Genomic DNA, 69,404 nt, shown 5'->3' with positions numbered 1-69,404 from the left:
TACAATAATACCTTCGTTGTCAATAATTTAGCTATTCACATACATCACTCTAGATTTGAATGTATTAATGATTCTTGATATTATGTATATTATTATGATATATTAATATTTTATTAACGACTCACGCCATCGATAACTATTTATCTGCATATTATTTATATAATATACATCGATATATAATATACACAGATATGGTACTAGTAGTATCCGTGTGAGATTTTTATATGTCTAATATAATAACATACCTACAGTAAAATCTGTTCAATGACCATGTATCAAAAACTCTTAAAACATACAACGATTGACAAATATTTTAAATATATTATAATCACTTATTCTATTTCTATAGACTGACTTAACATGAAATCAATAATAAATATAAAAATCACGAAGGCATTACTAATTTTAAAAGTTGTTCAGTTGTTCATCTTTATGGAAAAAATATATTTCAAAATATAAAACATGTATTATTAGAAGAGATTTTTTATGAAATACTCAATTCTTCTCATGACTGTATCGAGATAAAAGATACAAAATACAATTGTATTTAATATACGTGTATCGAAGATACTGAAAAACTCTGCTCATAAGTTACGATTTTAGTGCTCTTAAACAGTGGGCAAGAATTTAGCCGCTAAAAAGCTAAAACGTCACAACTGTTTTGGCTATGTGTTGATTAAAGTTCATCAAAACATTTAAATATCAATGATGTATACGAATAATTAATCATAATTACTTAATGACAACATCTAGAAACATAAAACTGAAGCTATACTTCTTCCACTGCTGTAAGTTTTTATTAAAATTTACAGTTACTTTATTAACTATTTATTTTATATTTAATTATATCTATAATACATTGACACAATTTCTTTTATAGACATTTTAAGTTTAATTTTTTTTTAATAAAATTAAATATTTAAACAAAAAGCAACAATTCCAGTTATTTTGTTGCAATCTCAAAATCTTATTCATGAGAATTTAAAACATTTACGTAATTATACGTATGAGAACCCAGTGATATTTTTGTGAGGCGGAACAGCGCTGATCAGAATTTTCTAAATTTGTGTAGAAGTTAAAGGACGCAGAGGTGTTGACTCATAAGTCAATAACAATAATAGATGACTTAAATAAATACGTGCTTTACTAATAGTAAAATATTGATAAAATTATAAATACAACGTTTCGGGTAAAAATAAAATCAATCCATCTCAATACTATCAACTAACAATTTTAATATGAATATTATGTAAAACATTTTAATCTATTAAAAAAAAAAAAAAAAAAAAAAAAAACTATTATATTGTTATGTAAACGTATTGAAATGTTGAATGAATAGTTATAATTGTATCCATTAGTGGTACACGACCGATCCGTATAGGTAATAAGTACGCGAAAAAAAAGTTTGAAAACCTCTGAAAACTGGACGAGTGGAATTCCTTCGCGGTGAACAGTGTGATCGCCAAAAAAAAAGGCGCATCTGCGCACCTGTTACGCGGTACCTGCGCAGCTGTGTAGCAGTGGCTCCTCGTTGCTCTCCGACGTCACTACAACGCTGCCGTGGCGCCAGACTATCACCTGGTCCACCTGCTGCATCCCCCCAAATTCAATCTCGCACAATCGATTGTTCCGCCGTCGGCCGCCGCGCCGGCCCGGGCGCCACCACTCGCACGCTGATTCGTCAAAAATCAATTTCACACGTTCGTTCCACCGTCACCAGTACCACCGCCCGCCGCAGCATCCGATCCGGTAAACAGACAATTGGTCCCCGTGAAAATACACCGTGCGCGGGACAATTGGTCTCCTGTCCGGCGGCAGTCGATGCGCATTTTTATAAAGAGGACGAGAAAATGATACGAATTCCGATCGGCGAAAACTGATTTTTACAGTAATCTGCTTCGATGCACATACGCGGGTACCGTACAGCAACGATCTATTTTTCATTGAGCTACCTGTGACGGCGTTTTTGCGTGAGGACCAATTGTCCCGAGATTCAATCTCGCGCGCGCGGCGTACACGAGAGTCGGGCTGGGGCTAGGACCAAACGTCCGACCGGCGAGCTATGCTACGCGGCACGGCGGCGCCGTCGACCAAGGCCTACGCTCGCTTTTCAGTTTTCAACCACCCACTTGATCCACCACACCCCGCAATGTTTTGATCCGATTATCTGCCGTCGGCGAGATTGCCGTGTGAGTATAGTGCTGTTATTCATTATCATCGTTGTAATATCAGTGGCTAACGTTTTTGCTATTTTTTTAGTTCGTTAATAGTCGTTAATTATTATTTTTACACTCTCAATGCTTGTGAGAGATCACGAGAAATATAATATAGGAATTGTATGAAATATATTTTACAATTTGACGAACACTTGTCGTTTATTAAATCCGCTGTTTAAACCGTATACCTACCTGATTTACATAAGGGAACATAATCGATAAAAGACAAGTCGGGTAATACTGATGACAAGTGGTCTTAGGTAAAGCGAATTAAAATTAAATTAATCTTACCAATATTAATTCTTATTCTGATCACAATTAAATGGTTAAGCGCAAATTATTTTGGCATTCAATAAAATCAATATTGTTTATAGAGTAAGATTATTGTATGGCGTAAGTATATAATGTACTTATTTGTATAAAACTCAACCACAGCGGAACACACACAATCTGTCTATTCGAGAATATATAAATTACCTACTGATAAGTGCTCGTCATGTATCCTATATTTTTGTATTTGTGTTGTTAACATCGTCCGATTATTATAGCAGTGTTATTATCCATTAACCCAGTTGTTTAACTAGGAGCATTAATATCTGTAAAAGTTATACCAATACGACCTTTACAAAATATTATTTAGGTATTTGATAAAAAAAAATTGTCATTTATAAAATAGCTTCAGTTGCACAATAATTGTTAACACTATCAGTCAGTTGTTTAAACTCATTAATATCATTATACAAAAGTAGCTATATTATGTTATTAAAATGCAATGTTCTAACTGAAAGAGATAAAGAACAACATCAAACAAAAACATTGTCTTTAATTATAGTACTTATTCAATATTTCATTCTAATCAACTCGATATTGACAACATTTAGATTAGAAGTAATTATTGATAACTTTAATTATATCTTTAGATATATGCATTCGACAGATAATTCTTTACTTTTACTTCATATTTGATATACTGATTCTAGTTATTGAATTTCTTTATTTAAGTTTTTGAATACCTTTATAAAAAACCCATTTAATGTTATTTTTATTTTGATGATCATTAAACCTAGTGCAGCTATTTCACCTATACCATTACCATGTTCAATTATTTGTTAAAACACAGACAGGTATTTAAAAGTTAATTCTACAAAACTACCTAAAATATATAAAATTATATTCTGTTATAAAACTATAAATTAGTATTGAAAAAAAAAATTGCTTCATCTTAGAAATTATTATGATTTATTAATATTAAGAATATTTTAATACTACAATTTATTGCACAAATACAATCTCTACAGAATATTATTTGGATATTAAGTACTGCAGACATGTTACGAATAATATTTTAAAGCATTTTGAATACATATTCAAATATCATAGAATAATAGTATTAAATTCACCTATATGAATAATTTTCCTTAATTGTATTCAAGTATTATTAAAAATACTTTTTATAAGTTTTCTACTTATTTAAAAAATACTTTGCTTTTAATAATAATTTCAATTTTTTTTTTAATTTGTAATATAAGTATGGATTTTTAAAATAAGAATTATCAAATAAGTAGATAAATGTACTTTTATATAACAAATACCTAGTTTTAATAATATAAATTACATTTTTTTAAGTATAACAAACTCATCAATTACAAAAAAAATATTATGTATTGCAATATTCAAAATAACTTTATAAATTTTTTATTCTGGAAACTGGTACATATTTGATATTTATTTATTAGTAATCAAATACTACAATAAAATTAAAATATAATTTAAGAATTGGATAAATAGTATATGAAATGTTAAAAAAAATAGTTTTGTAGTAGATTTTTTAATCAACATAAAAGGAAATACCATATTTTTAAATATATGAAATATTATATCAACACCACAAATTCAAAATTGTAACTGAAATATACTGATAAATTAATATATTATATATAACTGTAATTTGTATCTTTTCTATATTTTAAGTTATTCATAAATTACCACTTTATTTTACCTAATTACTTATTAGTCCAATATTTAAAGCAGTGAGGTATTAAACAACAAACATATTTTATTATTTAAATATAAACATTACTTGCTTTTAAATATTTTATATTGCTTATCGTTTGGTGGAATTTTAATAACTTTAAAGTTGTCATTACATAGGTTCGGAGACAATAATAAAGTTGAAGACATAGTAATTACTAATTAGTTATGACATATAAAGCAAAAAAAAAAAGGACTATAAAAGTTATAAGTTATAACTCTTAATAAAATTATGACAAAGTCAGGTAGCTAATATTGAATTAGCAATATTTGGTTTCATACATGAGGAAACGGAGACAACAATATTTCTACTTTTATTGATAATTAATAACAAAGTGTGACCAGACTATGCATAGCCATTATCAATAATTTCTTCAATAGATTAAAAGTGAATATTATAAATAAAACTAAACATTTAGAGTTCCTTTACTATAATAAAGTTTAAAATTTATGTTTTTGTAGATAATAAAACAGTCAGTTGTTTGAACTCATCATTTTCATTAAATAGAAATACCATCAAGCTCAGAAGTTTTTGAGGAAACATTTTCTTTAATTATATTATCCAATATTTTGTTCTGATCAATCCAATTTTGATAAAATTTTAAAAAGAAGTAGGAATTGATTAACTTAAAAATATCTTTAAATTTTGATTCAACAAATAAGTTTTGCTTTCACTCCATGTTTGAAAAACTGATTCCAATTGTTAAATTTCTTCATTTAAGTTTTTAATATTTTTTTTTTGTTTGTTTTCAGTGATCATTAAGACATTAAATCTATTGCAGCTACTACACTCATATCATGACCATTATCGAGTGTCTGTTAAAACACAGATAGGTATTTAAAAATTAATTCTTCTAAAACACATGAAACTTTATTCTTTCATATACTGATTTAAGAAGCTTCTTAATATATATTTATTTTTTTTTTGTTTACAGTGGTCATTAAACCTATTGCAGCTACTTCACTTGTATAATGATCATCTTCGATTGTTAAAAAAAAAATAACAGGTATTTTAACATGCTATTTATTGGTTCATTCTGCTAACTCCCTAAAAAATATAAAAGCGTATTCTATCATAAAACTATAAATAAATATTAAAAAAACAGTTGTATGCTTAAAAATAATATAGTAGGTAATAATAAGCATTTTATAATATAATATACACCAATACTACCAAGGTCATTACAATCAATGGTGTCACGAGCTTATTTTTTGGAACAATTGCCCCAAACAATTTTAGATTAGTGGGTAATTTTGTTAGATCGTAACAATATTTTTATATTTAACAATCATTATAATGTATTATTTTTAATATTTAATTTATAGGTATATCGGCAGATTTTTTATGGGTGGGTGGGTGGTTTAACTTCAATGTTTGCCCCAGTGAAAAAAATATTCATGACGCCACTGATTACAATACATTATTTAAGTATTAAATAATATTATTTCACACTTAAAATACCTGAATATGTACAATATTATTGTTTACACTTTCAATTATTTGTTTGAACTCATTAATACTATTATTTTTTAATATAAACAATTTATGTTTTTAAGATGTAGTGTTATAGTTTACAAGGTACAGACACAAAAAAAAATAAATACCAATTTTTTGGTGAAACATTTTTTTAATTATCTATATTATCAAACATTTTGTTGTGATAAACTTTAATATCTAATATAAAAATATTTGTTACATTAAGAATAAGATATGGAAATTGATAATCTAAGATACCTTAAGATGGATATGGATAGAACGGATAATTGTTATGCCTTCACTTCTTATTTATCAATTTTTTTTGTGAAATGTTATGTAAGATTTGAGATAATTTATATATTTTGCTAGTAATTATTAAAGTCCGTCTGTCTTTTTCATGTGCATATTATTTGTGTACTTTTTTTCTACTACAGTTAAAGTTTAATGTTCAACAGTGTCAGCAATACTGTTTAAAACTTACAGACATTCTTTGAGATCATCTTTAATCACATAATGGTGCAATGTATAATATTTCTATTTTTTGTCTCACATTAAATATTAGAAAAGGATAGTACCTAACAAGTTTTAGAAAATATTTAGCTGTTTAAAACATTTTTTTGCCATATTGCCATACGTTAGGTTAGATTCTATAAGTCTTAAGCACTATCTAAAAAACATAAAACTTTATTTTGTCATATACCTCTAAATAAATATTAAAAAATATTATGATGCCTAATAAAAATAATACTATAATACATTTCTAATATCATGATTAATAATAAAATCATATATATTATGCAATTAAATAAAAATAATTTGGCCAAATAATATATGACATTACAATCTAAGAGTACAAAATTCAGTGAAGTAATTAATAATAATTATATGAAAAATAATTTAAGAATTTGTTAAGTCTTATTAAATGATAAAAAAATAGATCATACATTTTTATCTCAACTTAAAATATACAAAATATATTGTTGTACATGTTTATCATATTTTCATACACAAATTACATAAAACACACACAATTTAAAGTATATCTAAGCACTTCATTGACAGTATAGTTTTCTAAACTATGGCTACTAACTGGTTACCTATTACATAATGGTTTTCTTAACATAGTGGTATACATATCTAATGCATAATACAGCAATATTAATTTTTTTTTTTAATATAACATATGTTTATGACTTTATGAGTATAAGACAATGTGGTATTTACCTCTTGGTGTGCTTTAAATGTGTTTTGTATAATTTTATTGTATTATAAATAAAACTCGTGTATTCTTGACAGTAATTTTTACAAGTTGGTACTTATATTTCAATCTATTTTAAGAAATTTGTATGTTAGGTATTTAAAATTAATTCTAATTAATAAATAACTAAGTAAAACAAATATTTTTGAGTACTGTTATTTCAATGCCTGAAATAACGCAAAGACGATACAATAATTATAAAACAGATAGGAATATTAGAATAAATATATTCACAATAGCAAAACACGGACGGTACTCCTTTCGCCAAAAAATGACTTACCTCTTTTTGCCCACGTCCTTTTTTCGACCAAAAATGATAAAATAGTTTCCTCTTTTCGCCCACGGTTTCACGTTTTACATTTTGGAAAACACTGTCTCAAAATTAATAATTAAAAAAAAATCATATGATAATCAAATAGAAAAATATATAATCATTAATAATAATTAACAATTATATTAATTATTTATATAATTAATTGTTATTAATAATTATACATTTTAGATTCTGAACGGAGTGATGAATGTATTGATTTTACAATGATGTATGTTTTTTTTTTTGTTTTTGTATCAGTGTACAGCATAACTAGTCGAAATAATGCTTCAATGTCAAACTTTGGGGGTAGTGGTTTCCGATAGAAAAGTGAATATCTTTGGTGCATTATAAAGGTCAAAAGTAAACATTTTCCAACAGTTTTCAAAAAAATCGAGAAAAACAAAAAAAATTACGGAAAAACGGGAATTTTTACGTAAAACCAGTTTTCGACCGAATCGATATTTTTATATGGTTCTAATTCAAAAACTAATCACTCTAAATACTTGAAATTTTCACCAAATGTTTATGTTAGTGTTATCTATGTACAGTTAAATTTTCAACAAATTTTTGACTTTTTTGAGTTATTTATAGACCACTGAAATTTTCAATTTTTCTAAGTATTTTTTTTTTAAATAACAATAAAAATTTTTTGGCTGACCAAAAAAACTTGAAAATTTAATACAAGGTTCCTTATGAGTTGCTCTTATTGTACCTAAAAAAAATTAAAAATCGTTAGTCACAATTTTTTTTTATAAGCGTTTATAGTTCAAATTTTTACGAAATCTGTCGAAAACGCGAAAATGTGCAAGTAATTTTGAAGTTGAAAAATTATAAAATTTTTTGTATTAATAACTACGAATTGAAAATACAACACTAAGTTTTCCTTCAAGTATCTATAGAGAAAACTCAAAGCATTAATGCATCATTATAAGAAAAATTTTAAATGCGTTTGAATTTTAAATTTTTACAAAATCGCGTAACGATAACGATTTAAAATATTTATTATTATTCAAAAAGTATAAGTCATAAATACTTGAAAATTTCATCAGTTATTTAGATTGGCATTTTCTTTACATGATACAATTTTCAAAAAATTTTGACTTTTTTTGAGCTATTTATAGACAACTGAAATTTTCAATTTTTTTTTTTTTTGAAGTGTTGATAAAATTTTTTTGGCCCAATAAAAATACTTGAAATTTTTATACAAAGTTTCTCATAAGTTAATCTTATAATTTAAAAATTATAAGAATACACAGGCACAATTTTATTTATTAGCATTTAAAGTTCAAATATTGACAAAAATTCGTCAAAATCATGAATATTTGCAAATTATTTTGTAGGTATAATTTATAAAAAATTTTGCATAAGTAGCTAAGAATTGAAAATGTAATACAAGATTTTTCAAAAGTTTAGCTTACAATAATTATATAAGAACTTAAATTTTGGTGTATTCAGGCTATTAAAACATAAACCACCTTTTTCACCAACCACTGGAAATTATATCCTAGGCTGACAAATCATCTTCGTTCAGAATCGTTTTTCGTATACAATGATACCTATCATTGCATTCAAATTTAACCTACCCTAGTCCGAGGTCCACCCCACAACCTAATGTACAGCCCGCTTTTTTATTTTTTTTATTTGATTTTTTTTGTTTTTTTTTAAATAATTAATTTTGAGACAGTGGTTTCCAAAATTTAAAACGTGAAACCGTGGGCGAAAAGAATACAATTATTTGTAGGCGAAAAGAAGAAAGTATTTTATCATTTTTGGTCGAAATGAGAACGTGGGCAAAAAGAGGAAGGTCATTTTTGGACGAAAGGAGTTGCGCCCGCAAAACGCAACCCACATTATTGTTAAAAATATATCTATAACAATAATAACAATTAGATATAATTATATAAACAAAGAAACTAAAAATTAGCTATAACCACATAGGTTTTATTAAAATTGACCTTCCGTGTAAATCTGTTATTACGAACTTAAGCAAAACATAAAAACTATTATCCCAAAAATATACCTCTGAGAAATAAATAATTTTAACACATTCAAATTAAAAAAGATCATACCAACATCCAAGATTAAACAAAAATCGACAATGAATAAAATAAGAAGAAATGTATTTCACCAATATTATTAAAATATTAAATACAAATTGGAAAATTGACATACATACTAAATTTTTCATACTAGATACCAAATGAATTAAAAACCCTGAAAACTATTTTAACTACAAAATTTAAGATATATACCACAGTTATAGACGATTTTTGGGGGAGATATAATTTATTTTTCATTACTTACAATACTTACACTAATTGTTGGGTTTACTTGTTATAATTTATAAAATATTATAGTTTAAATAAAATTATATTGTTTTATCCCTCACCAATCCCAGCCAGGCTTTAAATAAAAACTAAACGAACCAAAATATTACTTTTATAATATAATATCAACTAATAAATAATTAAATTACTGCACACGTAATTGTCAAAATAGAATTTTTTTAAGGGATATTGACAATTACAAATTACAAATTAACGTTTTATAGTATAATGTATGTACCTATAAAAATATAAAAAAATTTAATACTAAATACATGAAGAAAGAAAAAGAGGAAAACTCCAGCAAACACCTACAATTCACATAATTTTATGTAAAATTTATTTTTCATTACCCCCAATCATTATTTCCACTTTTTTACGCTCTTACGCTCATACGACAAATTAGATTGAAAAAATACCCTCACACTCTTTAGATCAAAATATTCATAAATATAGACAATAGATCGAAAACTAATTCTATTACACATGTTTCAGATGTCAGACAACCAAAAAAAGACTATTAAAAAGATAGAGAAATCAATAAAAAAGGTGAAATTCGACTTACAAAATCTAAAAAACAATGAAAAACTTTTCAACATGAACAAGTACCGCAAAAAAAAAAAAAAAAAAAAAAAAGAAGCAGCCAAAAATAAATTAATCGACGAAAAGATCAGAAAAGGTTTTGAAAACATTGTTACCTTTATCCAATCTCAATTCCCGACGAATTCCGAATAAAAATTGTTTGTTCACTCTCTTATTTACCTTCTTTTTTATATAAAAGAAAATACATTTATACATATTATATAAATCTATAGTTAATATTATATTATATTATACAATGTGTATGGGTAAGTTACTTATATATATAATTTATTTTTCTCATTAAGTTAAGTTATAAACAAATTTTTCATCAAAAACAAAAATTGGGTGTTTTCAATTATATAACATATTATACAGATACAACCTGTACTAATTATTGTACTTAGATAGCCTTTAAAATGAAAACGAGTTTATTTAAAAATAAAAAAGAATGGGTACTGTCGCATATTGTGGACCAGTGATGCCCAACTCGTGGCCAACGGGCCACATATGTCCCGCGAAGATATAAAAGTGGCCCGTTCCGAATTTTTAAAATAGAATAAAAAATTTTTTTTTAAAAAAAACCATTTTTTTATCTTATTGTTTAAGCGATTTTTCAATCGAACCTTTTTAATTATAAATTTTACGATTAAATATCGATATCACTCGTGCACTTAAAAGAGCATACAGATCAAACTATAACTAATATGTACCTCAATCTGTAATTTTTTCATTAGCCAATAAAAGATATACAAACAAGACCAATATGTACCTATAATCTATATATATATACATTGTACACTACTATGTAGTATGTGTAACAAAATTATATTATTATATTATAATTGAGATTATTTGTACTACTTTTATACTTGGTGGCCTATTATAAATTTTTATAATTGTTTACCAAAGTAACCCGCCGAAAAAAAAGGTTGGGCATCATTGTTTAAGACAGTTTTCGATTTAATATAATTTTATCTATGTTTATGTATAAATATAAGTGGTAATAGTTTTAGCAATTAAGATGTTAAGATTGGTCAGGCCTGTGAAGCAAGATGTACTGAACTGACACAAAATGTACAACGTCACCACACACGCAGGCACGGAGTCCCGCTGTCGTTGAAAAATTCAATGGAAACGACGATTTAAAGCGAGAAGCCCAACCGCAATTAGGGCCAAGAGTGTTTTTTTATGATTGTTTTATATATAATTGAATAAAAGTGTTTCCGACCAATAAAATTATATACTTTGTTTGTGTAGCCACACAATTCCACCGTACCCAAGAATCTGATCTGTAACAGGTTAATATATGTTTATTTATTAGTATATGTTATAATAATAATTTGGTAAATGCAATATTTTCGGAAAATATTAGATCAACCTACTATAACACTAAAAGTAAAATAAATTACTAATAGCCATATCATAAAATATATTGTCGTGAAGTATTATACTAAGACCGTTTCCACTGACAATATTATTTTTCGTATACAATCATAGTCAATAGTCATTCATTATATTCAAATGTAATATACCTATTCATTACAGCGTGTACTCGACACCTAATGTACATAACAAAGAGTTACCCATTTGCTTACCTTTTTTTATTTTGTTACTTATCAGATGGGATTAAAATAACACGTAGGAACTTAAACAAATTAGTGTTTTCGTCGTAGTTGCGTTATTCTTCATATTAAGTCTATTTCTTAATTATTTAATATACACAGACCTATATAGACATATAGGTAGGTAGATCCTATTATTGGATTGTTTGTGTAACTATGTTACCATGGTCTATGATAGGGGTCACCGATTAATACTTTCCGTGGGCCACATTAAGAACTCGGAAAATTCTTGCGGACCATAAAATTCGAAGTACATAATATTTATTATAATATGGCAATTAGGTTAGGTTACGAATCAAATTATCGACTTTTTTCTCTCCTTGTCTGCGGGCCGGTCAAAATTCATCCGCGGACCGCCATTTGGTGACCCCTGGTCTATGATGTAAGATGTTGGTCATAAGTTATAACTAATTAGTTATATATTATTATTATACTAATAATAAAATATGGTGATGAGCGGTAGTAGACGACATAATACTAAAATTCTAAATTTTAAATAAATATTAAGTATATAGCGTAAAATTAATTAATTAATTAACGTGATCTCATTATCGAGTATTCTATGACTAATAGACAAAATATTGCTTTTATATTTAATAATATAAAATAATTTATGTTAAAAATAAATTGTGTAAATTATATATTAATTGTCCATTTACAAGATAATTTTTAGTCTATTTGTTTTTGTATAAGCTATACAGAGTTATACGGGCTTGATTACTTGAGTCATCGCGCAGTAAATAGACGAGTAGATAGTAGAATAGATACGACCAAATTAAATAATTATTGAATAATATTACATTGTACGGGATGACGGAAGCCGACGTTGGTTATAGTTGCGTTCATGAAGATTAAAGATATCTTTTGAAGATAGCATCAACAAGTTATTATGTAGGCATAATCTAAATGGTGAAACTTATGAATAATCACTATAGAACGTTTTTTTAAGACCAAATTGTTCTTGATCGAATACATTGTATTTCCAGTAATATACGATTTTTAGATAAAGAGATGTAATTGTTTTAAAAAGTACATTCGAATTTTTTATACGTAATATATCAGCTATATAATATGGCAATATAATATCAATGATTGCGTCTTATCACGACTCATAAGAAAATTTAAAATATTATGTACAATAATAATTTATAATATATAATTAATATATAATTTATATATATATAATAATTTATAATTAAATATCAAATTAGCAACGATGATAATTTGTTATTATGTGTTAGTTATAATGACCTGTAGACAATAAGAACCTATCTGTATTGCTTATTCTAAGCAGCATATTTATCAGTCAGTGTTTAATTATTTTTTATTTAAAAAAATTAAATTTGTATTCTCAAAGTCTTTGTCATACTCATTTGAAAAATGTGCTTTCATATAATTTTCTCAGAATTATTATATATACTTTTTTTTCATTTAAAATATAGTTTCCACTTTTCATTGAATTTTATAATTTCAGCTTACCTCTGACCCTATAGAAATGAGTTATGACTATTATATTAAGTGTTAATATATCAGTTAAATAATAATGTGTTTCACCATTTCTATTAATTTAGTGTATCACAATAGTGGAATAATTAATTTATGAGATATTTCTAAGAGCTAAGTCCCTAAATTTCTTACACAAGTATAAATATTATGAATTATAAAAATTGTACATTTATTTGTTCTAAATTCTAATCCTATAAATTTACTAATTGCTTAGATACTGTTCTATGGTTTGGTTACATTTCATAATAGTAATTTAAAATACATGAACATTTCATATGTTAACATTATATTATTTACTGTCATACAGCATAATAACTAACTATTCATTTACTATATTTTTATTTTTATTTTTAATTTGTAGTAACAAATACCAGCATAAAAAAATAAAACTGTTTAAAATCATGAATGAAAATGAAAATAAGGCTGGAGAAATCAACGACCAAGAACAAGATCCTCAAATATTTATCAAATTAGATGATAATGAAGTAATTCAATTTCCACTATCAAAGTTCAATGATATATTAAATAGACAAATCACTGAATATCTCAATGAGGCTAATAATGAAAATATTATCAACCCAAAAGAGTTGGTAAATGTTGAGAATTGGAAAAAAAATTATGTAGAAATGAGTTATAAAGCAAAAAAATTAGATAGTATTGTAAAACAATTGGAAAAAGATTTAATGAAAGATAAGTTTGCTCAACCGCAGAGATTTCGCTTTTTTGATTTTGGTCAAAATGTTGACCTTTCATTTAACCAGACGAACGGGTAAGACATTAAAAATTATAATATATTCTTAAATAAATTTGTGGTTTTAAACCATTTTTAAAATTATTAACATAAAATTAGCATAGACCTGCTAGTTACTTTTATCATATAAAAATAAATAAAATAAAAATATAATATCATGATTATTAAATAATAATATTATTTAACTATTTTTTAGGAGCATTTCCTATGAGAATTCTATTAAAGATCATGAAATATTTACAGTATCTATAAATAGTGAAGATCAGTCATGCATTATCACTGATTCATCGAAAACCAAACTAATAACACTGACAAAGAATGATAATACTAATTTGATTAATTCAGAATCGGACAATAATTCCAAAAAGTTGAATGTAAAATATAAGCCATGTCCAAAATCAAAAAAAAAAATTTCCAAGCATAATGTAAAAGTTAAAGTTAAAGGTGCCAATAAAGCAATGCTTAAATACTGAATTAGACCAAAATAATTTAACTACTGTAAAATGCTTATCTACAATTAAGTGTAAACGGAAACCTGGGCCAAAATCAAAAACAATGATTGTTGATAATATGATTTTTTCTTATTCTAACAATAAGGAACCCGATGAAAACAAAATGTGTTTAAACAAAGGTATAAATGACAAAAAATCAAAAATAACAAATTTATCGAATTGTAATTCGTCAAAAAAAAAAGAATTAGAAGTTACTGAAAACTCTAATTTTTGCCTTAAGTTTTCAAGCTCAAAGTATCTACCACCGTATCCTTTAATACCACCACATAATACACAACCATTGTGGAAAAACGTCCCATCAATACCTAAAATGTCAATCAAAGTTTCCAGAAATAAAGTGACATTAAAATGAAATTTGAATTTGTTTTGGAAAAAAGCAGAAATCAAGATGTATGAACTGTTTGTATGTCAAGAAATAGATGCATATCCAGACGTCTCAATGTGGAAAAAGAAGGATAATATAAAAGCAAAAAAATTGCCTATGACTTGTGAACTAGAAGAGTATGAGTTAGGATATATTTATTATTTTGCTCTAAGAGCGGTGGATGTTCACAATAAATGTGCCCCTTTTGTTGTACAAAAAGCTAAGATTTAGATTAACAATTCATACTAAGTATGTTGTATAAACCACTTACTATAACTAAGTTATTAACCAATTGGTTAAGTATTATGCAATAATATTTTTAAAATGTATAATTAACTTTATTCTCTTAGTAATTTAATGTTGAGGATAAATATTCTATTTTTATAATATTAAATATTATAAACCTTCTATTAAATTTGTTCCACTGTAGACCATTGTCGATTGATATCTATTATTATAACCTGCATATCTAAGACAAGGAATAATTTGATTTTTGTAACTATATTTTATTCAATACTATGTACAAATAAAGTATTTGATTAGGTACCTATTAATGGTTTTTCAAAATTCACTCATTAGATTGTTTATTAATGTTTATCAATATGATATCATATCAATCAGATAAAACTATAAAAGACAGCTTGTAACAGAATAAACATCTGAAAAGACAGCCTCAAAAGAGATTTAGACGATTATCTTTCTTATATAGAAAATAAGGAAATATGGTAAGGTATCTGCCGTCTGGGGTACAATATCTGATTAAAGGGTACACTATCAGATGATTCAGTTAGGTATTCGTCTTAAATGATAAGTACATTTTTATCTGTTATCCTGTCTAGCAATTGGTAGATTGAAATTTTAATCCTATTATACACTTTTTACAATATAGTTGTATACCTTCTTCAAGATTTTGACAACCTATGAAATAGGTTTATTTAAATACATTCACATTTGAAATGTTGGACCTGCACTAAAATATTTGTTTAAAAATATTAAATTTACAAATTAGTGAAATATGTCAAAAATATGTAATTATACCAAAATACTTAGAACCTAGATAGGTAAAATGAAATTGGTGACATTTTAATAAAAGATGTTTAAGAACACTTCTTATCAAATTTTAAATATCTTGTTCTAACAAAAATATGTGCTTACAAAATAAGTCCGTTACCTAGTTATAAAGTAGTTTTAATTATAATTCATAAAAGTGCGCAGGAGACTTAAATATTTATACTTGCAGTTTAGGTTTGTATGTATAGTTCGTTAGTTATAAATTTTATGTCTAAAGATTTTACCTACATAATAAGGGTGTGCAAAAAAAAAAAAAAGATGAGAATTTAAAAAAATGTATCTCTTATATCATATCAAAATATCAATGAAAATTTTAAACATCAATTTAGTTTCTTTAATAACTCATTCGACATTCACCTCACACATTTGTCGTATCTACTATGTATATTGAATATAATGTATAATATATTATTTAGGTATGTATTTAAGTAAATAAATGAAAAATCACTTACATCAATGTCAAAAATTATTTATGTAAAAAATTGGTAAAATAACGTCAAAAAAACTTCGTCAAACTACATGTAAAAAACGGACAAGTAAAGAAACAAAACAGATATTTAAGTGCTATAAAGATGTGATAGCATAAATTAATTAATTTACTTGGTGAGCAGAAATGGTTGAGTAGAAATGGCCATTATATTTATTATAATATTTTAAATTATAAAAAATTAAATTATTATAAACTTCTAATACCTTTTAATAATATTTTATTTGTGTGACTTCGTGTGCTATTTCATATTATGAATAATTAGGCTACTTATATCTCAGTCCGCGTTATAGGTAAATCATAGATATTTAAGATCTTTAATATCTATGTATAAAGTATATAATTTTTCGCCAAGTAAATAGATTATTGATTATATGATATCATTAACATAATAAATTTATATTTTTGACGTAAACATAATAAAGTGATAACTGATAACTGTTAATGATAATAACGGATAAGTATTATTTTTTTAAATAAAAACTGACAATAAAAATAAACTAAATAAAATAGAATTATTTTCTAAAGTTATTGAAACAGTACCTATTTCAAAAAGTTTCTCTTCGCCATTCGCTAGTCTAAATTATGAACAACGTATGAGCAACCATGAATGGTTGTCGTGAAGTAGAGGTGAAATAAAAAGATTGGTGAGAATATTTCTTGAACTAAGATATACATAAAATATATATCTTAGTTCATTGAATATTTCAAAGTGTATTTTTATTGTTTTGTTAGTTTCTTATAATGATCTTCTATCGTCGTCGTTGACTATTATAGGCGTGTAGTACATTGCTCTTATAATATTAACATACACGGACACGGAAGACACCAGGTTCTATCGCAATTCACTACGTTTAAATTCTTCCTTATTATTATTCTGTATTTTTAGATGTAACATTTTTGATACTTACAAGTACTGTATTTGTTATAGGATATCAGAACACGCAGCAATATCATGGTGTACTCAGAGCGTCCAGATAAATACCAACACCACTTACAAGGAATTCCAGCAACTACAGCTGTAACCGCACATAATATGCTGTAAAATGCGCACTAATTTGGTCACTCAGGTAATGATTTCAAACGATAAGGGATGGCAAAATTGAATAAACAATTAGGTAAGAGACTGTCTTTATTTTAACAACAATACAAAGTATATATGGTCAGCTATTAATTTTAACTGTAGGGATGTAAGTGTACTCAAACTAACAATAATATTACTGTTTAGGTAGTAACGAGAAACAGCTTGGTAATTCCAGGACCTAACCATTTAATAACAATTAATATGCTTGTGATATTTGTTATAATTTTTCTTGGTCATAAATTATAAGGACTTCAGCATAAAACAAAATCATTGCTATAGTTTAGTTTCTCCAGCAAACAAAAAAAATTAAAGTATGTTTTATAATTTATAAAAATAATTTTGTTAACTAATTAATAGCATATTATTTTTATTTCCAGCTTGGCAGTAGTTTCAAAAGTGACAATATAATAGCACTTGTATTACATACGAAAACACTGTTCTGTACTGTATTAAATGAACAAGTTAAAGTACCACTAAAATGGTTTATTGATATAGATGTATTTGAAAATCAAAGTACTTCTATTAAAAAAGCAATTTTGTTTCAATAACTTGTATTAATTGAAGGTAAAATAAAATCCATTGTTCAGTAAAAATTTTAATGAATAATATTTTAATTTTTAATTCATTTTATAGATTCAACTTTTATACTATATATTTATGGAAAAAAGTAACATTATCTGACATTAGGATATCTTCTAACAATTTATTTCACTCTTTACAGTATCTGGAAAATATTATCAGTAAATTTGATGAAAAAAAAATTGGACTTATGCAATATCCTCCAATGTTATCTAATATAAATTTAGTATCTGGAAACAAACAGTATGCAGATAGCTATGGCCAATGGCATAATATCAACTGCTTAAACATCTTACAAGAAAATGAAAGGTAATTTTAAATTAAAGATACTGCATTTTGTAAATATTAGTATTTCTTTCATAAAATATTAATAAGATTATCATATAAGTTATAATTAAAACTTATGTTGTATAATTGTTTTAGTGATATGTGTGTATGGTGCAAGCGGCTTCTGTTTTGTATTAAAAATAAGGCAACACGACTATCAACTGGAGAATTGACTAGAACTTTTTTTTCTCCCAGCAAGAAAAAACTCTAAATAATCAAAAAGTCAAAAAAAATATTATTGAAGAAGTGTTGCAGGACAAAAATAAATAAATAAATTACAGCAAAACTTAATTAACTGTAAGAACGAAATGAAAAAAATGAATGACTCAAACCTTTTAGAAATATTGGTAAATGCTGGAATTTCTAAGTGTCAATCAGAACTCATTCAAGAAATATTTTCAGTAGCAAGTTGAAAAATGCTAAAAATAGGAAATATAATGATAATTGGATGCTTCTAAGTCTCTTATTTTAAATCAGGTTTGTAATAATAAGTACTATTTTGTAAATCACTAATAAATCTTTTTGCCATAAAGTTGGTAAACTGGAAAAATTTGTATTTAATTTTTATTAGGTCACCAAGTGGATACAGGTTTTTGAGAGACCGAAAAATATTACCTTTGCCGTTTGTTAATACTATAAGAAAATATTTTTTAGCTGTTAAAGTTGTTTTTGGATTTGATCCTACTGTTAAAAAAAATTTTGCAACGGAGCCTGATAGTCAGGAAGTTGAAATACTTTCTTTAGACAATATTTTTTTCAGAAAAATCATAAATGTCAATACCAGAACTTAAACATACACTGGATTGGAAGATTTAAAAAATGAAATAAATCATAAAACTGCTAGTTCTGAAAAAGCTAACCGTGGTTTAGGGCTGATGTAGCAAAGCCTAGTTGACAACTTTACTCAGCCTATAGCAGTATTTGCAGATTCAGTCAAAGGTATCAATAATTTAATAAAAATAAATATTAATTAATATTATAATACATCATTTTTTTTTAATTCTATAGGTTATAGGTTGATCTTGTAAAATTCGTTACTAAATCTATATTATTGTTAGAAAATATTGATGGTAAAGTAGTTGTTTTAACAAACGATGGAGCTACAACAAATCGTACTATGTGGAAGTTACTGGGAATAAGTACTAATGAGAAAGATTTTAAGAACTATTTTGAGAAACCATTTGACTTATCTCGAAAGATATTTGTATTTTCTGACCTACCTCATTTAATGAAAACTATATGTAATCGATTATTTGAGAAAAAAACAATAAAGGGTATTTAAAATTTAAATTTAAGTAAAAAATTAAAGTATATAGTATCTTTAATCATATCACAATAAAATTTATTTATACATTTCAGATACATCCATCAAAACCATTCACTTAGTGGGATCATTATTACAAAGTGTGAAGAAAATTATTTAACAAAAGTCTGTCCTAAACTAACTTAGCACCATTTTGAATTAAATAACTTATTAAAAATGAAGGTTAATATGCTGTTCAGGTAAAAATATTATTTATGCCTACTAGTACCTACATTACAAATATTGTTTAATAATAATAATAATAATATAATATGTTTATGTATTCTTAAATTAAATAATAATTGTTAATTTATATTAAAAGAATATACAAATAAAACATATTATGTGACATTGTGTGTTAGAGTACTAAATAATATTTTTTATCACATACAATATTTTTGGGATGAAATAATTTAAAATGATTTATGATTAATTTTAGTTATTTAGTGTGTCTATGTCTGCAGGAATTCGGTTTTATAAAAATAAAAACTATTTAAGGAGTTAAAAAAAAAAATCTGAAGACAGAGGTTTTCTATGTGTATTTGTGTTATTGTTTGAATACATTGTTAAATGCATGTGAAATATTGTTTTATTTATTAACTTTATTTAAATATTAATATTTAAATGTTAATAATTATAAAAACTATAAAAACATTTTCATAGCAGATCTAGATAGATTCAACAGAGTATTGCATACCAAAATGTTTTTTTCATATTTATTGTAGTACTTTTGAAATAATCTATAATTATTAATTGTATTAGTTTTGTTTTTTAACATATTGTAAATTTGTAACATATTACATAATTATAATTCATAATAGCTAGTATTAATACATTTTAAAATTTTAGATTTTAAAAGAAAGTTTACGATGGATAAAGGAACGGGAATGTAATTTGAAAAATATTCTATTTATGATGCTGATTTTCTAACTAAACAGACAGCGGGAGAACTAAATATTACATTACAATCAACTATTGACTTAATTATGTTCTAACAGCAAAAATAAATCAAGATTATTTGGTAATACTGCATTTTAAATAATATCCTCTATTAATTTGATTTTTTATATTAATTACACAAAAAATATCGTGCAGAAGTTTTTTGGTATTATAAGCAAATATCTAGTTCAAATGACCATCCAACAACACCAACATTTTTACAGTTGTATAGAATGCTTTCGATTAACTCTCTGATTAAACCTCCAAAAGCTGGAAACTGTACTATTTATTCAGGTATCTATGTAATTAATTTTAAAATATACCTAACCAAACTTATTAACAAAAATATTTTATTTCAGAAAATATACCAGCTATCTCTGTAAACTATTTTAACGAAATTATTAATGATCCTTTAAATTTATCTATTAGAGAAAATAAAATACTGCAGTTAAAAACTAAATTTACTAAATTATTAAAAATGATATTGGTGAGTTAGAAGATATTGTAATACCAGAGCTAGGTCATTCACCACATTTAGAATCTCCTAGTTTTAACTGTACAGATTACTATTTAGCAGGGTACTTAATCTTATTTAATTTTAAACTGGAATTAATAATGTTTAATAGATTGTATAATATTTCATATTATAATTTCCAAATGTGTAACTAGAAAACTTTTTAAAAAAAACTAAATGTAAATTATGTATAGCTGGTTTTAACTGTAGGGACGTAAGTGTACTCAAACTAACAATAATATTACAATTTAGGTATTAACGAAAAACAGCTTGGTAATTCCAAGACAATCGCAAAGCAAAAATCAACGACATAACCAATCTGGCAGCACACATCTCCAAGTACACAAGCCATAGAACAAGGAAACTCAACCCAGTAGAAGACAGCATCGAGATGATAAACAGAATATAACTTTATTCTTTTAATACATAATTCATAAGATTAGCCCTTACCATTTAATAATATAACTAAATATAAAATATTTCTCTATTAGATTTTGGTAAAAATAAAAAACCATATTAACTAAAAAAACTTATTTCATATCATAGTTATGGATAAAAAACATTAACTCAATTTGAAATTGCCAAGAACTCATTCAATTTTCATCCCGCACACTTGAAACTATGACCATCGTATAATATCCATTTGAGATGAAAAAAAATAATAACAGTGAAAATAGACAACAACTATTTATTTTCTTTAATAACTCATTCAATATTTTTTAATTAATTTCAATTTTATTTTATTTATACATTTAACTTTCTTATAAGTTTTCGTTATTGTATTTAAAAAAACATCAAAAGTCGTTATAATTAGTCATAATTAGCTTTTGAAGTTCAAATATTGACAAAAGTCGTCAAAATCATGAATATTTGCAAATTATTTTGAAATTAAAAATTTCGTATAAGTAGATAAGAATTGAAAATTGAATTCGAGATTTTACATAAGTTTGGTTTACAATAATTATAAAAGAAATTGTGAGTTAGCCAATTAAAAAAATGTTTAAAAATGTTAAAATTTTAACGAAATCAAAAGTTTACGCGTAAAATAACCGTTTATGACTATCAAATAATTTTTGACAGATTTTGTTTATAGTTAAAAATTTCTAGTCATTGAAACTTGAAATATACATCAGTTTTTTTAAATTGGCATTTTCTATACATGATGATTTAATTTTGGTGTATTCAGGTCATGAAAACATAAGCCACCTTTTTAATCACCCACTTGGAAATATATCCCCGTCTGACAAATCACCTTCGTTCAGAAAGGTTTTTCGTGTACAATGATACCTATCATTGCATTCAAACTTAAAGCACCCATTACAGTTACTTACTTTATTTTTATTTTATTTTTTTTTTTTTTTAAAATATGAGACGAACCCTATCATACTAGAATCAATAATTAATATATCATAGAAAATTAGCGCTCTGATAGTCAGTGATTTATACTTTTATCTTTATACTTTGACAGTTATAACATTGTTAAGTTTTCTATCATATTATAAAATTGTACTTTTTAGATTTTTAGTAAAATATTCGTTTAACATTTTTATTCGTTTGCGATAATATAGTCGCTACAACCGCATATATTGTCTCTGTCGTATACGCGCATAAGTGCATACATAGTTAAAAACTGTTTTGCGCGGAATGTCTTTACTCGCTTGATATTTATACCAAAATTACCAAAAATTTTAAATCGTATTAGGAAAGACCTGTGTCGTAGCCTTTTATTTTTTTTTTGACAACAAGAATACAATTAAAATTATAAGTGTCAGAAATTTAGGCTTATTATTACAACATTGAACATTCCGATTCAAAATGACATTTAAATATTTAATGTATACGATCCTGTGTAGAATATTATGTATAAAATATATTATTTTATTATAAAACGATATAAAGTTCTAGTGTTAACTACTTATTTCCTTTAAAATTAGACATATTAAAATAATATGTTAATGTTGTATAGTAAGATATTTATCTTAACAATAATTGAATCACTAATGGTTCAGTACAAATAGAATACTATAAAATACAATTTGATGGTAACGTCATATTATGTATTATGTATTTATTAAAAATGTAATTATGTTAAAGTTATATATTACCTACGTATACTGTCCCGATTGCCTTAAGAATGTTTCATTATAAATGATCATTATGAATTTATGAATGCTGAACTTATGCACTTGGTTGTCATTTGATATTTTAACTAATTTTTTTTTTTTAAAACACCATTGTAACAACATATATATGTGACAGGAGTCTATAGCTCCACTCTAGGGATTAAGAAAGTGACCACGTCTCCGGGGCCAAAGCATATAGTATGTTAGGGACCCATATATTTCTTGACTTGAAATTCTTAACTGTTTTCATAAAATTAATCAAATTAATAACATATTATAATTACATTGTTTATGCCTACTTGTCTACTTTTATACCGGTTTGGACGATTTATTTCTACATACATTGACGTTGTAACCCAACTATATTCTCTGAATTATTGTTATTACACAATAATGCCCGGTAAATACATATATCATATATAAATAAATAATTATTCAAAACAAATTAGAAATAAATAGAAATAACATTTTTGTGGTTTAAGGTTTTTAAAAACGTCTAGCTTCCTTAAAAAATCGCACTCAAATTAGAATTGCTTGGTGATTGGTACATATGTAATGATAACTATAATAATTTTTATAAAATAATATATGTTAGATATATATTACGCACTGCAGAGATCTAAGATCTTACATCTTGTGTTAAATTTAAGTATAAAAAAAATAAATATTTAGTTGTTTTACAATATTTATATCGATAATAGTAGAATAATTAGTGGCAATAAGTAATTACCATTGGTTGGATAGATACATTACAGGTACCCGAGTAAGGATTCCAAGTGAATTTTTGGATAACTAGAATTTATAAAACAATAATAAAAAATGTATTAAATCTCAAAACAACATTATTATTATTTATAAAAATTAAATATCATAATTATCATCACAATATTATAATAAACATTTTTTCATTATTTTTGTTGCCTGGTATAATTTCTGTATATTGCAATTTTTTTGATAAAACCCAATCGGCTAATCGAGATCTTCAGTTTTTTATAGCAATTTCGTAAATTACCTAATTGAAAAAATTATAGATATTTCTAACTATTGTTAGGTATATATGAATCTGATTCCGTAGAAATGTTTTAAACAATAATTAAAGGTCGATAATAAAAAAAAAAAAAATAAAATATTTGAGACTTTATATAATTGTGTATGTAGGTATAGGTACAACTAATAAAGTAAATTTAGTCAGTGTACATTTATTTTTAAGCCCATACGACCAAATATATACCTATAATCCATAGGTATTATTTCACTTACAATTTTACTGTATACCTATTATTATTTTTTCCTTAGCAGTGAATAAAATATTTTGTTTTCGGCAGGGGCGGCTCGTCAGGGGAGACTTTGAGACTGAGTCTCCCCCTTAAAAAAACCCAGTTACTTGTAAATAATAATTAATTAAAATAAGAATACATAAAAATATTTTTATTCGAATTTAAAATATAATATTATATAATTTATATCGTTTTCTTTGTTTATTATTATAAATTGAAAGCAACCAAGTCTAAAACCTTTAAATAGTTATTTTAATAGAAATGCTATTTTAGTTTTATCGATGACGGTGACGGTCGCCGTTACAGTGAAACTGCCGCCCGACAGTCTCAATCATAACATGTAAAATGGTACGGCCGGTTTGATGGAGGGCCGGAGGGGGCAGGGAGAATAAGCTGCGTATTATAGACTCTATTGAGACTGGGTTCACGACAATAATTGCCGTACCGCGCGCCGTTATTAGTCGCTGTCATAATTTAATGCATTTTTATGATTTAATAACTATAACACGTTTACTACAGGGTTTTATACTATCTTCTATTTGATATTTGTTATATTTCTAATTATTTTAAAAATGCAAAAAGACAATATAATAGACATATTATTAACTAGTGGTTTTAATACTTTAACTTACGAACAAAAAAATCAAATTAAACTTAAAAATATTAACTAAATATGTAATACTATAATATTATTAGATTTTCAATAACAGGGTTTTTCTTGTTCGTTGTTGTACGTAGTTTATGTTAAATAATTTTAAGTCTCCCCAGAATATTAACTCACGAGCCGCTACTGGTTTTCGGGTGTCCCGAAACCCGTCTTATAACCCTGGTCGAGATACAAAATACAGTAGAACTCCGATTATCCGGACTAATATCAAGGGTGGTCCAGATAAGCAAGTATCCGCATGATTGACTTATGGCATATCAAAGATTATATAATTGTATGAATATATTGTGTATTTGTATGTATGTAATATATAATTTAAAATTCATAATCATAAACAAATAATTGTATTAAAACATTTAACTGAAACAAAATAAGTTTTAATTATACGATGTGACATATTTTAAAACTAAAAAAGCCGATTTTTTTCTTTTTTTTTCTCGTCTGGTTGATTGGCTTTCGGATAATCGGAGTTCTACTGTATAGCTGCAGTGGCACCTGCCCTGCACACCCATTACATTATGTTATTTGTTTTTACAGTCGATCGCAACAGGTAGCCAAAACCGGTTGGCCTTCAGCTAAACCATTATCCACCGTCATAATGCGTCTAACACATACATTCCGTCGTTCGTCAGATATATTACGTTGTGTAGTTTTTGTAACAACTAGTGGGTCCCAAACTAGCGAAAAAATGTCTGATCCGAATCATGTCTCTGGTTTTCATTCTTTATATTACCCACGAGGCACGAGTTACGGTCAAAACAATATTCATAATTTTAAGATGTGTTATTCACAGCGATAATAATATCGTTGCCCGTTAAATAATTAAGATGGTCGAAAATCAGTATCATTCAGGTTTATAAATAATAAAGTCATGCTATATTGCTTTGATAATATTTACTAATTCCAAATTTATAAAAAAAAAAAGATGACCCTACATTGATTAGATAATAAATTCAGTTTTCGAAAATTATACACAATGATAAAAATGTAGATCTTATATGAGGGGTGACCAGACTTCTGAACACTGCGTGTCAAAAATTACCTTTTTTTCCCGAGCGTGCCATGATAAGTATTATATTATATATATATATTCAATATTGACCCATAAAAGCCTTACGCTCAAAATATTTTTACCTATTAGGTAGGTACATTATATATTATATAATATATATAGGTAGTAAAAATATTTTTATTTTTCGCGTACCATGGATTTGCCATCCCTGTCCTATATCCTTATATTATTGTTGGTTTCATGTAACAATAAATTAAACCGCACTTTCTTCGTTAAATAATTTCAAGATCAGATATTTTTTCAGAAAAAATATAATAGAAAATAATATTAAATATTGTCTCCTTTACAGCACAGATGAATATCTACCCTAGCGACATATGATAACATATATATTATGTATAGTATATATAGCAGCTGTTTATTATAGGCGAGCCACCCTTATTCAATGACATTCCTTCGCCTAGCACTATTTCGGCGTCGGTGTGAATTGTATTCAGCGCACTGTCCAACGACGATCTAGTCCCGCAGCTCTAAACGTGCAGGTTTATGAACAATTTTATCGTCATTGGATTGTGTGTGGACAGCCAAACACCATCAACTATACCTAACTATACCTTTGTGAGTATTATCGTAGGCTATGTTATAATAATAATATATTGCATGTAAGACATGAATCGAGACGATTTTTTAATGAAATAAAACTCTTTTAACGTATGTGCGAATGAAAATTTGCTATGTTGTATGTATGTAAGACGAAGACAGCACATGCGGGTGTGGCGTCCTCTTAATAATCTTTTTTATTATTTATTTTTAATATTACTTATATGCTATACCGTATAATCTATAATTAAGTTCAATTTTATCAGGCCAAATTTGATTAAATTATTTCTTGTCGGAACAGCCTAGTAGAAAATAATGGCATACGCTTGCGCGTACCGAATTTACAGGTGTCAAACACCTATTTCAATTGTCGTTAACTACATCGAACTCGCTCAACAGCTACACTACACGATTACGCTTGTTATAATAATTGCCTATCGAATACTCCTTAGAAAATACACAATCTATCTAGTCTCCTACTATCATGCTAAGATATAATTTATGCAATACAAAGATAAGCCAAACAAAATAATGGTTATTTTTCATGTTATCATTTCAATATATTATGAATATTTAAACTGAAAATAGTTCACATATCGCAGGAACTTCTAAAATACGTCCATTTGTTATATATTTGCTAGAATCTTCTATGAAATTTTAAGGTATTAAACTTAAGGAGTATATGTGTATATTTATTTTTTCATGGGTCTTTTGATTCTAGGACAGTAGGACTCATAATAATGTAAGGAATTTAAATTAAATCATAAGATATGTAATACAAATATCAATCAAATAAATTCAGATTTTTGTTATAGTTAAATATTACTAGTCATCGAAACTTGAAATATACATCAGTTTTTTTAAATTAGCATTTTCTATACATGATGATTTTATTTTGGTGTATTCTGGTAAGCGTTTGAAATTATAGTTTTTTTTTTTTAAATCTGGATTTTCATGTGACATTGGATGATTTTTTTTCTTTATGAATAATCATGACAAAATTTTATCATGTGGACATTAAAATTTAATTTTGTGTGACTTGTTATAAGATATGTAATATATAGACATTTTTAACCCAACAATATTCTCAGAATTATTGTAATTTGTAATTACTCAATAATGCCCGGTAAATACATACAAAAATAAATAACTATTCAAAATCAAATATAAATAATCAGAAATAACATTTTTGTGGTTCCAACTTTTTAAAAATGTCCGACTTCCTTAAAAGGGTTAAAATGGGAGTAAAACAGGGTAAAAATGAAAAGATTATATATTTTATATGCACCTTGGTCAGTGTATTTGCTAAAAATATTTAAATTGTTATTATTAAAACTGTATCATAAAGATATTAAAAATATGTAGTAGAGTCGCGACACCAACGTACGACGACGTGTCCACGTCGGTTCTCTACGCACGACAAAATCAATAACGAAAAACGAGCACTCTGTATTCTACTAATAATCTGTGCAGTTCCAAGCGGAATGACTATAATATAACCTGTAGTAGATAATAGATTACATTTTCAAAAATTATAAACAGTGTTAAAAATGTAGATCTTATATCCTTATATTATTGTTGGTTTTATGTGATAATATATTAAATCGGACTTTTTCCGTTTAATAATTTCAATGTCAGATATTTTTTCAGATAGAATATAATAGAAATATTGTCTCCTTTACAGCACAGATGAACATCCGCCCCTAGCGGCAGCAGCAACAGCTGTTTATTATAGGCGAGCCACCCTTATCAATAACTTTCCTTCGCCCGGCACTATTTCGGCGTCGGTCTGCATTGTATTCAGCGCACTATCCAACGACGGTCTAGTCCCGCAGCTCTAAACGTGCAGGTTTATGAACAATTTTATCATCATTAGATTGTGTGTGAACAGCCGATCACCATCAACAATACCTTTGTGAGTATTATCGTAGGCTACGTTATAATAATAATATATTGCATGTAAGACATGAATCGAGACGAATTTTTAATAAAATAAAACTCTTTTAACGTATGTGCTCGATCCTGATTTTTTTTCAATTTTTACTAACACATTTTTGTACTTATATGAACATTAATACTTAATATTTATACGATATTCGATTGTTTAAAAACGCTATAGTCTTAGGTTAAACCAAAGTTACTCTCGGAGACTGCATTTTTTTACTCGTATGTAGATTTGAAATGGAACGTTTTATGTTTTAAAAAGACATTATATGAACTCAAACTGATAACATTTTGTGGTGTATTGATTACAAAAACCGACATAATTTACACATATTATAAGTATAAATCCGGCCCATATTTACACTTTTTGATAACATTAAAAGGACGCCAGTACGCCACACCCGTATGTGATAAAATTGTACTTAATTATTTCTTGTTGGAACAAAATATTTTATATGCCTAGTAGAAAACAAATTTAGTGATGGGCATAATCGAGATATCTCGATTATTAAATTAAAGTCGATTATATAATAATCGCGAATGATATAAATATATAATTGTTATTTATTTTGAATGATATTTTCGGCGGTGTCCTGCGTTTTTGTAATTACAGCGCGACAAGTTAGAATCGAATTGTTCAATATATACGTTTAATAATAGGTTTTTTAAATTCAGTTTTTATTTTATTAATTATTACTACCCTATCAATGTACATCTATGTGACTATGTATGTTGTATATTAATAAATTTTATTAAACATGTAAAAGTAATTTATTAAAAATTAAAATGTATAAATTAATTTTTAACGCGTCGAATGTTTTCTATTATTCAGTAGCCATAATAAGTAATATGTAGTAACTAACAGTTTACTGTAGAAATTATTTTGATCGAGTGATCTCTCGACGATGGCAATATTTTAATTGAACATTTCGAATGATTAGGTATTTTGAGTGATACCTCAATTATGAAAATGTCTCGATTACTAATCATTCGATTATGTCCATCACTAAAAATAATGGTATGTGCTTGCGCGTAGGTACCGAATTTATAGGGTCCAAACACTTTTTTCAATAATATTGTCGTTTACTACTCCGTCGGACTCGCGCAACATCTTGAATACAGAACACTGATCCAAATGTAGATCTCCTTGTTATTGCATCACCAGCATAATCTGCATCACTATAACCAAATACATTAATATTTATATCGTTACTATGTAAAAGTCCATAATTTAAAGATGCGTTTTACTACATTCCAATGCACTTTTTGAGGTTTTTCAAGATAACGGCTGACCAAATTAACGGCAAATGTTATATCGGGTTCGTTATTTGACTCAAGTATAGCAAACTCCCAACTGCTTCACGATATGGAACTCCCTCTGCTTGTATTGACTCCGTTTTTAACATAGTTGAGTCCAAGGTGTGTTGAGGATCGGTAGGTATGTGTACAACGTTTGCACTTTCCATATTGAACTTGGAAATGATGCGCTCACAATACGATGTCTGGTGTATAAAAATTGATCCATCAATCTTCCTGTTTACTTCTATGCCCAGGAATTGGTCCAAATCGCTTTCTTTTGTTTCAAAGTTGTCCTTGAGACATCTGAACAAGTCATTGACCTGCTCGTCTGTTGTTGCTACTATAAGTCCATGGTCTACAAAAATGGCTACTATTAATAAATTATTATTTCTCTTACTTATGAATACACATGAATCTGCTTTGGTCTCTTTTAGATCGAAGTTGTTAAACATATTTTTGAATTTCCTATTCCAGCATCTGGGGGCTTGCTTCAGTCCATACAAGCTCCTCCGCTGAAGTTTGCATACTTAAGTGCTTCCATCTTCATATCCTATAGACTGGTTCATATATATTTCTTCTTCGAGGTCACCGTAAAAAATGCTGTCTTTATATCGAATTGTTTAAGAACTAGTTTCTTTGCTGCTGCTATGGCTAGTATCATACGAATCGAATCATACTTAACCACAGAGCTAAATGTTTCTTGGTAGTCTATTCCAAACACTTGCGCACAGCCTTTTACGACTAGTCTAGCTTTAAATCGATCCACTTCTCCATTTCGTTTGTAGTTATAGTTTTATATATCCACTCATTATTAATTGGATTTTTATTTCTTGGTAAATTTACTAATTTACAAGTTTCATTTTTCATCAATGATATCATTTCGTCGTCCATTACTGCCTTCCAATTGTCTGCATTGTTGCCCGTCATAGCTTCTTTATATGTAACTGGGTCACTGCATGTTGAGAAAAATGCATCTCCATACCTAAAAGGTTTGTTGAGTTTTTCTCTGTCTCTTAGTATCATCTGTTGTTGCTCCTTTACTCTTACTGGCATCTGTTCATCAACATCCAGTTTTTCTTCTACGTCATTTTTGTCTTCCACGTTTTCAGCTACATTTTTTGAATTGATTTCTACCTCTCCTCTTTCATTTATAATTTTTACTTCTGTAGCTGTTGATGAGTTTGTAGACTCTTTGAATATTACATCTCGGTTTATTGAAACATCTTTTCCGCCAAAATATATACGATATCCTTTCGTTTCTTCTGAGTATCCAACGAAAATGCCTTTTCTTCCCTTTTTATCCCATTTTCTTCGTTTTTCCTTAGGTATATGTACATACATAGACTTCGCTACCAAATATTTTCAGATGACTTATACCTGGTGTTTTATTGAACCATAAATTGTAAGGTGTTTTTCCTTCTAGACCTGTGTTATCTGTATGATTTATTGTGTATACGACTGTATTCACTGCCTCTGCCCAAAGTGTCTTAGATAAATTTTTACTGTATAACATAGTTCTGGCCGCTTCAACAATTGTTCGCATTGATCTTTCCGCTTTGCCATTTTGCTGAGGTGTGTATGGTACACTTGTTTCATGTTTTATACCAAATTTATCCAGTATGGCTTTTACTTCAGTAATCTTATATTCCAGACCACAATCACTTCTTAATGTAATTACTGAAATATTTAACTGATTTTTGACTGTATTTAAAAATAGTTCAAGTTTATTTCTAACTTCTGATTTTTCTTTCATAAAATACACATATGTATAATTAGAATAATCATCCTTGAATATAACAAAATACCGTTTACCTTCAAGAGAATTTTCCTCCATGGGGCCACATACATCACTGTGAATTAACTGACCTGGCTTAATAGTTTTAGTATTACTTAATGTGAATGTTTTTCTGTGTTGTTTACCATAAATGCAAGCTTCGCAGAAAAATTTGTTTTTTGTTTCTGTATATGGAATCCGCATATGTTTCAAGTAGCTTTGAATATATTGGACATTCTGATGACTTAACATTTCATGCCACTGAAATAACGTGAGAATTTTAACTGCAACATTTGCTTGTTTAGCTTGATTTAATGGTTTTATTCTCAGAACCATTGAAAACATTTTATTCTCACGAGATCCAATAGCAACTACTCGATTAACCTTTTTAAATGTACAACCATCACTGTCTGTCGTCATTTTTATACCTTTGTCAAGGCACGCTCCACACGAAAACAAATTTACTTTAAGATCAGGTACATGCAAAACGTTTGACAAATAAATATCAACCCATTTATCATTGATTTTCACTTGAACTTTTATATTACCCTTACCAAATGCCATGATAAGTTTACCATCACCGATACGTACTGGTAACTGCACTTCAAATAACTCATAATTAGTGAACCATTCTTTTCTACTGGTCATGTGATCGCTTGCACCTGAATCCACATACCATTTTTCTGACTCGCATATTTCGATGTCTTTTGATTTTACTCCGACCAACGCATTTCCTGTGTTTGACTCGTTTTTATGCTTTTCTTTTTGTTCCTTTAAGAAAATCCGGCATTCACGCTTCCAATGCCCTGGTTTTTTGCAATGATTATACTTGCCTGATTTTTTTATCATTGTTTCGTTGTTTTTCAGAATTGGCAATTTTTGTATGTTTTTCTTTAAATGTTCCAAACGATTTCTTTGCAGAAAATGCACTGCTACTTGTAGTATCTTTCTGCACATCATATCCTTGAGTTTGCCTTGTTTCCTCTACCATGGGTCTAGATGATAAATTAGACAATGTTTTATCCACATTTGGTATCGAATCCCATGCACTGTAGGAATATATATAGTTTTCTGGCAAAGTCATTAATATTTTGGTCATAAGCATTGACTTAGATAATGATTCACCCAGTTGCTTTAATTTTCAACTAAGACCTTCCAATTTTGAGATATGACTTGCCATATTGTCATCTGGGTTCATAACATAATAACTGTAGAATTTTTGTTGAATTAGCGTTACACTTGAGTCCGATTTTTGTTCATATACACTATTAAGCAACTTGTCCCACATCTCTTTAGCCGTGTCACAATTCATTATATACTGTAGTGGTTGTTCGTCTACTGACGTGACTATATATTTTTGAGCCTTGTTGTCCGCTCTTGTAAATATTGAATAATCAACACCATACCTTTTTCTTGCATCATCTTCAGTTTCTGTACTGAATTTTGTAAGAACAGGTCTTGTATAGTTTTTCCGGACACGACGTCAAATATATCAGCTGCCTTCATGATCACTTTTATTTGGAATTTCCATGTTTCCCAATTTTCATTGCCCGTTAGTTTATTAATTTTTATAGATTCGTTTTCCATAATAACGAATTATCTGTATACTGTCTGTACACTATAAATATAATAACAATAATAAAAACGTTTTCTGCACTATACACGATCTACGCACTTACTAGTTACTACGCGAACTCACTTCGATAGGTAATATTAAATATTATTGTTTATTAAAAAAAAAAAACTTAACACTTCACTGTCTGGCTACTGGACCCATAACCTGTTGAAAGGAATAGAATAATAAAGTAATCCAAACACGTGTAAATTTAAATTAACAAACTAATTAATATATATTGTAAAATGATTATCTAACACACTAATAAACGTACGACGGCAACGGGTCGTGTAACTCGACTACCGTTCCAATAAAAACACACTAACGCAGTATTAAATGAAATGCTACACACAAATGTGAATGTGTCATCTCAGCAATTTGCTTCCCTTATAAATGTATAACTATATATCTAATCTACAGTATGACAATACTACTTATTGTATACTATCTACAGGGTAATAACTAAATTACAATTTAATATTTCAATAATCTTCTATGACGTTTTAAAGTATTTAAGGTTAATAAACAAATTTAAATATATATATAAACGTATAATGATTTTTTCATAGCAAATTAATTATAAAATCATGTGAAGTCTTGAGTAGCTTGAAATAAGGAAGTCAACATCATGAACCTTTTTAAAATAGCTACCTATTTCAAATGTGATATTCATCAGTTTGACTGTTAAAATTGTCATGCGTAATATTCTCACGGCTATTACAAAACGTTTTAACAATTGATCTAGAACTTTAATTTTAAATATGGTGTCGAATAAACATTGCTTAAAAACAATCAATACAAATGTCATTTTTAAATAAACGACTTCTTCTTAACTTGTCCGATTTTTCATAAACTGATAAACATTTTCGCATGCTACACGTACACATTAGCTAACTATAATATGCACGATGGCGAGCTAATTCATACACAGATACACTTTAAACAGCAACGTTGTATACTAACACGTTTACATTTTTATAGGAATCCGCTGTCGTTGTCGTCGTTCGCGGTATACGCCCAAAGTGAACGCCTCTCGCCGAACGAACTGTGACTTTTCGTATAGCCGACGACGGTTTATCAGCTGAGCCTACTTTCACATTCGCCGACAACTGTGTACACGATGCCGTTCAGTCTGGCGAAGATCGCGTACTACAAATGTAGCCCCGAAGACCGGATGTGGTACAACGCGATACCGGGTCACAAGTTGACGGTCTGCATACAGGACTGTTGCGAACATCTGCTTTCGGAAGACCCCCCGTTAGTGAACAGCCCGTTGCCGGAAGTGTGCTTCTTCGCTGCCCAGTACGGACACTACGACTGTCTGCGGCAGGCGCACCTCAGGGGGTTGCCATGGAACCAGAACACCACCAACGTGGCAGCCCGCGAAGGCAACGTGGAATGCTTGCGGTATGCGCACGAAAACGGGTGCAATACGCTTGGCGACATGGTGGCGTTAATCGGTGCCCTCGGCAGCCAACCGGCCACGCTCGAATACTCGTTGCAAAGCGGTTTCAATTTACCGCCCAAAATCTGCACAATGGCCGCGCGTTACGGTAACGTCGAAGTGTTGAAGCTCCTGCGCCAGTATGACTTCGTGTGGGACGCCGTAACGACCATGGAAGCCGCGCGCTTCAACCAGATGGAATACTTGGTATATTTGCATGAGCACGGTTGCGTGTGGGACACAACGACGTGCAGCGCGGCCGCCCAGAACGGACACTACGAAATCCTCATATACGCTCATCAAAACGGATGCCCGTGGGATGCGTCGACGTGCACCTTGGCCGCCATGAATGGACACATCAAAATCCTCAAATATGCCCACCTAAATGGATGTCCGTGGGACTTCACGACCACCACAATGGCCGCGCGAAACGGGCACAAGAGTTGTTTGAAGTTCGCCTGTCGGCACGGGTGCGTGATGAACGGGATGACGACCGCTGCCGCCGCATTTGGCGGTCACCTCGATTGCTTAAAATACTTGCACCGGCACGGATGTCGATGGGACCATCGCACGTGTAAGAACGCCGCGCTGGCTGGCCAACTCAAATGTTTGAAGTACGCACACCGGAATGGATGCTCGTGGAATTCGCGCACGTGTCAATCGGCTGCGGAGGGAGGCAGCTTAAGTTGCTTGAAGTACGCGCACCAGAACGGGTGTAAATGGAACTGTCGCACGATCATAGGGGCGGCCATTAACGGCAATTCGGAATGTTTCGATTACGCATTAAAAAACGGTTTGAAGTGGCCTCCGAGAGCAACCTTCCGTATTCGCTTCGGTGAGCAAATTTAGACGAAAACGGCGTATTTGGAGCAGTTTAAAATAGGTGAAATATAAGTACCATATAAGAGTTATGACCATGTTCTAAACTTCAGAGTTGACTTAAAAAAATAAAATACTATAATAATTATAATTTCAACAAAATATTGTGGTAACTGATAATAGTGATGTTAAACCATGTATGAATTTTACGAATTTTTTTATAATTTTATTAAATACACATTATTCTTTTCCTCTTGGAATAAGAATTTGTCACCATTAATGTATAATAATGTTATTATATTACTGTTTTGCAATTTTATCATACCTTAATATAACTGATAAAAGTTATTCATTGAGTGCTAGATGAAACAAAGTTACTATGTAGTAATGTAAAAAAAATTAGATTTGAGAACTTCAAAAATATTCTGAATAATCAAACTGTACCTGTAAAATGTTTACAGTTATTAAAAACTATTAATCTCGTTACGGAGTATTCAAGTATTTTTTTATTGAGTACTTTGTAATAAATATATTTTGAAAATACTTTTTTTTTCATTTTACCGACGTAATTTTAATGACCAATATTTTAATATTTTACTGATTTTAAATTTTGTTTCAAAATAATGTTTTATAATTATACGAATAATTTATAACAAGATTTAATCAAATAAGCATAAAACAGAAGAGTTAACCGAGTCTTCTTGAATTGAAAGTTCTCGAATCTATTAAAATATGTATTTAATATTTAATTTAAATCCAAACAAAAGTACGACACTATTCAACGATATATAGTTAGTTTTATCATCAAAAGTTTATTATTAGGACTGTCTTATTACTAAAAAAATATTAATTTCCTATAAGAATATTAAAATGTTATTAAATAATTAAATTATAATTTTCAATACTCAATAAAAATTTTAAAATATTCAGAAAAAAATTCCGTTATTTAAAGTTCTTTTTTTTATGCTCAATTAAAAATCTTATTAGTACAACACTATATAGATCTCACATAAATTGCTCTTTAAACAATATTAAAATATTAAAAATACATAGGTACTTATGTCCTATGTCTTTTTTTAAAGTGTTTGAAGTTAAAATTTTGAATATGTAGGTAATGCAAAATTCCTCGTAAGTATAAAAATACAAAAAATGTATAAGCACAATTTTATTTTATGGATACTCGTACTTTAAAAGCTCAAATTATATCGAAATTAGATACTTGCAATTTTATAAATACCTATAATGATTTGAGTTATTTTGTTGTAATTCAAAAAAATACGTACCTATAATAATGTAAAACAAGTTAATGTAAACATAATGTAAGTGTAAAACTTATTAAAATATATATATATACTATATACGATATATATATATATATATATATATATATTAAAATAATGAAAAACAAATTATTTATCAAAGTTATGGATCAAGGATCAGCTCATACTGTGTGAGCTGACCTATAATGACTCAATTACTGATTTGTATTGTATAACTTCAAATTTATTTATTTATTGTCGCTTATATTGTGTACCTGCCTATTAAACAATGTATTTTTAAAACATGCTATTAATGTTTTAATGTAACATAAATTTCCAAATATATTATTAAATCTAAATTCAACATGACGTGTAAATGGTTTCCTATACTTACCCACTTATAATTTTTTAAACATGGTTTTTTGGTTTTTACAAATATATTTTACGGCATAAAATTTATTAAGTAATATAATTTTTTGTAACATAGAATCATATTTTAAAGAACATATTTCGTGATATTTTATAATGCATAAAAGTCCTTGTGTTACAATAATTTATATACAAACACAAAGATAACTTAATACAATGAATTACTGCCAAAAACATTATTCAATTTATTTAAAAATCATCAATAATACATAAATATATATATATATATATAATATGTGAGGATGGACCAGTGAAAAACAAAATATTTCTTTTTTCTAAAATATAACAAATCTTAATATAGTTCAAAGGTACACGTTACTTTGATTTAGAATAATTATTGTTTGGGTAACACTTCAAACAAAAATGGTAAAACAAGCGGTGATTACATCACGCATACGTACAGTGCAAGTGATCAAGACGTGATCGCCTATACTATAAATTATAATATTATAAAACTGAAAAATAATAATATGTATGTTTAATGCGCTGAAGTTATTAACAACTGAACCGTTTTCAATAAAAAAAAATATAACAATACATTTCACGAAAGTCGAAAGAGGTAATTTAATCCTATTTTTCAAATCTTAAAATCATTGAAAAGGGATAGCTTATAGGTACGGGAATTTAATTTTGGCTCACAAAAATCAAATGTTTTTTGATTATTTAAATGATGACTATTAGTTACAGGTTATTGCGATAGGTACTAAAATTAGTACAAATATGAAATAGGTATACATTTTTTTACAAATATATTTAAAAAACATAAAATCAAATATTTATGAAAACAATTACTTACAATAATTACTTTTATAATTTACGACTTCTTTAATTCTGTACATATTTCGATGATGTTAACTCATACCAATCCACGAAATGAACTTCCGTTGAATTTTATGCATTCGTCTCCAGTTTAATACATAAAACAATATAATATCCAGCATTATTAAGAGGAAAACCATAAAATTAATCATTGTAATTTTTTGTGTTCGTGATAAGGGATATATTATTATAATGCATAAAATATATATATTTCGAATAAAGCAAAATGAAAAACATTAGAAAAATAAATCCATTGTCTATAATTACCAATATGGATTATACGACTACCAGCTATAATGTTTTATAAATTATTGTCGCTGATTTTCGATTTAAATACGAATCACACTATTTACAATAATATATATATATATATTATATTATAATCTAAATCGTATTACACTCGGTAGTCGCTGTTATTGCAGCTCACCATGGAAACGACGTCAATAACTCGTAAGTGCGTCCGATAAGTATATATATGTATATGTATATAGCTACATAATAATTATATTGTGTATAATTTGCGATTTGGGGGCGGAGATCTCTGCGCGTCAACTTATCGCACACGACCGGGATGGACTGCAGTTGCACGGGAATCGGCGGCCTGGAAGCGAGTTTGAAATTGAATTACGTGCTGGTGGTGCCGGGCCAACAGTCGGCCATGTTTCGCGACGAGCTGTTGGCGCGGGGCGTGCCGGAACGACAGATCTACGAGGTGAATCCGAACAGGAGACCGCCGTCGCACTGCAACACGACGAGCGGCCGACCCGCCGCCGCCGGAACGGTCAAAGGCGGCGGCGGCGATCGTAACAACAAGCCGTCGTCGGGCCGACCGAAACGGTTCATGCCCGGCGCCATCAAACTGGGCACGTACGTCGCGGACGGCCGACGTTACAACGTGTGTTTGCGCTGGGGATCCGTGTGGATATCCGCGGTCGATCCGACGCCGGCGGAAGCGCTGCCGGACGGCGGACCGGGCTCGTCGGTGGCGGACGGCGGAGGGGCCTCGGAGGTCCCTGCGCCAGTGGCGGTCCCGGACGAGAACGGCGGCGGCGGTGGCAGAGACGGTGCAGTCGACGTGCCCGCGAGAGTGCCGCCGCCGACCGATGCGGACGCGCAGTCGACGACGGGCCGGGGCGACGACTGCGACGACGGCGGTGACTTGGACGACTGCGACGACGTCTACCCGAATCCCGTCGGGAACGACGGCGGTCGGTGTAACAGCTCGAGCACGTTGTGCGACGAGTGCAAGCGGTGGTTGCTCAGCGAGTATTTCGGCGACCGACGACGCCGAGACAAAGCTTCCGGTCGACACGCGTGCGTTTACAAGCGGATCGTCGACCGGTTGTTCGTGGTGACGGTCACCGAAAGCGGCGCCGGTCAGAACGGCGACGGGGACGAAGACGACGACGACGACGGTCCGTTCGATTGCGAGACGACGGTCGGGGCCGACCAAGCGACGTCCGAGGTCGCGGATCCGGCGGAACGAGACCTGCAGCCCGTCGACGGTCCGACCGCGCCTGCGGCGGCCCAGCCCGCTCCGGAAACGGAACCCGCGACGACGACGACAGCGGCACCGGAACCGGCGGCAAACGTCGACAAACCAAAGTCAAAGTCGTTTTTCAGCAAGCTCTGCGGCAAGAAGTCAAACAAGAAGAAGAAAAACGTCGAACCGCCGAAAACCGATTGAGCACGATATAATAATATATGCTTTTGAGCGCGGCTATATTACAGCCGACGCGATATTGTAATCGCAGCGATGGAGACGGCGCGAACGAGGAGGTGACTTTAACGCGAAGACCGTTATAACGACCATTTACTTTTTATGTTTTAATATCAATCTATGTATTGAATTATCGATGTAAATATCGTGTATTGTGCATATTATATAATAACGTATAGGTACTCTTATTTCTCGTGCGTTCCGTGCAGACTTATGTAGTCCCGAAGAGACGTCAAAAGTCGTATCTCGGATTAAGGTTTATATTTTAGTATTCAGTGCTGATGTCGATTTAACGCATAAAAACAACATTGATGAATATAGATTTTCATAAAAATAAGCGATCGATAATTATTACACATCGTTTATATATTTAACTCGATGATACTTTAACTTTGTTTTATTTTTAGTTTCCAATCTCCCGATGTGATACGAGTGTGCATTTTTATATATTATGAAGTATAAAAGTATATACCAGTCGATTGCAACGATTATTAACAACTTTTTTTTTTAGTTGATCGTGATAACCTAAATAAACTATACATAAAAGTTTACTACCTCTGCCACCTGGTATATACATACATATAATATAAAACGTACAAAATCAAATCCAAAGGGGAAGCGATAGGTGGATCGCCCCTGCTTATAACGTCACTTCGAGTGTATCACTTTTATACCATTACGGATGTGTTAAATGGTATTCAATTATATATTATATATTATATATTTATATCTGATAATCATTGTATACAAAAAACAATTCTGAGCGGAGACTGTCCGTCAGCCTATACCTATCACTAATTTTTTGTCGTGATATGTTTTTTTATAAAAATATTAGTCATTTATTTTACTTTTGGTATTTGTAATTTGTGAAATAAATATATTTTTCATAGAAAACAACCCGTTTTTGATTGTACACACATATTCAACATATTTTATTCTGTTCTGTGCTGTCAATAGGTACTGAACTTTTACGGTTCGTTCCGCGATCCACAAGACACGATGTATATCATATTATTTACTGTTTATTATATTTACCATAATATGGCAAGAGCCAAGAAACTACTTATATTTAGTGGTTTCTAAACGTAGATTTCTTTTCCGTTAAAAATACTACAGGTTGATAACTAAGAACATTTTATTGTTTTAACTATTGACATAAACATGCTAAGTTTACTTATTTGTAGGTTTTAGTCAACTTTTTATAATAACTAATTCTACTAATTTAATAACCTATTATTTAAGTTACTATATTATATTATAGGAACTGTTATAAATTTATCAGTATAACATTGTATTTTGGACCAATACATAGTTAATCAGAGCGTACCCAGGATTATTCTTTGATAGAGGATATCGTAAATGAAAATTATATTATGCTTATATAATTTTACCTCCTTAGAACACCATGATCGAGAAACCAATTATGTAAAGTATGCTGAATATTGTGTATTATGTTTTTGATGTGGAATAGTTTTTTTTTATATATTTTACATAGTATATTAGGGAAGGTGGCTAAAGCCCCCAGGATACGCCACTATATACACATATTTTACTAAGCGTTTTTTAAAACAAAATACAGAATTTTCCACAAGCTATACTCAAAGTAACAAGTGGTCATCACTCTAAAAAAAATAATTTGAAAACTCTAAAATGTACTGGGCAACTCTTGATTTTTTAATTGGCGGATCCTTAGACATGATTATAATGTATAATGATTAGGTCCTTACACACTAGGCGAATTAGTTTGCGCGCGGGCGCTATTTTAAAGCGCCTCGAATTTTATTCGCTAGAACACAAAGCTCACACACTATTCAATTTTACGCGGTTAAAATAATCGGTATAGGTAATATATGTACAAAATAAAAATGTCATGAACACAAATTCTCTTAAATGCGCGAACGAACGAAAACAATCAGGTAATTGTACATATTACGTACAGAATATACTGTAAAGGTACCTATACTGAGTACCTACTGAATTCCTGAAAATACACGACTGTCTACCCGATATGCCGACATCAAAAGTGTTAATCTCGCGCTAAATAGCTTTATCAGTTATTTTTTATTTATTATAATTTATAACGCCATATATTAAAAGAAGTCGATATAACAGAATTTCCAAGTTCCACAATATAATAATGTTAACAGTGCAGACTACAGATAAAAACTTATAGTACCTAGGTATGAACTATTATTATAATACTCATATAGTCATATATCATACGAAATATATAAAATAAAAAAATAGGTATCATTTTATTCAAGGTGTTATGAAACGTTCTTATTTTTAATCAGAATAAAAAAATTGCATTCGATAAAATTATGTATTTACATAAAAATCCGAGCGCTATATTATATTATATTGTGTTTATAATATTATTATTTATATATATTTTATACCTACGCATTATATAAGATTAGATTTGGTTGTGGTTGTAGTATCAACTACTTATGACGAATCGTATATTCAACTTTCAAAACTTGGTTACAAAAAAATTTTTTAGGTTTAATTTTTGTTTGTAAAATCATTTAAATTTTTTTGCAATTTCGACGAATCCCAATGCATATAAAAAAATAAAATATGCTTGTAATATATTTTTATACAGATATAATAAAAACATATTACATGGAATCTTGAGTTAAATTTTCAAGGATTTGGATCTATGAATCTAATTGTTGATCAACAATAAGAAAAAAAACTAAAAATTTTTTTGAAAAACATAAATAGTTAAATGAAGTAAAGATATTTGAAAATTTTATCATATAAGTACCTATCTAATAAAAATGATAGTATAAAACCATTTGATAAAAATTTCAAGTATCTGTAAATAGTAATTATTATTTTTTTTTTATTGAAATACAACAAAATATCAAAAATTATTTAAGGAAAAATAATTATTTTACGGGATAATACCCACTGTCGAAAAAATTGTAATTTAAAATGCTCATAAAATATAAATTTGGCTATCCGGTAATTTTTTTTTGTAGGTATGTAAGGTATATACAATTTAATTTGTTAATTTTTGCGATTTTTATAAATTTTGTAAAATAATAGCTCTAAGCGTTTATAAAAAAATTCTTTATCTATAGATTTTCAATATTTTTTAATTGCGAAATTAACAACTTATGAAGAGCGTTGTAATAAACTTTCAAGCATTTTTAGTCGGTGAATAATTTTTAGTCAACATTTCTAGAAAAAAATTATAATTACGTAAAAACTGTCGTATCTAGTACAAAAAAAAAAGACTTGTGTAAATATAATAAATCAGTAGTCCGTAATCTCACGCATCAGACTCTCATACGAAATCGGAAATAATACATGAATATCGAGAGGCGAAAACCACGGTGTAGATAACCGTGCCGAAAATATAGCAACAGTATAGAATTTAGACGTCATTAAATTTCTAATCGTATGATTGTTAATATTTTTCTTTATACCTATAATTGTTGTTTATTAATTGACAAAGGTCAAAGACACCGGAGTTAAAGATAATTTATTTTAGATATTCGTAGCGTGCCACGTATGAGCAACCGTAAAGATGTAGATATTGTAATAATTTAAGCGCCGATGAAATATTTCTAAGTGTCTTTTATTATGAAAAATATTCCAAGTCCAAATAATTAATTTAATTAAACTATTGAAAAATATTAAACTGGGTGACGTGAAGGTGCTCGCTCTAACTCTGGTAAATCACGTCTAAAATGTGCCTACTACTCTGGACCCCCTTATATATCGTCCAGACTCCCGCGGTACCGGCAGGTCCCTGCTGGCCGGTGCACGTGCATCCGCTCTTCCCACGCATTTGCGTCAATTATATACCAATGATTTCCTGTTGAATCATAAGCGCACGTGCGATGATGCTGTATGTGACCTTGAACGATACCACTACATATTATAATATAGTATAATATTATAGATGCGGCCAGCATTTCCAAGAAAATCCGCTCTGCTGTTATCGATGATCGTACCTACAAAGTCTTACGTTTGCGACAACTGTTATTAAATTTAATTAAGTTTTTTGATTAGTTTTTACCCTTCATTTTTAGGTCTAAAATTACTGATCATTATCTACTCCAACGAACCCGTCCATGAGTTCTAAGAAATACTATTCATTATTAACGTTTGGATTTAGTCATTATTATCTACGTTTTGGTACCTATATGTATATTGATATGTATATTGTATATTATTATGTTTAATGTATGATTGAGCGCTTTGCATATTATTTGTCTCGAAAATCTTTTTAAACTAGTCAATATTTTTTTTCAAAGTAATTATCAGTGTTATTTATTAACTATTAACTTATAATTTAATTTTATAATTCCTTACTTACTAAATTACTAAAATAACTAATGCCTAACACTGTTAATTTTTACTTATACCTTGCCAATATCTGCTTAAGTTATAATTAAATACCAAATTAATATTTTGAATATACCTTATATAATATATTATATTGTTTTACTTTAATAATAAGTTTCAAAATTAGTGTTTAAGTAAATTTTGTTTGTTAATTGTCACTTATTATTGTATATTTGTATCTGCATATTGAATGTATATATTTGAGAAAAGTAGTTCATATCCTGAGGGGAAGTATAACTATGAATCTAATTAAAGATTATTTTTTTGTTTTACATTGATATTTTTTTTTCTTACCACTTTCATGTTGGCATAACTATTAGAACTATTCTCACAAAATATATTAAAAAATAAAAATTGAGTAGAAATACCTACTCTTTAAAGATAATAGATTAAGAATTGTTTAATTATTTTCTGGTGGGATTTGTAGATAAAGCAAGGTATATGGACACTGACTGTTCACTATGTGAACTGAAGTACCCTCAAACAAAATACACAATTTTATATAACTTTTTTTTAAGGAAAAAATCAGATGATACAACTAATACATTTTATAAACATGAAATTAATTAATACTTTATTACAAATAATTGAGATTTTCTTATACTAGTGAAATTAAAAAATAAATAAGTGGTTTTTTTTATTATGTACACATTTACAGAATTTAATGTACGCACAAAAATAGTACATAATCCTTTGAATTATTGTACTCGGATGAGAAAACAAGTAAATGGTAAAAATAATTACTTATTAAAGATTTTTAACTCATAAACATAAGCCTACATTCGATTGAACATAGCTAAATTTCCAATTGATCAAATAATAAGATTAGAAAAAACTAAATTAAACAAAGTTATACAGTTATGTTATGAACAACAAAATCAATGAGAAAAGTAGAAAATTTTTTATATAATAACATCATTTTAAATTTTCAAAAATATATATGAGTGAAATATTTTTAACAAATTATAGTAAATACATAACAAAAAATAGAGTTACAAGTATATAAGAAATTATTTTACAGAAAACTAAGAGTATAAGAAATAATTTTACAGATAATTAAGAATAAAACAATGCATAATATCTGTAAAATATTATTATTCAATATGGTATTTACATTATTCATTATTCACAGATATTAATATTATTCAATATTAGCATAATATATATAATGATACATTTTATACAAAGAATTTTTTTGAAGTGCATACTTCGAGCACTAAAAGATAAATTTTGGTAATAGAACTACATACTAATGACAATTGTTCACTTGTAAGGAACCTGAAATTAAGTAAATATTAAATTGTTAAAAGTATATAAAAATAAGTAACAATTTATAAATTAGTTTTACTTTTTAAAAAATTACTTATATTATAGCACAACAAATAAATTTTATGCAATTTATACAGAAATTTATATATTGTTCCAAAAATATTAACTTTGTTTCAAAAAAAAATACTGTTAAGATCTGGTAAAAACTTTTAAAGGACGTTATACCTGCATGTATTATCTTACTAATTAAAACATAGAACATTTTCATTTAGCAGAATCAATTTTATTGTGTTAGTTTTAATATTAGAGTCAATTTACTTATCACCAAACTTAAAGATATTAATATTATCTAAGCCATCTACCTATAGGCTTTTATTGATATTTAAATTTTTAAGTAAAAATTAAAATATCAATAAAGGCCAATGAGATGCTCTAAATAACATTACCTTTAAAAATAATAATAGGTAAATTGGCTCTAAAATTATAGCAAACAATATAAAATTGATTGAACGCACAATTGGTATGCTATATATTTGTAAGAGGAAGATAACACATGCAGATATAACATAATTTTAACTACAATTTTAAACAATGTCTGACAAATTTTTTTATTTGTTAAAAAAATCTGACTAATATTAATATTAAGATTTTTAAAATATAAATGTAGATTGTGACAAAATTTTGATTTTTACTTTAAAATATGAATTACAATCACATAATAAAAATATAAAACATTATTTGTTATAAAAATTTTACTTACTTTATTGAAATATTGATTTAATATACTTTTGAATATCCATTTAATTTTAATGACGACGCATGATATTACTAATATCACCAAAGACTCTTCTATTCTGTAAACAGAATCGTCGTTGTTCAACATGTCCATGATTTTCCTTTTCTGCTTGCATGTATGTTATATATAATTTTTTCTTTCTTTTAGCTGATGGTGAATATTTTACAGCATTATTCCAAGCTTTAGATACCATAGACATTGCCAAAATGTCTTTTCCATATATAAATGAAAATATTTTCTCGGTTACAGGGACAAAATTATAACGTTTTGATAAATAATACATATAATCTACTTTTTTCAGTCCTTCTAAATTAATACGTCTATGATAAATATTTTTATATAAATTAACATTTTTACTTTTAGAAAATTTAAAATCATATTTAGGATATGTATTTGAATGATTCATTTGCATTCGGAAACAAGAAATTATATTTAATTTTTTTGAAGGTTCTTGGTTCAAAGATAATAGTGGAGCACGAATAGAAACGGGATCTTTAACATTGGAGCTATCTTTTGGCTTAAAAACATCATAGTCTAAACTATGAATGGTAGAAGAAAGTTTATGAACACCAAGATCTGTTGATGAACGATTACAAAAAATTGGCATCAACGATGAATCATTATAAAATTTGGAACTAGTTGTATGTATAAATCTATAAGATGTTGAAGTAGATATGAAAGACTTATCAACATAAAGAGATTCTTCATAAACGGTATTGGACATTTTTAGTTTTCTGATATCTAAAAAACATATAAAAAATAATAATATAATAATAATAACTAATGACAATAAGAATAATGATCAAATAATTCTAATCTACAGTAATTTATCTTAAAGATTCTATAATCTAACACTAAATAAATAGGTACCGTAGTTAGATTGATAGATTTAATTTATTTCTAAAAAATAATTATAATATAATATCAAGTTACCTAATACTTAAATAATTTAAATATATAAATAAGGATGTACTAATCAATAAAATTAATATTTATATTAAAATTATGAATTTTAAAAGATCATTAAAATCATTAAAAAAATGTAAGTCTCTAGATTAAAATAGGGGGTTTTCGAAGAGGTTATTATAAATTAAGTTAATTTTTTAGTAAGTCAATTTTCTAATTAACTTAATAACTTAACAAAAGAATGCTTTGTAACAACTCAGATTTATCCAGTTAATTTTATAAATAATACATATAACTTATAAGTCATATTCACTATCCAGTGATATGAAACTTTCAGCAACATTGCATATTTTCAACAAGTTTAATTTTTCAATTTTTATAACTTTTTATATTATTTGTACAGAAATTACACAATACCAGTTAAAATAATTTAAGGATGTAAATATACATTTTTAGCTTTAATGTAGTATGTTGTTCATTATTAAAAATTTATAGGTCATGACATTGTAACAAAGATTTAATTAATTCAAAATTCAAAATGTGTTTTCTATTGAAATTATAGCATAATTTTTTAAGTATATTAATATACTTAGTATTATTATTTAATATTTAAATTGTTAAGTGTTTAATTAAAAACTAAATTTGTAAATAACTTAAAAAATTAAACAAATAAAATCAGTCAAAATAATATAACAAACTATAATTAAATTTTAGATTTTTATTATGTACAAGTACTTTTATACAGAAATTGATTATTATTATGAAATGTTATCTAAAGCTTTTGCTTACATTATTAATTTGCTGTTACATGGCCTATTTTTAAATAAGTAGATATGAGTTGTTTTATTTTTTCAACATTGTAAATATTATATGTTCATAATATTTTTTGTATTCATAAAACTCAATATAATTTAAGTAAATGATAGTCTGATAAATTGGGCTCAGAAGTGATCACATTTCAATGTTTTTTACGGACCAAAAGATTTAATTGCCAATTTAAATAGAAATAAATTTCAACACTATGAAACAAAAATATCAACATTAATAGTATGTATATTTTTAAATATTAGGCAAATTTTTAGTTTAAAGAGTAAATTTCTTAATTAGGTATACAGTTTTAATATAAAATTCTTAAATTAAAATGAGATGTATACATTTTGAGTTCTCTTCATATAGTAGATAGTATTTAAGCTTTTTTTTAAGCTTCCTATTGGTATTAAAAGATAATATTCTTATAACTTAATTTATATTAATGAGCTCATTATTAATTAATAATAGGTTGGGTAATAGGTATTAATAATTAAATAAATATATTTTTACTTGTTTTACTGATCGATTAATTTAATTAAAAAAATAATTTTATTAAAAGAAATTTCATAAACCATGTTTAAGGAACCATAGCTGACTAAGTGAAATGTATGAATAACCATATTTTTTTAATATTTTCGATGAAATTATAATCATTATAAATTATTTAATTATGTAAAAAAACACACTAAGTTAAAATATTTAAGTAAAAATAATATTTTTTTTTTTTTTTTTTTTTAAGGGGAGGGTCGATATCTATTCTTCTTTCCTATGAATATGTGTCTGACATCTGCCCAATATCGTCATCAAAAACATATTATACCTAGGTACACATGATAAACTTAATAATTAAACACACAAATGCCTCCTACGTAGGTATTTGTATTGTTGAATTTATCTTTAAAAATCGGAAACGTAATGCAGCCGCCAGCCAGTTGGTGACGAGATGTATAAGCGGACAAGTGGAACTAACGAATAAAATACAAAACCAATGTACGCTCTGTTTAAAGCCATCGGGTTATCACAAACTCAATCAAACATTTTCATAAAATCTAAACGAACTAAATTCGTAATAATACGATAGATATCGGTGTCTACACACAATGGTCACTCGACAACATAATATTATAATATAATATAGTGTATTATACGTTTTATTCATATTACCTTCGCAACCAGTCGAATAGTGGTGTATGGACGGCGAATTTCTGGTCGAAGTCTCCTTCGTAACGAACGATGACGAGTCGCGTAGTGCTCTTGATAACGACGAACCAAATGCCCGCCGACAAAATCGTCGCAGAAGACGGCCCTTTGAATGATCGGTGCGACTGGGCGATCGACGTGACTGACTTCCAGTCGGTCGCGTTGTCCGCGAGACCGCAAAACAATTACAAAAAAAAAAAAAAAATTCGAAAATCTATGTAGCCGGGTATATTATAAATGTTGTCGGATGATCTGAGACTTTTTTTTTTTATCACCGTTTGCCGTCGCGTAATGATAATTATAATAATAATCGTCGATCTGTCCAATAGCCGGCGGAGACGAACGACGACGACGGCGGCTGACTCGGAGCACAAACTACATTACAACAGTCGTGAACAGATAGAAAACGATAAGCCGTAATATTATATTATTGGTCATCCGCAGTCGTAAACGATAAGTGATAACGGAATTTTACAATAATCTATAATAACCGAAATGTCGAATGAGAAGAATTAGTGATCTGCGTACACGGGATTCGCGGAATTAATAGTACTAATCAGCTCTATCGGTGGGCTAAGAAGAAGAACGTAATAAATTTACGATGTCATTTGGAAAGGCATAACCCCTTTTCCCTCTTACCCGTCTAGGACGTCGACGTCTCTATCTATAAATATTTTCTACTCGTGTTTACCCAATACGTTTATAATAATAATATACAGTGCAGAACATGATATATTATATGAAAATATTAAATTAAAAAAAAATATAATATTAACTCCTACAGCCGTTTACCTATTGATTATTTTATTTGGTTGTTTTGACATTTGTCCTTCGCGATAATAACGTTATAGTTATTACATCGTTAGGTACTTGTCACAATAATTATTGTTCTACCTACTTAATGTTTATTACCAATTTTCGTCGAAAAAAAAAACTGTAGGCAGTAACGTACGTACAGAATGATAAGGTACCTATTGCGATTATCATTTTACGAAAAAATATGTAATTTCTAGAAATACGTTTTGTAATTATTATCATTTTTACTCTGTAATGCCGTGTGTTTTCTGCGATTCGACCGAAATTCGTTGTAATAAAACAATATAGCTGTAAGATAAGACATTAAAACCCGCCTCTAACTAATATTTCTAACAATTTTTATTATTATTATCTTCTATCACTCTATTTTATTGTACCTAGACACTACCTAGTAGATAATTATTATGTGGATATCACAGCTCTAACGCCTTATGTCACAATTATTGTAATTTGTAGGTATTCGATTTTTCAGTTTTTGTTCAATTGCGTATAGTAATTTTTATAAAGTAACTAAATACTAGACCTTAGTTACTCCAGTACCTACATAGACATAATAATTGCATACATATAACTGTAGAGAGACAAACTGAGAAATAATCCAATAATGCAAATTCGATAAAATAGTTGATAATTTTAGGATGTATCCCGTGTCTTTCTAATTTTTATAGACAAGCAAAACGATTAGTTGGTCAGAAAATAATTTATTTGAACAATATAATATACTACTAAATAATTGTAAGTTATGACCGCTGACATATCTATTTATCATTTTTATTTTATAATAACATCGTAATAAATGAAAATGGTCAATCGAAGCCATTTTTTACAAATTTTCCAAAAAAATAAATTAAAAATTATTAAAAATATGATTATTTATTATTACGCCTAAGAAGAGCAAAATTTACGAATATATTTACATTATTTAGTTGACAAAGAATATAAGTACCTAATGTAATTGTCTTCGTCTTACACACATACGATAGTAAATTTTCGTTCACCAGTTTCAATAGTATTAGTGTGCTTTTAGTTTCAATATTAGAGTGAATCTATTATCAGACTTTTAGGTAAGAACGTTTTCTGTGTTCTCTCGTTGGTTTTTTCGATATTTTAAGAGATATTTATATTATTTTATATTTTGAGATGAGTATGAAAAATATTAAATATTTTAAAATTATCATAACATTCATAACAAATGCTGGTGAGACGTCCTCTTTTTATAGTAACTGTAATTATGGCGGTGGCAGTCAATTAAATAATAATAATATAAATATAAAAAAATATATATAAATATTAATATATATTAATAATAATAACAATTAATGATTCCGAGAGTTAAATATGGGTACTGGTACTAGGTACATTAAATTTTATTTCATATAATAGATTGGGACAATCAATAAAATTAATAATACGTTTATATAACTAACATAATTGAAAAATCGGTGTTTATATAACGGATCAAGTATTTAGCAACGATAGAAAAACCATTCAGGTCATTATCTGGTTATCTTAATTTAGGTGCTAAAAATTGTAAAACGCGGTTTAGAACCTGCTACTTTTTATATACCTAACATATTAATATGTATGATAGAATATTTATATATAATATACCTAAATACCTTATAAGTATGATTGAATGATAAAATTATCTTATAGTGGTTGTTGTCTTAATAGTTAGATGACACCGATTTTCATTTACTACTAATAGATACATAAATTCGTATAGTAATATAAATTAAAATATCCTTAAAAATAGTGTCATTTTCTCCGATCAAAATCGGTTTTTGTATCCAATAATTAATCATTTAATTGAAATAAAAAACCTTTAGAGTAACCTATACCTACTCGATAACATTTAATCTCAGCGTTATTGATTTGAGTAAATTAATAATAATGGAAAAAAAAAATTATTAATTTCATTGATTTGATTTTACTTGTTCCTTATAGGTATTACTGGTTACCGTAATAACTAATAAGTGTTGCAGAAAAGATATTCTCAAAACCTAAATTTTTTAAAGTTTGTCATAGAAACATCATGTCTTAAATACAGCTTATTAGTAGACTTTCGATAATTTCAATAAAAAATTAACGTGCTAAAAAATTTAGTTTTTCATTGTTAGGTAAGTCATTTGCTCAGGATCGAAGCAACAAAAAACAATGATTTTAATTGTAATAATTATAAAATTATTATTATTATTAAATAATTCAAGAAATTTATTATGAATTTACTATGCGTATTTATTTACATATAGGTGTTGTGTTTTTAGTTTTTATAAACTATCTGACGTATACTAATTTACAGTCCAATGCTTAGTAAACTGGATTAAAGATACAATAAGACCTTCAAAGAAATTATTATTATTTATGTGTTACGATGTTATGTATATAAAAGTAAGTCAATTTTTTATGATATTTTAATTTTTAAGTGGTTCATTATTGCCACTCTTAAATAGCAATATTTTACTTAAGTACTCATAACTCATTTAAAATATAAATTGTGCATTAGGTTTCAATTAGTGGGTCATTATGGACGTGTTAAATTTAATGATGAACAAATTCTACGACGAAACGTTGTGTGGCGAATAATTTATTCAATTATTGATCGCGGCAAAATGTTCTACGCCCTTTTTAATACCACTATAGTAAACTAATTTATTTTTCTATTGCTATTACGGTAAATTGATTTAATTTTTAGCGAAAATATTGCATTTATTGAATTAATAAAACAAGTTTGTTAACGTATTACGTATATAGCTATATGGTCTCGCTGATTATTTGTTGTTAAATCTACTATAATATTTTAGTGTGTAGGTGCATAAGAAATTACAATTATCCATAGTACCTAAATCATTTTTCAATTATTAATTTTATTATTTTCTAAATTAAATATTAGTAGGTAATTGTGTTAACATATCACGTATTCTTTGATTCGTCATTTTCGAAAATAAAAAATCGCAGTAGAACTTTTATTTTATACACTCAATATTTTGTACACCTATGGGTAAGTTATATTAATTTTTTCATTGTTTAAATAAACTTACAAGCTACTGTCTATATACCTATCATATTTAATGTGTAATTAATTTTTTAAATATTTTTAAGTATAGGTACTTTGTTTGTGTACGGCGTACGTTTATTTAAGATAAATGATAATGTAATAAATTTCGCATAGTGTTAATATTTTAAATAAATATTAAAAAGCGGGCAAGTGAGTACCGCTCTGCTGTACATTAGGTGCCGTATGGATCATTATTATATATTATAGGAGTGTTAAATTTGAATCCAATGATAGTTATCATTGTATACGAAAAACGATTCTGAACGAAGATGATTTGTCAGCTAAGGATATAATTTCTAGTGGTTGGTGAAAAAGGTGGTTTATGTTTTAATGGCCTGAATACAACAAAATTTAAGTTCTTTTATTATAATTGTAAGTTACACTTATGAAAAACCTTGTATTAAATTTTCAACTCTTAGCTACTTATACAAAAATGTTTATGAAATATACCTACAAAATAATTTGCAAATATTCATGGTTTTGACGAATTTTTGTCAATATTTGAACTTCAAATGCTAATAAAAAAAAATTGTGCCTATGTATTCTTATAATTTTTTAATCACTATAATAATAACTTATGAGGAACTTTGCATTAAATTTTCAAGTATTTTGATAGAGCCAAAAAGATTTTATCGACACATAAAAAAACAATTTTCAGAAAAATTGAAAATTTCAGTTGCCTATAAATAGCTCAAAAAAACTCAAAGTATTTTGAAAATTATATCAAGTAAATAAAATGCCAATCTAAATAACTGGTAAAATTTTCAAGTATCTACGACTTATACTTTTTGAATTATAACAAATATCAAAAATCGTTTGAGGCTAAACCGTTATTTAGCGCGGTTTTGTAAAAATTTAAATTTCAAACACTCATAAAAATTTTTTGTCTGAATCCGGTAGAGTTTTTTTTACAGATATTTGAAGAAAAATGTATGGAGAACCTTGTACCAAATTTTCAAAACTTAGTTATAAAAGAAAAAAATTTTATGATTTTTCAACTTCAAAATTACTTGCAAATTTTCGCGTTTTCGACAGATTTCGTAAAAATTTGAACTATAAACTCTTATAAAAAAAAATTGTGGTTAACGATTTTTAATTTTTTTTAGCTACATTAAAAACAACTCATAAGGAACCTTGTATTAAATTTTCAAAACTTTTTGGTCATCCAAAAATTTTTTATCGACACTTTAAAAAAAATTTCTCAAAAAAATCGAAAATTTCAGTGGTCTATAAATAACTCAAAAAAAGTCAAAACTTTTTGAAAATTTAACTATATACAGATACTACTGACATTAACATTTTGTGAAAATTTCAAGTATTTTCAGTGATTAGTTTTTAATTACAACCATAAAAAAAATCGTTTTGGTCGAAAACTGGTTTTGCGTAAAAATTGCCGTTTTTCCGTCATTTTTTTTTTTGTTTTTCTCGATTTTTTTGAAAACTGTTGGAAAATGTTAACTTTTTACCTCTACAATGCACCAAGGATATTCACTTTTACATCGGAAACCAACCCCATAGTTTGAAATTGGAGCATTATTTCGACTAGTTATGCTGTACAGTGTACACAGACACAAAAACAAAAAAAAAAAAAAAACACACACCATTTTAAAATCAATACATTCATCACTTCGTTCAGAATCTAAAATTATGAAAATCGGTTGTTTTTTACTCTTTATTGATACTTTACTAAGTACCTATTTCAAGTATGAAATACTTATGCATAAATTGGTAGAGGACGATTTAAATTTTGACAATTGAAAGATAATTTTTTCAATTTAAACTTATCAAAATTTACAAATTTTCTATAAACGACAAACTTCCGACATTAAAAATGAGGGGAAGCGTTGGACGATGCGGCAATAAGCAGCCCTACCATATATTTAAACGCATAGATTTGAAAATAACATTAAACGTCATCGCAATCACGAGTTATTGCTATGAGGAAATGATTAGTTTCAATCGCCGAGTCGCGTAATATTATATTGCACTCGACAATAAATAAAATGAACCAAAATGACGAAAAGCGCCAGATTCCGTGCTCACGATGCATAAGGAATTAGGAAAATTTTATCTTAGAGAAAAAAAAAAACTGGGTAAAGAACGTTACGGATTGATTTCCAGACGAATGTACGGAAGGTACGCGGTATTATAATAATCGATAATAATTCAAAAATCTAAACGGTGCTTAATTCGATTACAAAAAAGAAAAGAACAGAATATGTAATTTTTCGCGTCGAAATCCTGTCCGTCCGTCATGTTGGGTTGCGTTCTATAATATTTTATTATTATTTAACATTATTTTATAGCCGCTGCCGCCACGAGATCGCGGGCGCGTATATTATACAACAATATTATTATTGTCGTCGTCGGTTCTCGATAATGTTATTATACTACGGAGGGTGGCGGCGGTGGCATCGGTAGAAGTAGAGCTCGACGATCGATGGTGGCGCGGCGGCGGTGGTGGTGGTGGGGGCCGGGCGACGGTAGAAGTAGAGCGCTGTACGGCTCGACGATCGGTGTTGGTGGCGGCGGCGGCGGCGGTGGTGGTGACGGCGGCGGTGGTGGTGACGGCGGCAGTTTCGAGACGGGAGAACTACAGAATATAATAATAATCCGGATAAAAGAACCGGCAACAGCGCAACGCGGACGACTTGGCACCGTCCGGTCGACGGAGCGGTGAGGTGAGGTGTGGGGCGGTGCGGCGCTCCCTGGAAAACGATCGATGCGGACGGAGGGTCCGGCCGGCTTGATCGCACGATTGAACCGTTGCCGCGGTTGCGCATGCGCGAGTACGTCGAGGTCACGCGCTCTCGGGAATTCTACGCCGCGTCCCGCGTCCCGGTCGCGGACGACCCGTTTGCGCGCACCAGCCGCCGCCGCCGTCGACGCCGGTTACCGACTGGTGGCGCCCCCTATAGTCGACGATCGGCCGGTTGTACGCAGTAATAATGTTATTCGTCGTTCCCACACACTGCAGCGGTGGCGGTAAAATTCTTTTGTCTCGGCGGCGGCGGTAAAATTGTGTCCACCGCCCCGCCACCATCGCCGTCAAGGCAACTGCCACCTCCACCGCCCCGCCACCAACACCATCGCCGCCACGGCCACCGCCACCTCCACCGCCCCGCCACCATCATCACCACCGCCACCGCCCCGCCACCAACGCCGCCACGGCCACCGCCACCGCCACTGCCCCGCCACCAACGCCGCCACGGCCACCGCCACCGCCACCGCCCCGCCACCATAATCACCACCACCACCGCCCCGCCACCGCCACCGCAGCAGTGTGTGGGCACGTTAATACGCCGACCGTCGTTCGCGCCGCACACCCCGCGTTGCCATGACGATATTGTGGTTATTGATCGACCGCCGTCTACTCCCGACGGAGTTTACGTGCCCGACGACGATCGAAATATTGTACTATATAATATTACGTAAACTACGTAGCTCCCGAAATATCCAAATTTCTGTACACATTTAAATCGACCAAATCCAATATTATAATAATATTATAAGAGTTATAACACGAAATATTGTTTAAAGCACACTGTTAAATTTCGTACTATTCGTTTGACTTTTTGTACTGAGCAAAATTTTAGGAGCTGTTTATTAATTAGGTGTTATAATAATCTATATGGAGGAAGTAATGCGAAAGCGGTTCCCTCCCGGTCGTCGGTTCAAACAGGAAAAAAAAAAAAAAGTGTTTATAGTCGTAAACGTTACTAAAAATCTGGGAATTTCGGCACTATGGCTTACACGACGTGAAAGTGACTATATATTTACTAGGTACCTATGTACGGTGAAACTTCTATTTATTTAAGTCTCAAGAGGAACAAAAAAAAAAATTCGTGTTATAGAGAAATTCGTTAAACGGAATTAACACTGAAGATCATGGTTCTCATAAATAATTCGTTAAATAGAAAATTTCGTTTAATGGAAGTTTCACTGAATTATTATCGTACGCAATCGTTATTTCTGCTCAATAAAACGTAATTGTGTACAATAGTCACCATATCACGTTCGAACACTGTAGTGCTGGAATTTTCGGCCGTTTTGAACGGCTGGTTCGTTTCGATCGACATCACAGCGAACGTAATATTGTTATAGACGACCCAAGTCTAAAACGTATCGTCTAATATAATATTAATCGTGACGGACGTAATATTTCCATACTCGGTGGGCAATCTCGAGCGATAAAAATGTCTACAATATTATAATATATTATATTATATTATAGCCGTGATTTTTACGTGAGTTTATAATATTATGTGATTACTACAATAGCTGATATCAATTGTACGGCGCAGCGTCGCCCGTGACAAATAATCAAACGATTCCCTGAGATTTTCGTGTTAAGACTTGGTTGATTAAGCCACGTTTTAAATTTTAATTAATTTCGCACAGCAGAGAACGAGCGTTCGCGCCGTGTAGGTCGACCGACGGCTACTTTTAAGAGTGTGCGTACATTTCATCCGAAAATAATCGCAAGTATAAATAGCTAATAAACTGTGCTGTATGATTATATTCATACAATCCTGCAGCAGGCAGTGGCCGCAAAGTTGGTTTAAGTCTCAGTGATAATCTGAAGAAAAATTACTTATATCCAGAGGCGTATTTAGAATTTTGCTGCCCTGGGTACAGATTTTTAAATTCTGAACGAAGTGATGTATTACAATAATGTGTGTTTTTTTTTTGTTTTTGTGTCTGTATACAGCATAACTAGTCGAAATAATGCATCAATGTCAAACTTTGGGGGTGGTGGTTTCCGATGGAAAAGTGAATATCCTTGGTGCATTATAAACGTCAAAAGTAAACATTTTCCAACAGTTTTAAAAAAAAATCGAGAAAAACAAAAAAAGTGACGGAAAACGGGAATTTTTATGTAAAACCAGTTTTCGACTAAATCGGTTTTTTTTATATGGTTGTAATTCAAAAACTGGTCACTGTAAATACTTGAAATTTTCACTAAATGTTGATGTTAATGATATCTATATACAGTTAAATTTTCAACAAATTTCGACTATTTTTGAGTTATTTATAGACCACTAAAATTTTCGATTTTTATGAGATTTTTTTTTTTGAAGTGTCTATAAAAAAATTTTGGATGACCAAAAAACTTGAAAATTTAATACAAGGTTCCTTACGAGTTGTTCTTATTGTAGCTAAAAAAAATTAAAAATCGTTAGTCACAATTTTTTTTATAAGCGTTTATAGTTCAAATTTTTACAAAATCTGTCGAAAACGCGAAAATTTGCAAGTGATTTTGAAGTTGAAAAATCATAAAACTTTTTGTGTTAATAACTAAGGATTAAAAATACAACACTAAGTTTTCAATAAGTTTTCCTTCAAGTATCTATAGAGAAAACTCGAAGCCTCATTATAGGAAAAATTTAAGTGCGTTTGAATTTTAAATTTTTACGAAATATCGTAACGATAACGATTTATCCTCAAACGATTTTAAATATTTGTTATTATTCAAAAATATAAGTCATAGATACTTGAAAGCTTCATCAGTTATTTAGATTGGCATTTTCTTTACATGATATAATTTTCAAAATATTTTGAGTTTTTTTGAGCATTTATAGACAATTGAAATTTTCAATTTTTCTGAAAAAAATTTTTGAAGTGTCGATAAAATTTTTTTGACCCAATCAAAATACTTGAAAATTTTATACAAAGTTCCTAAATGTTATTCTTATAGTGACTAAAAATTATAAGAATACATAGGCACAATTTTTTTTTATTAGCATTTAAAGTTCAAATTTTGACAAAAATTCTTCAAAATCATGGATATTTGCAAATTATTTTGTAGGTATAATTTATAAAAAATTTTGCATAAGTAGCTAAGAGTTTAAAATTAAATACAAGATTTTTCATAAGTTTAGCTTACAATAATTATAAAAGAATTTAAATTTTGGTCTATTCAGACCATTAAATCATAAACCACCTTTTTACCAACCACTGGAAATTATATCCTAGGCAACAAATCATCTTCGTTCAGAATCGTTTTTCGTATACAATGATAACTACCATTGGATTCAAATTTAACACTCCTATAATATATAATAGTGATCCACACGGCATCTAATGTACAGCAGAGCGGTACCCACTTACCCGATTTTTTTTTTTTAAATACTATATATAACAAATTTTTAAAAAAGTTTATATTTGTCCCAAGTTTTAATTTGTATTGGAAACATGATTTTTTAGAATTCTTAGTAGACTGGTCTATGTTGTAGCACCCTGCATATAGTTTGAGACAAAAATAAAAAATTAAAAAAATGTGCTTAGGTAGCAATAAAATTTTCAAAACCATAAGGTGTCAAAAAACAATCCAAGAGTAAACTTTTGACACCAAATTCAAGATTTGGTTTAGAATTTATGTAAATTTAAAGTTAAAAACTGTCCTAAGTTGTAGCATTTGACGGTATTTATTAAAAATTTCATGCATTTTATTTTAAATAGTTATAAATTATTAATATATTTGTTACAAATACGGGGCCACCGCGCTTTTGACCGGAAAATTAACTGCTTATATAATATACTTGTGTGTGTAGTGTGTTTTAGCACATTAGGTACATATATGTGATTCGCGTGAATATTTCATTAAATAATATAAGACAACACTCTCAAAGATTAGTTAAATGGGTATAGATATAATTTTATTATAGATAAGTACACGTCAGAACATATTATTTAGAAATTATAAACTGCATTTTCAAACTACAAAATATGCCTTATAATAATAATGTAATATTATCTAGTCAATATTACTTTACTACAACCGACAGGTATCGGTAATATATTTAACAAACGTATTAATATACTAATTATACTACGAGTATATTAACTTTATTATTACAGCTTAAATAAACACGTCACTTAATATCTATAGGTATATTTGATAGTTTATGACTTACGATTAATTAATTAACAAAGATAAATGCATATAGGTAAATTTTTATCAACATCGTAACATGTATAAACACATTATGATATATTATATAGGTACAAATAAGGTAACCAAATGATTATATTGTATAGGATGATAATTCTAAAATTGTCCAATTGTTTAGATAGGAATTTGTAGCTATATGTTATTATAATATCATTTATTTCGATTGAACACAACAGTTGGAAAATAATTGCCTACAAGTTCAGTATTTGACAATTGAAACTCAGAAAAACACAAACACCCTGATCCTGATTTGTTTTATAATGATTAATAATTGAGAAATTGATTTATTTTGTAAGTATTATTTAGGTGTTATGAATGATGATTAGATAATGCTAGTATTAATATCGTCCATAATATTAAAAAACGAATAACATTTACGCCCTGTTTAATTAATTACGTATGGGCGAAAACATTAAATGTAATTGTTAGTGAGGTACTTATGCAAAAATTCATTATTAATTGTTGTTAATTGAGTCAGTTATACATATTATAAAACGGAAGCATGTAAATGCATTTGTACTTTTAAAGTATAATTAGACAATAATAAAATGATAATCTATACATAGGTAATTATAATCAGACGAGTATAAGTAACAATAGTGTTTAATATTAAATTAATTAATTTATATATTAAACATATTTAGCTCGACTGTTTATCACAAACAGTCAAATAGATTCATGTTATTATGTTAATATTATAAACATCACGTGTATATTAAGTAATATTCAGTGATTTACATAAGTTATATATTCAATAATTATAAATCAATTTGATTTTGAAAAATTAAATACAACAACAATAGATTTGCATTAATCACTGTGGAGGTATACTTACATTTATGAATTAAGAATTCAATTTATTACAACAAAGGCACGTCTGCTTTTTAACAAATAATAAGTCAGCAGTCGACGTTTGTAGTAGTTATAGTTATAATAAAGTATAGGAAAAATAGTTCTAATTTTCTAATGACTACAAGCAAACATTAGGTACATTAAAAAAAACACACACACGATAAAAATGTCTTTAGTATTCACTGTAAATATAATTTAGGCGCAAGGTGATTTATTCGATTTATAATTAATGAAGGTGCAATAAATTATGCATATAGGCATACATTGTACATATAAAATTACCTAATGTTACGTTAGTGTTGTAATTTATATAGGTACCGAACATTTAGTAGCAGTTGGTGGTTAAAGATACTTATTTCATATTTGTACTTACGTATTATAATAACTGCAGGTAAATATAATTTAATTACCTACCAAATTTTTACTTCAAGAATTAAAGTAAAATTTTGAGATAAAATTAAAACCAGATATTCTCCGATTTATTTACTTCGTAGAATTAATTTTAATAATTTTGAATTAATCTTTAAATACTATATACTATGATAAATAGGTAGATAATGTATTCATTAATATTTTTTCTACGTGCAATCTATTTTATTTTAACAGTGTAATGTATATTTTTTATATCTTAAAAATCTCGTTTTTCAAACTGAATTTGATTTTTAAACTGAATTTGATTTTTAAAATGTATTAAAATCTTATCATATAATTTTTTGTACTCTTCAGTTACATTTATATTCTTATGACAAAAATATAATATCGCGTGTATAAAAACTTTTTCCAACTTTTTTTGAGCAGTTACAGATTTTGAGATAGATTTACGCCAAGTTTTAGACACAGCGGTCATCGATGCAATGTCTTTATAACTTAAGTATGAGAATACTTTTTCGAGAAAAGGCCTATACATTTCAAACTCTGTGAAAACAGACATAAAATCAATATATTCTTGACCATGCTTAACTACACTAACATCAAGGTTTAACGGAGGAAAGATAATTTTTGATGATAATGGGGGGATTGTATTATCACTTAATTCTAAAAAATCTTGATTTTTACAGAGATCACGTTTTGATAAAGTTTTTCGGAGAAAATTGGTGAGCCCGCATTGAATTATCATGCTCCTATAAGAAGATAGTTGCTCATTCATATTCATGCCAGATTCAAATGTTACTAATTGTTGGTGTTGGATATTAACATCATCTAGATCATGCAAATTGGGTTCTTCATTGATTTCGACGAGATTGTTATGGTCATTTTCTACTTCATTAACATTGTCATTATCACGTCTCACAGTGTATTTACCAGAAGCAACGTCATCAAAAAAATCGCTACAAATTTTTGCCATGTACAAAAAACGAGTTGGTGGTGGAAATATATCAAGTTCAGGTGACTGTTCATCAAAGGAATAAAATATATTTTCATTTATTTCGGGTTCAGGTACTATTTCCGGTACATTTATGGGACCCAGAGTATCATCGGCATTATTATCAGCAGTGCTGTTGGAAGGTTTTGCGGTTTCAGGAAAATTGTCGGTGTTGTCACATGGATATTCTTCACTGGATTTTTTAGCCATTGTTTCTGAACCTATATAATACACGAATAATAAATATTCTTAGTTTAAGTATGATTGTATTTTCCTTATTGTATATTATTAAAATGTTTATTATAAATAATGGATTAACGGTCAATTATTATTAGAGGACAAGTTGAAGCAAAAAAAAAAAAAAATACTTAAAATACCTACTTGAATTATAATACTTATTATAATTATTACTTATATAGTTATACCAGCTTATAAGAGGCGCTTATAACAATGCAACAGATGAACGTTCATACATTCACTATTTGTTTATTAGATACTTGTATAAGCCGTAAAGGTATCCCTAAATAATTTTATCTGATTATCAATATTTTGAAAATAATTGAAAAAATAAAAATTGAAAACTAATTTTAAAATTTATAAATTCTTATTTTACAGACGAGACAAATTTAAGCGACGCCCATCTCTCCATAGACCATAGCAAGGGCGCCCATATGGGGGAGGGAAGGGAGGGACATGTCCCTCCCTGGAAAATGATAAAAATCAGAAAAAATATTCTTTAGATAGAATTTAAAAATTTAATTTAATATAAGATAATCTTTAATTTTTTTATGAAAAACCAGGTTATCAATCAGCTATAAATAAAAACATGCTTTTTTCGTTTTTATTCTATAGACAATTGTAAATTCTTAAAATCAAGGTGGATACGTGGATATATATATCCACCTTACTTAAAATATTGTGATTGCCATAAATACGATATGTTTATGTATGTTTACACCACCAATCACCATAATATTTTATTTATGATCACAAATATATGTATAATTATTAGGGCTCAGATTTATATGTAAATACATATTTTTACTGTGACTAAATAAAATAATTTAGGTAGGTAAGTGATAAATTCGTATAAAAGGATTTCCAATTAAATTAACTATATTTTATTTTACATATTTCTCAATAACTCTATTATTTCCTTCATATTTCGACAATTTGTTCATTTGCGATTTATTAATAATTATTAATTATATATAGGTATACGACTGTATTTTTCAATATAGACAATTTTATTTCCCATGTTTCCAAAAGTACAAAATATTCGTATTAACAAATGTTCGATATTTATGACTTCGATAAACAATAGATAACGATTGAAAATTTAAAAATGCATGTTATCATAAATTGTAATAAAGATAATTAATATTTTTTTTAGCTTTTTTTATTTATATTTTATAATTTTTAATAGCCTTTTTAAATAATTTGACTATTTAAAATATAATTTGTTTCATTAGGAACTCATATGGATATATTATACAATTAAATATTAATAAATATATCATTTTAATAAAATACTGCATATTTTGAGTTTTTTAGCACATATTTATGTACATATTTTGGTTTCATAAATATGTATAAATCCGAGCTCTAGTAATTATATATATATAGTATAATATACAATATATACATATAGCCATTCCTTTTTATAAATAAATTGATAAATTAAAATTTTGTCCCCCCACTTGAGAATTTTTCTATGGGCGCCCTTGGACCATAATCCAATCATTTTATTATTAAGGCTGGGATTTTAATGCCCTAAAAAATCTCAAAAAATGCAATATAAAAATGCATATATATTTATTATGGCTTAATCAAAAATTTTTTTTAAATATTTCAACTTGTTTTTGCTAGTACATATTAGCCAATAGGTAAGTAACGGCGTTAATTTAAGCGGAAAGTCCTAGCTATGATAAAATTGTTATTGACGATAATCGATTGTCGTGCTATATAATTTATAAATCGTACCGTCGCGCGTCGGTAGTTTGCCGAAAATATCTTGTTAATCGCGACAATTTTCGTTGATTTTATGAAAAATTGTGAAAAATGCTCTACAAACTAAGAAAATGCTCTAAAATGCATTTAAGGTTAATAGTGACAAAAAATGCAAAATAAAAATTACTTTAAATTAATCAGCATCACCCAAAACACATTTTATACTTACGGATCAACGTTTTGAAACACTAGAAAAAAAGATGCATTTGCATCAAAATCCCAGCCCTAGTCATTATATATTGGTAGTTACCTATATATTCTATATAGACGTCTGGCTAATCACTTACCTTAAAAGATTGCAAGACGATATCGATTGGATTGAAAATGACAAATGTATGGATGCAGTCACAAGTTGTGCAAGACGAAAAACAGTTAAAATGTAGTAGATACTTTTGTTATGTAGCACTTTTGGTTTAACAAAAAAGGTATTAACAAAATTATTTAATATTAAATGTGCGATCAACAACGTATTCGAGTAGCTGTTGCCTGTTGATTGGTAATACGTAAAACAACGCCCGGAACGTTAGAGCTAGTATTGAGGCAAGCGCCACCCTATTTATTGATTTTTTCCGACCGAACCCGGGAAAAATACGAAAGCCAACTTATATATATATATGACACAGCCCCAGCGCTTGCGCCTCTCCTCACCCGTACACACTTCCACTCTGGCCCAGTAGGAGAATATCGAGGTTAAGCTGATAGGACCGCGGTGGCTGGAGACGCGGTGTAGACTGGCACTCCTATCTCGTGGGTCGCAGGTTCAAATCCCGTACCGTGCGTAATTTTATATATATATACAGGGAGTTTTGGGTGTTCAAACACCCCCCGAAATTAAAGATAAAATGATTTTAAAATAAATATTGTGAATTAAACTTAATGTATATATTTAGAATCTAGACTTTAACCCCCTCCGAAAATATTTCCTATCTACGCACATGAGACCTGCCAATGTTAAAGTTAAGATTTACGTTAATAAATGATTGTCATAAATAATTATTATCTTTCAAGAGGACACTAACACATTCATCGTGTGTTGTTTTCATACTACAAATGTATAGCATATCAAATTTTACGTTCACGTTAATCCATTTACTATATTATCAATTATAAAATTAGAATTAATTTACATATTATAAAATGCAAATTTAAAACAGCTCAGAAACTTTTATTGATATTCCGTAATTAATAACCTTAATATTTTATATTAGATCAACTCGCTTTAATTTCGTAAAAAGCGGAGTGCTAATGGATAATTACGAATGTAAAATTTGATATTATGTAAGTTTATATTAGAGAAAAAACACGTACGGGTGTGGTGTCCGTTTAAAATGAAAATCGAATGTTGAGTACCTACCTAATATATGATTCGTATAAGCCAATAGATGATTTACAGGTTTTTCCATAATAACACAATTTTATTTTTTAATAAATGTATTGGTATTATGAAAATAATCTAACGATTGTTGTAAAAAATAATAATAAATAATAATAATAGGTAAATGTAGACAAATACGTATGTACCTTAATATAATTATTCTACTATATACTGTATAGTAGAAATCAAGTAGGTAATAATAAATTGTGATATATGTGTTAAATTTAAATTCAATGATATATCATTGTATGTGAAAAATGATTCTAATAGGAGACTATCTCATATCTATCAGCCTATACATTATAATTAAATTAAATATATTTCATGTTTTTTTTTAATATTACTATAATAAGTAGAGTAATAAATTTATTTTACTATAGGCGCCTAGTATAATAGTAGTGTATTACAATGAGTTGAATTAATTTTTGTAGAAAACATTGCATTTGAAAATAAAATTGTGTGTAAAAATGTAATAATATAATATATTAATATGTAAATATTCTATATTATTATAATAGGTAAAAGTAATAAATAATAATACTATCTAATAGTCATTATAAGTAGGTAATGTTTTTGAACTATAAAAAAGTAATGAGTATCTTTATAGTTTATTCATATGTTAAATACTTAAATGTATAATTTTATCCAAATATGAACTTAAAATGTTTATAAAAATAATTACCTTTATACTTTTTTAGATTTTTTGGTGTCATTATAAACTACTATTATAAGAAATGTCGTATTAAAATGTCATACCTTAGGTATAACATAAAAAAATATTGTATGAATTTCTAACTACAATGTAATTTGCTAATTTTCCTAAATTTTATTGTAAGTAGAAAATATAGTAATATAAACATTTAATGAAATGTTTAATTATCTACGGTTATTCTCTTTCAAGCGACATTAAAAAAATAAAATCAATGTAAAAAACAATGTTTTTTGTTTTTTTCCAATTGTAATAAAAAAGCTGAATTTTTTACCTCGGATCTCCGCTGAAGTACCAAATTTTCTACCAAAAACCTAACCTAACCATCAGTTGACAGAAAAAAAAAATTAAAAATATAAAACACGTATCAATAATATTAATGTAAAATCAATACATTTATCGCTCCTCTTAGAATCTAAAATTGTATCTGTAATATGATATAAAAAAAAAGTTTATTAGTTAGTATAGTACACAACAATTATTAAGCCAATAAAACTTATTAACTAGTTTTAGACATTATTATTCGTAAATGCTGATAATGCCAGATAGAGTACGTTTTTTGATGGCCCTTATTGAGTGTGTTATAGTGTGTAGTGTTTTTAAAAAGAAATATGATATAAAAAATAACAGTAATGTTATGTTTGGACGGACGCAAGGGGCGCGTCACTATCCCATCATGCTCAATGACACACTAACTCAGATTAATAATACAATTTTTAATTAACAAATTCACTAGGATGTAACGATTACAGTTTTATACATTATTCTTAATAAGGACAAGTACAAAAAAATGTATGTATTAATAATACGTGTTATGTGTATAGTGTATATAAATATGTTTTAAATTTTAATAGACCATGTCGTTTTAATATTTGTCAATGATTATTGCGGAGAATCCAAATTCACGCGGGACGTATTTTAATCGGTAAATCGTCTCTGAGTCGCTTACAAATAATAAAATAATATTATATATTGTATTATACACTATATTATATATTATGAATTTACGAATTTCTCTCTGAATCCGTTTTTCGATAAGTAATGTGATGCCAATCTATGCACCCCGAAATATACAACCCTCTCACAGTCTCACCTCTGGCACTTATGTAACAATCAAAATAATACAATACATGTTATGTATATAAAAATATTGTGAGACCCGGACAAATGCTATATTGATTGACGACGGCCACCCCCATCCCACATCGCTTGCCGGCTGCCGCACAAACACCCTCCTAATCTATTGTGCGATCAGTCGACCCTCCTCAGTTATACCCTTCACTTACCCGACTCTAAAAAGTAAACAATCAACTCTGAATTCAATTACTACCAATCTTTTTTTTCCACTGTTTGTATAGAAGACAAGTGTATCATCAACAAACATACTTATTATTATATATATAGTTTCAGTACTTTTGAGTTATTTTCCTCTGTCTAACCGTCTAAGGACAACTGAGAAACAGAAAACAGTAAAACTGTCAAACTATGACATTATACAACGGCGTTTACGATCGATTTCTTTATTTTATTGCCTCTCGAGCACGTACCGAACGGGTAAGTGCGGCACAAACTGCGCGGTAGATTTCCACCGTTGTCGCCGCTCGGCTTTTGTCTTTAATTTGTAGCGTCTCTTGAGTTCATTATTGAGTAAGCGCATTTGTTACAAAATAGTTTTTATCTTCAATCAATATTTTATTAGTACTGCATGTATTTACCAACTATAACCAGACGCGACGTTCCCCGTGCATTAGTTTGGGTTTTGGAATTTTCACAAGCCGTGTGTTAGTATTTAATTTTTAATATAAATCCCTGATATACCTATATATTGTCCTATTAACTTATTTCATGTGAGTGTATATTTTATAAACTATGATATTAAATGTGATGAATAAAAAATTTGAGTAAAACACAAATCATTTTTATGATGGATATATTATATTTTTTTATGTACAAAAAAATAAAAATTCAAATATTTTTTAATCTTAGTATTAACATGAATACTTTCTTTTTTAATTTCAGTGTTATAATCGCATGAATTAAAACACACCACAGTAATCACACTATTTTTGGTCATAAGCCTTCTTGATTTTTATTTACATGTTTACACGTCTTAGAAAAGATACTGAGTCAGCTGATCAGAGCACTGTATCCCTGTAGTATGAAAAATGATGTCGTAGATCTTACAATTAATAATAATGTAAAATATTTACTATCGGATCAAATTGTGAATCGAAATCTTTCTCGAATCAATTAAATCGCGCGCACAACATTTCATAAAAATCTGTACAACCGTTTAGGAGTTAGGATACAGAATAAATATATGACATAAAATTATATATCTTGATAGAGCATCAAAAGCTTTTTAGAAAAGCTATTATTTCATTAATATATTACTGTTTTTGTACATTAATGACTTTTTCTATTTTTTTTTTTTTGTTACCTATTAAGTTTTAATAAGGAAAAAAAATTGTTTACCTAATAATATGATAATGTCATATTTTTTTTTACTTGACAAGAAAGCTATACATCTATAGCATCTCAAATTGTTGATACTTTTCTGTTATATTGACCACTATAAGTATTGTAATAATTATCAGTTCGACGCCATTTCGTTATTTTAAATTTTTAGATTCTGAACGAAGTGATGAATGTATTGATTATACAATGGTGTGTGTTTTTTTTTTTTTTTTTTTTTGTTTTTGTGTCTGTGTACAGCATAACTAGTCGAAATAATGCTCCAATTTCAAACAATGGAGGTGGTTTCCGATGCAAAAGTGAATATCCTTGGTGCATTATAGAGGTAAAAAGTTAACATTTTCCAACAGTTTTCAAAAAAATCGAGAAAAACAAAAAAAAAAATGA

At 28.5% G+C, this 69,404-nt stretch overlaps 3 protein-coding genes, 2 long non-coding RNA genes and 1 pseudogene across 5 annotated transcripts; 4 read left to right on the top strand and 2 right to left on the bottom strand.

Annotated features, from left to right (window-relative positions):
• Nucleotides 1–2,007: 2,007 nt before the first annotated feature.
• LOC114132486 (uncharacterized) lies at nt 2,008–10,376 on the top strand. Its single transcript, XR_007605662.1, has 4 exons — nt 2,008–2,189; nt 5,001–5,081; nt 5,183–5,254; nt 10,115–10,376. It is a non-coding gene; the product is annotated as an uncharacterized LOC114132486 (long non-coding RNA).
• A 3,354-nt stretch (nt 10,377–13,730) lies between these two features.
• On the top strand, nt 13,731–15,187 carry LOC126552409 (activating transcription factor 7-interacting protein 2-like; annotated as a pseudogene).
• A 1,824-nt stretch (nt 15,188–17,011) lies between these two features.
• On the top strand, nt 17,012–21,971 carry LOC126551850 (uncharacterized). Its single transcript, XR_007605742.1, has 13 exons — nt 17,012–17,161; nt 17,250–17,346; nt 17,404–17,909; nt 17,976–18,162; nt 18,232–18,486; nt 18,601–18,981; nt 19,076–19,443; nt 19,513–19,778; nt 19,864–20,007; nt 20,657–20,828; nt 20,903–21,040; nt 21,106–21,233; nt 21,513–21,971. It is a non-coding gene; the product is annotated as an uncharacterized LOC126551850 (long non-coding RNA).
• Nucleotides 21,972–26,684: 4,713 nt separating this feature from the next.
• On the top strand, nt 26,685–36,650 carry LOC114120199 (uncharacterized). Its single transcript, XM_050206939.1, has 3 exons — nt 26,685–26,957; nt 28,624–28,854; nt 34,553–36,650. The coding sequence occupies exon 3, from the start codon at nt 34,692–34,694 to the stop codon at nt 35,862–35,864; it is 1,173 nt and encodes a 390-aa protein (XP_050062896.1). The 5' UTR covers nt 26,685–26,957; nt 28,624–28,854; nt 34,553–34,691; the 3' UTR covers nt 35,865–36,650.
• An 8,856-nt stretch (nt 36,651–45,506) lies between these two features.
• Nucleotides 45,507–50,179, bottom strand: LOC114128756 (uncharacterized). Its single transcript, XM_050206940.1, has 3 exons — nt 49,369–50,179; nt 46,453–47,229; nt 45,507–45,701 (listed from the first exon to the last, which is right to left on the bottom strand). The coding sequence occupies exon 2, from the start codon at nt 47,210–47,212 to the stop codon at nt 46,499–46,501; it is 714 nt and encodes a 237-aa protein (XP_050062897.1). The 5' UTR covers nt 47,213–47,229; nt 49,369–50,179; the 3' UTR covers nt 45,507–45,701; nt 46,453–46,498.
• Nucleotides 50,180–59,905: 9,726 nt separating this feature from the next.
• Nucleotides 59,906–65,199, bottom strand: LOC114128754 (uncharacterized). The gene is made up of 2 exons (XM_027993336.2): nt 64,746–65,199; nt 59,906–62,669 (listed from the first exon to the last, which is right to left on the bottom strand). Exon 2 carries the CDS (start codon nt 62,656–62,658, stop codon nt 61,714–61,716), a length of 945 nt encoding a protein of 314 aa, XP_027849137.2. The 5' UTR covers nt 62,659–62,669; nt 64,746–65,199; the 3' UTR covers nt 59,906–61,713.
• Nucleotides 65,200–69,404: the final 4,205 nt, after the last annotated feature.

The sequence above is a fragment of the Aphis gossypii genome, chromosome X (assembly GCF_020184175.1).
Source record: "Aphis gossypii isolate Hap1 chromosome X, ASM2018417v2, whole genome shotgun sequence".
Classification (NCBI taxonomy): Eukaryota; Metazoa; Arthropoda; class Insecta; order Hemiptera; family Aphididae; genus Aphis; species Aphis gossypii.
The sequence above is the reverse complement of the archived record's forward strand: the minus strand, read 5'-3'. Positions and strand labels throughout refer to the sequence as shown.

Bases quoted from the DNA above. Each gene is read 5' to 3' on its own strand.
- LOC114120199 (XM_050206939.1), top strand. From the start codon at position 34,692: ATGCCGTTCAGTCTGGCGAAGATCGCGTACTACAAATGTAGCCCCGAA.
- LOC114128756 (XM_050206940.1), bottom strand. From the start codon at position 47,212: ATGTCCAATACCGTTTATGAAGAATCTCTTTATGTTGATAAGTCTTTC.
- LOC114128754 (XM_027993336.2), bottom strand. From the start codon at position 62,658: ATGGCTAAAAAATCCAGTGAAGAATATCCATGTGACAACACCGACAAT.